The sequence below is a fragment of the Polistes canadensis genome, unplaced genomic scaffold (genome assembly GCF_001313835.1).
Source record: "Polistes canadensis isolate GaletaPanama2010 unplaced genomic scaffold, ASM131383v1 scaffold_245, whole genome shotgun sequence".
In the NCBI taxonomy this organism is placed as follows: Eukaryota; Metazoa; Arthropoda; class Insecta; order Hymenoptera; family Vespidae; genus Polistes; species Polistes canadensis.
Window position 1 is genome coordinate 1 of NW_014569792.1, and position 71,083 is coordinate 71,083.

The 71,083-nt window shown below is 34.8% G+C and overlaps 4 protein-coding genes across 5 annotated transcripts in view; 2 read left to right on the forward strand and 2 right to left on the reverse strand.

Annotated features, from left to right (window-relative positions):
* Positions 1 to 399: 399 nt before the first annotated feature.
* LOC106790549 (ubiquitin carboxyl-terminal hydrolase 8-like) lies at positions 400 to 6,800 on the forward strand. The gene is made up of 12 exons (XM_014755531.1): positions 400 to 612; positions 842 to 1,110; positions 1,225 to 1,571; positions 1,797 to 2,670; positions 3,076 to 3,242; positions 3,339 to 3,474; positions 3,569 to 3,724; positions 4,736 to 4,972; positions 5,118 to 5,222; positions 5,318 to 5,530; positions 5,642 to 5,991; positions 6,070 to 6,800. The coding sequence occupies exons 2-12, from the start codon at positions 859 to 861 to the stop codon at positions 6,182 to 6,184; spliced, it is 2,952 nt and encodes a 983-aa protein (XP_014611017.1). The 5' UTR covers positions 400 to 612; positions 842 to 858; the 3' UTR covers positions 6,185 to 6,800.
* Positions 6,801 to 10,656: 3,856 nt separating this feature from the next.
* On the reverse strand, positions 10,657 to 40,411 carry LOC106790540 (homeobox protein Nkx-6.1-like). The gene is made up of 4 exons (XM_014755518.1): positions 39,571 to 40,411; positions 33,230 to 33,340; positions 28,322 to 28,533; positions 10,657 to 10,891 (listed from the first exon to the last, which is right to left on the reverse strand). The coding sequence occupies exons 1-4, from the start codon at positions 40,409 to 40,411 to the stop codon at positions 10,694 to 10,696; spliced, it is 1,362 nt and encodes a 453-aa protein (XP_014611004.1). The 3' UTR covers positions 10,657 to 10,693.
* Positions 40,412 to 64,214: 23,803 nt separating this feature from the next.
* On the forward strand, positions 64,215 to 67,517 carry LOC106790551 (coiled-coil domain-containing protein 102A). Of its 2 annotated transcripts, none has more exons than XM_014755533.1 (6): positions 64,215 to 64,894; positions 65,028 to 65,758; positions 66,198 to 66,639; positions 66,706 to 66,980; positions 67,133 to 67,197; positions 67,269 to 67,517. In XM_014755533.1, exons 1-6 carry the CDS (start codon positions 64,784 to 64,786, stop codon positions 67,289 to 67,291), a joined length of 1,647 nt encoding a protein of 548 aa, XP_014611019.1. In that variant the 5' UTR covers positions 64,215 to 64,783; the 3' UTR covers positions 67,292 to 67,517. The 2 variants fall into 2 exon arrangements, with proteins under 2 accessions (XP_014611019.1, XP_014611018.1); XM_014755532.1 differs by having other exon boundaries at positions 64,216 to 64,894; positions 67,121 to 67,197.
* A 920-nt stretch (positions 67,518 to 68,437) lies between these two features.
* LOC106790541 (mucin-19-like) overlaps positions 68,438 to 71,083 on the reverse strand; it is a 6,001-nt gene continuing 3,355 nt past the window's right edge. The window contains exons 6-7 of the mRNA XM_014755519.1: positions 70,896 to 71,076; positions 68,438 to 70,818 (exon numbers count right to left, since the gene is read on the reverse strand). Coding sequence (XP_014611005.1) covers positions 68,444 to 70,818; positions 70,896 to 71,076 — 2,556 coding nt within the window. The 3' untranslated portion in view covers positions 68,438 to 68,443. The remainder of the gene's footprint in view (positions 70,819 to 70,895; positions 71,077 to 71,083) is intronic.

Genomic DNA, 71,083 nt, shown 5'->3' on the forward strand with positions numbered 1-71,083 from the left:
TTTTTTAGGCTATTAGTCTCGCGTTTTAAATACTTAAAATCCCATAAAAGGAAATGCTGCAAAGGATTAATCTTTCACACATTGCTTTCATTTCTTTGGAACGTTCTCGTCAATATTTTTTATACTTACAGTGGTAAGTTTGTTTCTATCTGTTTTCAAAATTTTTTTTCATTTTTCTTACAATTTATCTTTATATATTTTTGGAGATTTTCCCAAATGTTTTTTAATGTTTCCTAACAAAATGTTTAATTAATGAAAATATCTATTTGTAAGACTTTTTTTATTGTTTGATCAATATCCCTTTTATTTTATCTCTGTCGGTAAAACAGATTCGCGGCATCTGTATATATTTGAAATTTTTGTCCACTCTATAGATGCAATATAGTTCGTGTATGTTAGTACGTACAATGTGACAGTTCTAACAAAAGTATTATTCGTGCATTACTATTTTGAAAACTGGTGCAAAGTGAATTATAATATAAAATAGATTAATGTTATTAGCATAAATGTTTTATAATATATATAGATGCAAGTAAGGAAACCGTTACATGCATTCATATGCGTGTTACTCTATTAAGTTATAATTTACAACGTGTAATTTTTGTCTTTGACGTAAGTAGTATACTCTGTCAATATAATTAATAATTATTAATAACATTAATTATATATATTTTTAGTTTACTGACAACATAATATTTCAATGAATTTCCTTTAGATTAGAGGTTATAATTTATTTTTAACCATCTATCTTGATTACTCCTAATTTTGTTGGTTATAAAATCAATCAATCAGTATATTTACTAATCCGTATATTATATATATCTTTATATATATATTACAGAAAAAGAAACGTCAATCATGTCTAAAACATTAAATTCACAATATAACAGTTTTGAACAATTAAAAGAAAAAGCATACGTTAACTATGCAGGGAAGAGCCTTTCCGCTATATATACAAGGCTTCCTCAGATGTATAAGAAAGCTCAAGATAGTTTAGAAGAAGGAGATAAAGCTACAGCATTTATATTTTTAACAAGATGGTTAAACGGTATGAAGTGGGTAAAAAGTAAGGATATGAAGTTCGATACACGGAAGAACAATGCTGATCAGGTTCGATGACATATATTTACTTTTATTTGATTTATTTTAAAGTAATATATTTCAAGTATATAGTTAAGGAAAATAAAAACGATTAATCTAAATATATTATTATATTTATTATAGATGAAAAATGTTGAACAAATAATAAAAAGCTTAACGGAGCAATTAAAAGCGGAACATAATAAAAAATTAAAAAAAGCATTCTTGAATAGAGAGGATACCATAGATCAAATGGATTTAAATATTGTTCCTTCTAATGACATACCATTGGAGTTTCCAGAAACACCAACAGATGATCCGTTGAATACAGAAACAGAAGAATTTATATCTTGTAATCAGTTACATAAAATAATGCTAAAAGAAGATTTAAGATTTTTAATAATTGATGTTAGACTACGAAACGATTATGAAATGTCACAAATAGATACACCTAAATGTATAAACATTCCAGAAAATGAAATTATTATAGGGTGAGTTTAAAATTATTTTAAATTAATATGCTCGCTACCATATCATATATCTGTGATGCATCAATTTCCATTGAAAGTTCAGCATCATATTTGTGATTGTCAGCATGACAAATAAGTTCTAGGTTGTAATTGAAATCTTTTTTCCTTGGCACGGTAGCAAATGTATTAAATAAAATTGTTATATTTAAAAGAATAATATAAAGCTGTATTTGTATTATGTTTTAGTAAAACAGCAAGTCTTTATGAAAAGAATCTTGCAAAACATACCGAATCCAAAATACTCTTTCGTAATCGAGGATCACGATATGTGGATACATTAGTTTTACTTGATTGGAAAACTAAGAAAGAGTCATTATTATCTTCTAGTCCTATAAATATATTTAAAGAGACGCTACTAAATTGGGATCCAAGTAATAAATATAAAAGGATAGTAATATTGGATGGTGGTTATAACGAATGGTTATCGAGATATCCTGCATGTACAACGAATCCTAAAATTTCCATTTCTCAGTCCGATGATGTGGATAATGATATTATGGAGGATTTAGTGTTAGATAGTTATCCTATATTAACGGATAAAGATGACGAAAATACTATTAAAAAACAATCTCAAATTAAATCTAATATTATACAAGATAAGGTCAATATGCAAAATCTTTTGGACGACAAACAATTACTTAACAATTTTGAAACTAAAATAAATAGCACTTCAATATTTTCAACATTGTCCAATAATAACATTAATTTGTCTATCCATTCACCATCTGGAAAAACTACTAGCATTTATAATAAGTCTGCTTATGATGAAATCATAAATCGAGAAAAAAATAGTCCTACTAAGTTATTACAACATAATACAGTAACTAAACCAATTATTGATAGAAGTAATAAACCTACTTCATTGAAAACATCTGATCCTAATTCAAAAGAAGTATTACGTTTGATGAAAGAGTTAAATGAATCTGGTAGAAAAATGGAAAAGTTAGAACAAAAGATTTACGATACAGAAACTACTCTGTATAATCAAAATAAGAGTTTTAAGGAAGATACAACGATACATACAGATTTGGAATCAATGAATTCTGAACTTGACATATTGGTAAGAACATATATATATATATTTTTATTTATAAATTCCATATTAACTCTTTCAATATTATTCGTGATTATAGTCACCCATTATGATACTTGCTGTATACTATGATTAAACTCATCAAATATTATAGATTCACTATATTCTATCTGTGACCATAGTCACCAATAAATACTTACAATTTTTTAAATTTAAATATTTTAAAATGCGTTACATTGTAATATTCCAATCTTAATCTACTTCACGATAAAATTTATAATCGTGTCGTACCTGACCCATATTTGCAATACAAGTATTTATACAGTAGAAGTATACTTGCGAACAACATAACCGTGTCAAAAGGGATAAATGAAGAATTATGTATTTAGTACCATATATTCTCTATTTAAATTGTATATTTTTATGTTGTAGCAAACAGCTCATAATAAAAATAAGAAAGAGTTAAGCAAATATAAGGAAGTAGGTACAATTCAATATTCTAATGAAGATCAAGAAGAGAAACGCAAGCTTGATTTTGATCTTCATAAAGTACGACAACGTTTGAAAGATATTAGTGGACATCGAAAACGATTGCATGAGTAATCATACAAATATTTTACATATATACAATCATTTCTTATCTATTATCATTATTATTCTAATATCTTATTAAACATTTTCTTTATTATTAATAGAAGATCTATAGAAAAAGATCATAAAGATGTATTCATTAAACAAAATGACAAAGATGTTCATATGGAACCTCTTAAAACTGATAGTTCTATCAGTAGTGGTTTAGAACGTTCACATTCTAGTCCAAATTTAATGCAAGTAAGTTATATATTTATGACATATATTATGATCCGATATTTGTGCATTATTCTTAGTTTTTATATTAAATTTGTATCATCTATATTTGATGTAGATGAGAGATCATAAGGCACCGGAAGTAGACAGATCTTCTAAACCACAAATTTCTTCACAATACCAACATAGTTGTTTTAATAATGAGATTAATAGAATTCAACGATTTAATTGGGGAAGTCTTGAAGAAAAATTGACTCCTATTCATGGGAATGTAGTAAGTACTTTATTAATAATATTAGAAAAAAAATAAAAGCTTTTTTTTTATGCTTGTTAATACAATTTATATGCAGCTTGCTTTACAATTTCAATGCGAATACATTTTAATATATCATTTTTAATATAAACAATTGTAAGGTATGTGATTTCTTTTTCTTTTTTTTTAAATTGTATTGCTATAGTTTATGAAAACTATTATATAAACACTATGACGTTTGATGTTTATACGATAAAAGGATTCAAGTGAAGTCACGTTTTAAATATAACTAAATTCTAAGCGTCCTAAGCAATTATCTGATTACAATGAAGTCTGTCGAAGTATTTTTCTTTTCTCACACGCACGCTTTCTATCCCTTTCTGTCTTTTTTATTCACGTAAATACGTTTATATGGTGGCAGAGAAGAATAACAGTTCTGACTATATATTTCATTATATATCTTTATATTGCATTTATAAATATATATGCATAATATATAGTAAAAGTTACTTGATCAAGTATATAATGTTTTTTATACATATATATATAATAAAGAATCGATCTATCTACAAATATGTATGTATATATATATAAATACGTGTGGGGTTTCTCAATCCAATCTGTTCGTTCACGCCGGTTATCAGTTATACACGTGACAGTGTTCAAATATGTACTGTTGTTCTTAATAATTTCTTACTTTTTCAAAATTGAATTTAATGATATTAATGGATTGGACAATTATTATCATGTGTTTTAAATAATATAAATTGTTTACATTTGCGCGCACTAATGTATAGTGTTTTGCATAAAGGGAAAATGTTACAATAATGGTTTATTTGCATGCAAAATTCAATCCACAACAAATTGTTAGTTATTTTAAAAAAGTAAGTATATTGTTTGAAACGACAAGTATATATTACAGTATTTTGTATAACACTTGATTTCAATTAGTGCATTATTATGATCTATTTAAATGTTTTATNATATAAATATATATATGTATATTTATATTATTATTTTTTCTTTTAATAGCATCCAGGTATAACTGGTCTAAAGAATTTAGGTAATTCTTGTTATATGAATAGTATCATACAGTGCCTAAGTAATACACCAAAGTTATCAACATATTTTATCGATAATTTATATGCTGACGATTTAAATAGAAATAATGAGAACATTTCACAAACTCAAGTAGTAACAAATGTTGCTGAAGTAATAAAAGCACTTTGGACGGGACAATATAAAAGAATATCTCCACATTGTCTTAAGGTATTTTTCTTTAAAATTTGTCCATTATAAATATTAATTTAAATTTATAAATAATTGCAACAAAAATATTTATTTTACAATATTCGATAGTCAATTAGAATGAATTAATATAATAATATTAACAATGAAATTTGTTTTGTGATAGGCTGCTATTGGACAATATAAAGTTCAATTTAATAGTTACGAACAACAGGATTCTCATGAATTTTTAACATTCCTTTTAGATTGGATGCATAGCGAACTTAAAAAGGTAATATTGTAAATAAAATATGTTTTAAGAGTATCCTAGGAAATATATATTTATGAAGCATACTAATTGTAAATCAATCTACCTTTCATTTACAGAAAATAAAAATACAAATTAATAATAAAATCACAACTGCTGAAAAAGAATGGGATAAAGCTATGGATTCTCAAGAATCAATTATTTCTGAATTATTTTTTGGACAATTAAGGTCGACTATTACTTGTAGTTCATGTCAAAAAGATAGCACAACGTATGAGACTTTTAATAGCTTGACTATGTCATTACCACATACAAATAGGTGTACATTGGATGTAAGATTAAAATATAACAAAGCAAAAACAATACTTATATTTTTTAACTAAGTGTTTCGGATAGTATTTTTATATAATATATTTTTTTTTAATTCGATTTCATATTTCTAGGATTGCATACAAAGATTTGTAACAGGACAGAAAGTAGTTGGGTGGAAATGTCCTAAATGTCAAGCACCACGTGAAGCAACAAAAAAGTTTGACTTTATAAAACTTGCACCTATCATTGTGATACACTTAAATCGTTTCGCTGAAAGCGGTGGATGGCTTGAGAAAAGAAATACTACGGTTGATTTTCCATTAAAAGAATTTAATTTAAAACCATATCTTATTACGGACCATGATGCACCTATAAACAATGCACGCTTTTGTACTTATAATTTATATGCCATGTCCAATCATTATGGAACAATGGAAGGTGGTCATTATACTGCATTTTGCAAAAATAGTATTCAAAATAAGTAAGTTTTAAAAGATGATTTGTATTCTTGTTCTTAGATATGTTGGAGATTTTGATTATTTGTCTTTTGGTTTTTTAGATGGTATAAATACGACGATCAAACTGTGACAGAAGTATCACCGAGTCAAGTAAAATCTCAGAATAATAGTGCCTATTTACTTTTTTATACATCCTTATCGAATACATATATTTAGTATAAGGATAGGAAATTAGTTGTACAAAAAGTTTCGCTTTTTGCTTTCTTTTATTTGAAAAAAAGAAATGTCTTTTAGTTATGTAAAGTTTTATTTTATATGATAAGTTAAAAAACAGATGAAATTTTATATATATATATATATATGGTATGTATTTACAAAAAGATCTTTGCGAACAAGCTTATATCATTTTGCAAGAACGTAAAAAAAAGCTTTAGTGGTGCTGGAGTTATAAATATGTAAATAAGTAGTGACAAAAAATATATTGTAATTATTTTATATTGTGATAAGTATAGATCCAAGAATGCAATATTATGTAGCGGTGGATCTTTATATTGTTGCATATTTAAGAAAGTATTTTTTTGGATCTTTGGCTTGAATCGTTTTGTGCCATGTGTACCACCAATGGTACATATAAAACTTTCCATTTAGTTTTTGTTTATCACCGGTGGTACATGCTGACATATTTTATGTGTCAAAACATCAAATGATTTGAATGAAGAGTCAAGCAAAAATGGCATGGCACGGAACATGTTAATTGCGAAAAAATAATTTATTAATTTTATTGCGCTCGAGGGAGAGAGAGAGAGAGTTTGAAAAATATAAGTGGATTATATTACACACACACACACATACACACACAGTATTTATATAATATAAATTAATAATCATTGTTTTATTTTTGTTTTGTGTTCGTAATATTAAATTTTCATATTAGTATGCATGCAAGTATTAAGATACAAAAGTTAATTAACGACGGTGAAAATATTAGTGCCCTGATAAAATAAAACGAACATATAGAAAAATGATAATTATGTTTTTGAATATAAATTATATATATATATAATTTGATAATATATTTGATATAATAGTATAGTGCTAGCTTGAAAGAAGAATGTTAAAAATGAATGTTTTTTTACGATTGCACTAAAAATAATGTTTAGTTAATGCATAATTTGCAAACTGCCTATTTTCCTTAATATTAAATGTTGCTGTAAACTATTTTATTCATATATATATATATATATATAGAAAATATAATGACTTAATAAAGTATTATTTTGCAGCAATGTATACACAATGATTGAAAGTGAACAATCTTTAGAATAATATTAAAATATGATATAATTAAATTATATTTAGTTCCTAATAGGATTATGTATTATTATAAAATATAATATTCTTGAAAATATATAATTATTATACACAGCAATCATATATATATATGTATAGAATAGCAAATGAACGAAAGATCAGATGTATTTAATGTGACGTTTGCACTTTATCTCTGATTATGTATGTTTCATTTAGTTTATAATTAAAAGTCTCGTTTTATATATTATCATTAGAAAAAAAAAGGCATGAAAAGACGTAGTAATAAAATAATAGAAATGGGCAGATAGCGTTAATAACATTGCTAACGTGTATTTCGATATAGATCCCCTTGTAAATGCCTTAATCAAAAACTTTTTACCGTTCTTCTTAGCGTAACTCTCGTTAAGACAATTTATATTTTATCCTTTAATACAGGAGACAGGAAACTGAATTGCCCGGGTTTGTTCTCCCTTTTCTGCTGGCACCCTCCTTCGTCACAGGAACAGCTCGAACCTCTTGCCAACTTTTTTCATATTCCAATTAGAATATTTCTCGTTGATTTAAAGCCCCCCTTTTTTTTTTTTTTAGTGCAAATATTAACGGCTTAACACAACAATAAATTCACGATGTCAATGCTTTGAGATTTTTCATCGAATGCGATCGTCGTAAGGAAATCAAAGTTATAATATAAGGGAAGAGAAAAAGAACAAAAATTAGAGAAGAAAAAAAAGGAAAGGGGGAGAAAGAGAGAGAAAGAAAATCTAAGGATCGGCAAATCTCCTCCCTCCCACCATTCCACCACCACCTACCCCTATATATATATATATATATATACGTATGCTAACTTTACGAGTCGTAGAAACTCTCGTAACATTAATCACCGTTAGTTATTCGAAATCAATAACGCTCGTAAAAATGTCTACTCTCTGTTTACGAGCTATTCCTTTTCACTTTATATCGTTCTGAGACCTGGCTGAAATTATTTCTAATTTAATTGCGCCAGGATATCCGAGAGTTCTCCATATAAGAGATATCCGAGTGCATACTCGGGGGAAGAATGAGAATGACATATCCTCGTTTCTATTGAGGATGGATTTATAAGAATGATGTGATAATAAAGGATACGGATATATTCTCGATCTAGATCTTAATCTTTTATTATTATCTATATATATATATAATACTTACCTTTAAATCTTAGTAGATCAAATGCAACGAGATTGCGAATGTAGAAAAATAAGATATATATTATTACTACGATTAAAAGAAAAAAAATTTCAGTGAAAGCTTAATGAATAAATTATTTGAAAAAAAGAAAACAAAAAAGCAACATGAATTCTTTTGTAATAATTTTCAATAATTGGTGATTGGTTTAGAAAAAAAAGAAAAGAGGTCACGGCTGTTTTATGAGAACAACAACAATAGATATACACTAATACAACAAGATAGACGATTAAGAAGCTGTATTTTGTTGATCGACAAATAATTGCATACAGGAGGCACACGACGCGTATGCTTAATGATAGATCGTGTTAACTTTATGCGATACAAACAGAGGTAGAAAGGCTAATGCTGCCAGAGATACGCGAATACGATAGTACAATTATCATAATGTATAGGCCATTTATTAAATTGGAGAATATAATACACAAGCGGTAGATAACACGTATGTATAATTTATACAATGCTTTTACCCCCCTCCCCCCTGACCCCCTTCTTTCACATTTTATACAGATTGTCTCTACCGTTAATTAACAATAATTTATCTAATACTGTACAGTAATTGTTAAATAATCGATAGCCGATAAACTTATAGACTAGGATGTTGAAATTGTATTCGCTTTTGTTTATTGCAGCGGATGCGCACAGAGAGAGAGTTTATGTATACATATATATTTTTCATTTATTTTCCCTCATCAATCTTTCCTTCTCTCTCTCTCTCTCTCTCTCTCTCTCTCTCTCTCTCTCTCTCTTTCTTTTTCTTTTTCTTTTTCTTTTTCTTTCTTTTTCTTTGCGTATCTTCTCTTCAAACGTACACTACGTGCAACGTTATCTTTCTTATTCTTTCTTTATTTATTTGATCTTATCGTTTAAATTCTAATTAATAATTACCTATCCACCTAACTATGTATATCGAAGTCGTATTAAATACGTTAAATATCACATTCACGTTTATCGTATCTACAGAAATATACAAAAGTCTGATTCTTGTCCGAACTTTCGCTTGCGTTGATGATCTAGTTTACGATACATTTAAAACCAATTCGTTTTACAATATTTCGTATCGTTTCGTTTCGTTCTCACGCGTCGACGACTCTTCGTAGAAAAAGTAACGTTAATTTTTCTTGAGATCCGTGTCATTGTCATAAATTTGATATACTTAAAGTAAATGAAATGAATTCAATTGATCATAAAATTCATTCGAATTGATTCGTGATTATTTTTTTAGGCAATAATAATATAAAGGCTGATTTTTTCATGGTAGTTAAATACATTATAATATATTATCTTTTCCCTTTTGTTATTATAAATCAATTCATTACACATCGTTTTATTATTTATTTTAATTAAATACAAATGGAAAAAATTCATCATTTAAATGAATTTGTTTAATTCATTATTTCTGTTTCATATCTTTACGTTTCTCTTAACACACAGTTCCAATGTAATAATAATAATAATAATAATAATTTCAATCTCACATAAAACAAAAAAGAAACAAAACAATATATGAAATAATCAAACGTTAAAGATTTTCATTAATGAATCGATTAGAATAATTTCACCGATACGAGGAGTGATCTTCGAGGAAAAATCTTTTTTTTCCCTTTGTCTTTTTCTACCGAAAAGCATCGATTTTTTTCTCGTCCTATAACCCGGAATCTCGTAATTCAGTCACGCTAGTAGTGAACCAACGAAGCACCTCGAGGACGAGGGAGGAAGAATAGAGAGAAGATATTACCACACATACACACACATACACACACTGCGAAATACTCAAACTTCTCACATACACACAACAGAGTCACACATGTATATATGTACTATATATACTTATATGTATATATTAGTAGAACTCTCGTTACATCACTCCAAGAGGAAGTAAATCCGCGACAAAAGGATTTTCCTAGTCTCCTTTCTTTTTCTCATTCATTCACATCAAAGATATCAGTTTTCTCTCTCTCTCTCTCTCTCTCTCTCTCTCTATATATATATATATATATATGTCTGTCTATTTTTCTTTCTCTCTCTCTCTCTCTTTCTTTCTTTCTCTCTTTCTTCCTTATCTTCGTTTAGCCACGCCTCTCTTCTCTTCTCTTCTCATCTTATTTCATCTTCTTTTCTACCATAACTCCGCCATTTTCTTTGTTCTTTTATTCACCTAACCTCTCCGTTCCTTATTTCTAACATCTTTCAATGCCTGTATTGCTGTTCGAGTTCCCTTCTCAACCTTTTCGCTGCCGTTTCGCTGGTACCATCAGTTTCGGCATCGCTGCAACCATCCTCACCCTCTGCAACTATACCCTCAACTTCCTCCTGACGTCTTTTAGCCGTCGCCATTTCAGCGGCGTTCTTCTTACGCCATTTTGTCCTTCTATTTTGAAACCATACCTGAAATCATACAAAATAGATAACGTAGAATTAGATTATAACATTATTTAGATACTGATTATATTTTTTTCTCAAGAGAGAGATACATTATATTTTAAATTCAGGAGACCGAAAATTCAGGAGACCGAAAATTCAGGAGACCGAAGTTTTTCAAAGCAACGATGCACTTTCCGATCGTTAACAGTATTCTCCCCAAACGTCTGGTTTATATTGTGTGCAAATTATGCAGCATTATTACCAAGTTTATACTCATATATAAAAATTATGTTATGAATATCGGTTGAATTCATATCCTCACAAAATTTTTCAAAAATTACAAAATTGAACACTTTTGAGAAAATTTGTTTTGTTGAAATGTGACTCAGGCAATGGACAGTACGATCATAAACAAAATTATGCCAGAATTACAAAAATGACGAAAACAGGAGAACAAACGTTCACATGTAAAGAAAATTCGACATTTCATATGCACCAACCTAATATTAATATAACATTTTGTTCTTTCTTTTTCCATGAATTAATATTTCCCCTACGAGGATTATTGATATATATACTTTTTAACGAGACTATCCTAAAGAATTTGGTGAACGAATTCGAAAGGCAATATAAACCCAATAGGATAGTAAAAAGATCGTAAAAACGGTAGTTACATTTAGGTGGAATAATGATCAATCGAGAAAATGAATGTTCGAGTCGAATTGTGTCGAGTACTAAAGACGAATTTGACCGATTCTTTGTTAAGTAAGAAGAAAAAGGATAAAAAAAAGAAAAGGGAAAACAAATAAGCGGATTATATAGCTGAAAAGAGAAAAAGAGAAAGAGAGAGAGAGAGTAATTAGTGTCGAGTTTAGACTTAAGCGGACAATCATGGTAGCAGTATTTAAAAAAAGGAAAAGAGAAAACATTGAAGGGAAGTGGGAAAAAAGAGAGAAAGAAGATAGCTATGGTGGTGGGGCGGGGGTGTGAGGGGTGGGTGAAAGGTATAAGGGAAAATTCCAGGAATGGTTCGCCGGAAGCAAGCGGTGCTAACTTAAGGTGCCCCTCTGCACCTATAAAGCTCGAAATACATAGTAGGAGTCTCTGTCCCCGCAACAATGTATTTAATTAACGTAACGGGTGTCAGGGGAGTAACGGGGAGGTAGGGACCGTACCGATTGCACCCACAAACCACCCCCGATCCATGCCACCACAGCGTAGAACCCCACTAAACTCTCTCCTCCTCATACTCTTCTTCCACCACCATCCAACTCTACCACCACCACCACCACCATCACTACCACCACTACCATTAGGAAGTTCACCCTCTTCCTCCTACACCACCACCACCACCACCACCACCCGCCAATCCGCACGCTTGTTCAATGGCCGCCAAGTCGAGAGCTTAAATTAAAGATATAAGCGCATCCTGCTTGCTTGTGTTCCTTCCTTCCTTTCTTCCTGTCTGCCTGTTTGCCTTCTTTCCTGACTTCCCTGCTTGCCTGGCTGCGTGCAGGAAGCGGTAAACGAATTAAAAAGTAAACGGCCCACCGTAAAAGTTAATAGCTGTTCGGATGAAAATTAAAACACTCGAGAAATTAAGATAACGTTGAGTAGGAAGAGGTAAAGGGGGAAAGGGGAGGGGATCAAGGAAGAAAGGATAGTCAGCAGGGATTGATCCTGCTATGGTGGAGTTGTAAAACAAAAAAAATAAAGGAAAATGCCCCTTCGAACCGGTTGATATTTCTTATTTCTATACTTTTTGTATTTTATGGTTACACTTTTTTTTAAAGATTATTTTTCGAAAAATAATCTTTATTATTGAGTAGATATAGTCAGGAGGGATTGATGGTGGTGTGTAAAAAATAAAACTTTCGACTGGTTGAAATTTCATCGTATATTTTTGTTTAGACGCCTTATGGTTACCCTTTTATTAACAAGATAATGTAATTATTGATTAATATATATACTATCGAGTATATATATATGTATATATGTTTTGTTGTTGTGAAAAGGGTGTAACACGATGTTGAAGATTTTTGGTTCAATTAGATCCTTCAAATTGATAGGAAAATCAAGTTATAGCCCTTCACCGTAAACGATACTCGTGTTAAATACAAGTCACAGACACACATTATCTTTCTCAGTTTCTCTTAAACGATACGAACTCTATGGGGTAACGGTTTCACGCTATTATAAGAGGGGGTCGAGAAATAAAATCGAAAAGGGACAAGTGACACGGACCATTCGAGGGGTAGTAGTACGAAACGGCACGTGCACCGAGAAAATATTTATCGTAATGAACTTAGAACGTGTAACGATTTTATGATACTCTTATCGAATTCTTCAATTTATTAAAAAATAATAATAATAATAAAAAGAGACAGATCTTTCAATTTTCTAGTTTTTTTGTATTTTTCTTAGGAAAACAAAATAAAATGGTAATGCAACGTTGTTTATTTAAAAGAAAGATGACGAGTGTTCCTGTAGGTATACATACATATACATATATATATTCGAAGGTATCATTAATCGTTACTTTATTGTTATACTAAGCGCGTCATTACGTTGGAATGTTTCTTCACAAAGAGCAAAGAACTCATTCATATGTTTAGTTAAGAGGAAGAATGAACGAACGAACGAACGAATGAAGCACGTTGGGACCGTCTGTGAAGAGAGTTTTCTATGAGTAAAATAATATATCAAAGCATTCTCTCTCTCTTTCTATATATCTATCTATCTTTCTACCGAACAACATCCCCTTTTGAGAGAAGGAAACCTACAAACGACTCGTGTAAGTCTTATGGCCGCAAGCTTTTGACCCATTCGAGGATCTACGAGTCAAATGAGGGTGAATGACAATGACAGATTTAACGTATTACACTTTTCCTTACGTATATATATATATATATATATAGATTTATTATAATATTGTATTTTGTAAATTCTTCAAGAAAATTTACTGATTTTGTTATGTCCGACCTAAGTGAATAAATTTTGTTCTGTGTTTGTTTTAAACGTAAGAATAAATCGTCTAACGTAATCGAATGGTATTCTAAAATTACGTAAAAAACGTTGAATATTTATGTGTGAAATATTATTATCTAAAAATAATCAAATATATACATACACATACACAAGTAATATAAAAGAAAGAAAGACAGAAGTATTAAATCCCATATAGAGATAGTGTGTTTCACGAGAATGTTAAATCCTCCTATTGCGAAAGATATCATCGTGTCAAAATGTAAATGCAAAAAAAAGGCCTTCCCAATGGATCATCCATCTTGTTTTTGAACGCATTAGTCACGCACACGTTGCTGTAAGCGGAGGCGGACGAAAGGGAGGACGAAAGTTCTACCCCCTTCCCCCTAACCCCTCCCCACCTATCCCTTCACTCGCTTGCACGTTATGTGTGTTGGCTCACAACTGTTCGATTTATTAAATCAGGATTATCTAAGCCCATTACTTTGTCCTGTAAACGTAGACACAAAACCGCATTTATAACGGCGCAAAGCCCTTAAAAGGGCTTGAGGGGTTGAGGTACTGATTTCCGTGGGCTGTCTGGCACCCTCCCTCTAACAGATAATACCGATAGCATCTGATCTCTCGTTGATATTGACGAACAATTTATCGTTGTGAAAGATTAGAAACGTGTACCCAGAATCAGAACAAGCGCGAGTCTCGTGAGTCAGGATGTAGAAAAAAAACAAAATGGTTGTGAAAAGGTTTTCCGTACGTATTAGATCGCGTAGACAAAAGAGTGTATTTAAGTTTAATATAAGTTTCATTAAAATCTATTCACTTTTAGTATAAAAACTATTTACCAAAATTTTTCAAAGAAATAGCAAAGTTGTACAATTTATAGCATTGCAATCTCTGATGACATTTTTACTTACTGAGTTATCATAATAATTATTCATTTTAGGCCCTACATAGTATCATAGTTTTTTATGCAGAATTTGACGTTTTATAAGAATCCAGAAAAAAAAAAATTAAGCATTCCATTTACAAAAAATAACGATGATCTTGATATCTCATTAAAAAAGTACATTAAAAAAAAAAGATTTTCTTCACCATTATAATCATTTGTCCCCTAATTTTGTTTAACTATGCGGGGGAAAACATTTGTTCATACAATGTATTATATTTTACGAATTATTTCTCTTCTTATGAAAACTAGCATGAGACCTTGTGGGAAATAAATTTGAAATACTTCCGAACTGTTAAGGGTTAATTACAAAAATGCACGAAATTTAGTTTCATCCTAATATAGACAATGTAATATTGTACAAATCTTGTTTACGAATTCTTTCTTCTCCTCCTCCTCCTCCCTCTTCTTCACCATCGAGGAAAGCTCGTATTTTAAGTAAACATACACACATGTGTGAGGAAAAGAAGAAATCTTGTCAGAATGTTCAGAGAATGTTATGTGGAATGAAGAATAAAAAAGAAAAAAAGGGGGAGAGAGAGATTTGACGAGTAACAGGGATGTTTCATGATAGGAAGGGAAAGGGTAAAGGTATGGGGACATACAGGTAGGAAGGTGGTAACAAAGGATTGGGAGGAAGAGGGTGGGCAGGGGGTAGGGGTAGGAACAAGGGAAGAAAAGTCGAAAGGGTGGTTTTTCGGAATGAGAATGAGAAAGAGAGAGAGAAAGAACTATATAGATGGAAAAGACTCGAGATGGGGAAAGATGTATGGGGAAATGAGGGTGCGGAAAAGGATGGGGAGGAAAAGAGGGTTTGGAAGGAAAAACCTTGAGAAGGGAGTGGTGGAGGAGGGTAAAAGAGGAAAACAACTCTGGCCCGCCAATTGGGTTGAGGAATATGGCGAATCGAGAGGGTGGAAAAGAAGAACAATGCACATGAACGAACATAACCTAAATAACCTTAAAAATAACTTCAAAAAAAAACATTAACATCAAAAATAACTCTAATTATTCCGCGTGACAATATAATACTTACTCTAAATTTATCAATAAGATGATAAAATGATAAAATAATATTAGTTTTTTGCTGTAACATTTAAATTATTTCAATTTGTACCGGTAATCACATAGGTTGAGCCGAAAAGTAAATTAGAAGTTGGACAGAATACAGAAAATTTCATTTACAGACAATTCATATCCTTGTGCAATTATTTTTCTTCGCAGTCTATATACACCCTACAACGTTCCGCATTAATTTCTGTTTTACTTTCCTTATTTTCCTTATTCTTTACATTTTTTTGCAGTAGTTTTAGGCATCTCTAAAACTTAAACAGAAATTTCAATATATACTGATCCTGGTCAAAAATATTAAAATATAGATATCAGTCAACAAATAATATAAGGGAGTTATATCAAATGACTTTATGCCGTAAATTTGAAATCGCATTGCGCGCGCATCGTATAAATATTCGACAACTTCATAGTGTCGATTTTTCGGTCGCATCGTAAAAATTCACTCTCATCATTTATCCCCAAACGCGCCAAAAGAATTATAACCTTAAAAACTAACATGTATTTTTATATTGAATGAGAGATTTAAATCAATTGGTGAATAATTAACGATGTACAATTTTTTTTATTTAATTAATAAGTGAATAATTTATATTTTATGTGGGTTTTCTAATTGTATCGAGAAACACGTTTTATTAATTGTAATAATAACTGTTATTCGATTTAGATGGTTTCAGAATATTATTGTCTTATATGTATTAGGAGAAAAAAGTGCATTCAGCCCTGAAAATTTATCGACGGACCAATGAAACTATACTGTTTGAATAATAAGCGAATTCAACGATGCGTAAGAGTTCCAAGTGAATGTCGCGAACGATCAACTTTGACACGCATCATTAAGCATTTCCTTTTTCCAGCTCAATTCTATGTCCAAATTTTTCCCTTTTATATATATGTATGCATGTATGGATGTATACTTGTGTACGTATGTATATATAGATGTATGCATTCTTTGTAATCCTTCAGTATAACTAGTAGAAAAATTTCGCACTTTTTACGATTCATCGAATACCATAGATCAGATTGTGAAAAACACATAACCGGCCCACCATGCGACACGTTTGAATTTTCTAACAAAAATGATGATTAAAGTGTTCGAATGTTGCATTGTAACACGCGTTGTCAAATGAACGTATTCTGTAATTTGTAAAAAAAAATAACTTCAAAAACAAGAAAAATACGAAAAAAATGCATAAATTATGCATTATTCACATTTACAAATGAAAGTTAATTTATTTATAATTAATTGGCTATCCAATTGGTTAAAATCTCGTTCTATATTAGAATATGTGGTTGTTTTTTTTACGATAGGAATAGATATGCACGAAGTGTCGGTAAATTTAGTATTAAAAACACGGAGTATAAGTTCAATGTACCGTCCCCCTTCGAAATGCACCGTTAGACTAGTAGTTCTTTGTCCTTTATAAAAGTTGCTTCAAATTCTTTTATTGATTCTTCTTTTTATTAACTTGCCGAATGCTATTACATACTTATGTACAATAAAACAAAAATAATATTTGGAAAGTCATATAAACAACATTCAATAAAAGTACTTGCATTGAGAACAAACGAATCAGTTTATTGTTTGATTTCGGAGAAGAAAGTACTTCGGAGTAATACACCGTGCTTCTAAACTACAATATACATTTTTTTCGATTAATTAACAATCATTTGAACTATGTTGAATATTCTAATGTGCTGTAATAATATTTAGTATTGTTTAAACCTGTTTTTAAAATTTTCTTCCAGCTATGATTTCGAATTTACAATTTTTATAAAAAATCAGATCAAAATTGTTTAATATTAGAAGTATATTAATAAAATACCAATATGTATGATTTTAATGTACGGGTATTTTCTCTAGAAATTATTTTCTAAATTTGTCTAATTCATTTGTTAACAATTATGTAGTAAACCTAATGGTATATGATTTTAATTGACACTCACTTTACATACCAATCAATTGATTGATTTTCCACATAATAATACGAGTTTCACTTCTATCGAGGGTAGTGGATACGTACATTTTATTTTCTTTCTTTTTTTGTTTTTTTTTTTTAAATACCCATACCGATATCGAGACTAAACACGCGAAGCAATTAATTTCTTCGTGATTTTCCCCTTAACGTTCCGGATACTGAGGTTTCTCTCTCTCTCTTTCTATCGGTGTGTGTGTGTGTATGTGCTCTTTTTTTTAACCTTTTTTTTTTTAGTATAGGATTTACATTTACGCCATATGGTGTCGCAGCGACAGGCCTACACACACGATTCGGCCGCATGGGATAGATATAACGTAGCTTTTAAATACCTTGCCAACCAAATGCGTTTATTCTCGATCTCGTTTTCGAACTCTTCGACAAGCGAGTCTTTCCCAACGTGGACGAGATTATGAGCAAATAAATAACAGTTAATACGGTGCGTTTATCCGGGAACAGCAGATACGGGTGTTACGTGTATTTGACGTGAAAATTCTTTTTTAAATCCGTCAAATTATGTGCCATTTTAACGAGCATTGGTACATTAGTAGTATACCTTTAGGGTGTTAACGTGGTAAAGTATTTTATCAAAATGCGAAGCCAATTTTGAGAAAAGTGCTTTTAAAGTTTTGAATTTTTTGTATACATGTGTTTATATTATCTTAAATGCAACTATTTATCAAGTGGCTCGCTAGCGTAAGTAGTAGCGTGCTCGCTTCTCGTGCTGTTAGTTAGTGGGTTCTTTGATCCTCCATCGGGGAAGTTTTTTTAAATAATTTTGTTCAATTTGTTTTTAAATTGTTTTTTCATAATTCTTAATTTTTAAATATATACTAACAAATAACAATCGTATATATTCTAATCATTACCTATTTCATGTATAATATACCTGTTCAAATCCTTGTTTGACCACTTTCATAGTTATGGGCACATAATATTAATGATACATTTTTTCAGGGAAGGTATTAAAAAGAAAAAAAAAACGAAAAAAGATAAAAAGAAAGTGAAAAAATGAACGTTACTTTATCGTAGATATCTACTTTAGCGATAAAATCGTAGGAGATGTGCCGGACAAGACGATAATTTTATAAATCAATCCGCATACGAAGTAATCGGCAAGAAGAAGTCGGATCTTCTCTTTGGCTTTTTCTTTCACTTATTCTCTCTCTCTCTCTCTCTCTCTCTCTTTCTCTTTCTCTCTGGACCGTAATATTACAAAGTGCTCGGAGCAGAATGTTTCTTCAAATAATAAGTAATGCGATCCACGAGAATGGCAGAGGGTAGTTGGCTGTTGGCGATAATGCGCTCCTCTGTATTCCGTTCTCGTACCGCTTCCCCATATCGATATGTTTCCCCACCCAGCCCCGTTACCCTCTCCGAACCACCCATTTGGCTTTCGCTCGAAGATCAAATGGCTTCACCGATTCGCGTTATCCCCAATATTCTATTTTTATTTCGGAATCAAATTTCACAAGGCAAAACGTGGCACGGCACGGCACGGCACGGCCGAGTTTGCTGCTGGTGCTGATGCTGCTGCTCATGGTGGTGGTAGTAGTGGGCTGTGTTCTGTATATGTTGGTGTAGAAGGTTAAGGGAAAAAGGGGGTGGTACATTTTACGACACTCTCGTACAAACCGAAGGATCTTTTCTCGCGAATTCAAGGAAAAGGAAGGATGCTTTATCCTTATTTTGATTTTTTATTCCAATTGTTTTGAAATATATTATGCATTATTATTCTTTTTTGTTGTGGTGTAAGTCTAATTTCCATAGAAATAAAAAAACAGAATTTCCTTTATACACTTAATATGCAAACTTTTAATTATCACGAAAGAACAGAAAAATTGACTTAAACAACTTTCAAAATAAACGACGTTCCATATTATATATTATGGTTTTCTTTTTTTTTTGTACTTGTAACAATTTGGATAAATGTTATCAATCATTTTCTTATTCTAATATCTTTCGTACAGGTTGCAATGATCATTAAATTTGTATAAAATCTGTATAGTATAGAAAATATGAAGTAAAATGTACGGTATGTCGAATCGTTGACTCGTACTACTTAATTCTTATTTACCCGAAACAACACACAGCCAGCTAAACGGATTGTTACCACGTGAAACATAGCTTTACTCGTGGAACGTTTATTTTCAATTTCCTCCTGGCCGAAAGCAATTAGTCGTCGGTAGAGCAGTCATCATTGACTGCAGTATTGCAACCCTAACTTAGCGTTCGTCCTATCAGAGCCAAAGCTATTTGCGCGAATCGTTTATCAAGAACAATGCGATAATTGTTAAACATTATTATTGTGTTCCCGATGTTGTGTGTGTGTGTCGATTGATCATTACGCACAGGTCTTCATAATTTCATAATTTTATTGATACTTTTCCCTCCCCCTCAACCCCACTCTCACTCTATCACTATCTCGTTCTAATTATAATTCAAGAAATTGAACGAAGGATATACAATGCTATAAGAATAGGTTTGTTCTTCGGGATGATTAAATACAACGATTATTATACGCGATAAAAATAATTAAAATGATAAATAAAAGAGAACAGAATCATTTTCGAAATACTTCCCCTTTTATGACTTAAACAATTATCTTTCGTTAAATACTATTGTATTCATTGCTTTCTATACAATAATTAACGTATTATCTTATATTAGATTTTTCCTACCCTTAGTTAAATCAGTTTCAATCATACGATTAACCGTGAATATTTCAGTTTAACCAATATAAAAAACAAAAGAAAAAAACTAGAGAGAAAACTGATGATAAAGCAAGCATTATGGAGTCAAGTAAGTACATATATGTGGGCCAATTTGTAGAAAGATAGACAGAGACACAGAGATACACGGAGAGTGAGAGAGAGAAAGATAGAGAGTGGGGGGGGAGAGGGTAAGAGACATAGAAAAGAGGGGTGTGGGTATATGCGCGGGTTGAGGTGAATGAAGGGAAACACCGTCTGCTGCCGTGATTTATCACGCCGTGCCATGCCATGCCGCGTTACCGTACGTACATATACCACCATGATGATACATGGTAGTGGAAAACCCGGTAGTAGAGGAGAAGGAGGTGGAGGAGGTGGTGGTGGATGTTATGGAGGAGGAGGAGGAGATGGTAGAGGAGGAGGCCTTCGCTCGTACTAATTGACGTCATCGATATTGGTATCCGTCGACGAGCAGATTACTCCGCCGTAAACAACTCCGCCCTCCTGCCTGCAGCCGTGCATTCTGGCCGGACAACGCGGATGGGAGGGTTGAAAAGCCCACGCCACTTTACTACTATACTACTACACTACTACTATTAATACTACTACCACTACACTACTGTGTTACTATTATATCAATACTACTACTACTACTACTACTATTACTCTTACTTTTACTACTCTACTACACTCACTTGTAGTACTACTACAACTACACTGCTGTTACTACTACTACTACATTACTGTTACTATTAGTACTACTACTACTACACTCTTACTTCTACTACTACATTACTTTTACTATTACTACTACTACTACTACTCTTACTTCTACTACTATACTACTACTACACTCACTTGTAGTACTACTACAACTACATTACTGTTACTACTACTACTACTACTAGTGGTATCGCTATCGACGAATAGACGTAACCGATCTACCCCCTTGTTGTAAGGCCTTCGTACCCATTCGGCAACCCCACGTATTATCCCTACTGATCTCCCTCACTCTATCTCTATCCCTATTTCTCTCTCTCTTTCTCTCTCTCTCTCTCGTTTCCCTTTCTTTTACACTTGTTCGCTTGAATTAGTCGAACACTTAACATTACTTTTCAGCTAGTTCGTTTTACGTACCAAAGTCGTTGAATTTATTGACTCTGCGATGGTATGCATTTGTCGAGTGTAATTTTTCACTCTCTCTTTCTATCTGTTTCTGTTTCTCTTACTCTTAGATTTAAATTAAAAGAACCTGATTTTTTTATTTAAACAACGATCTCATTATCGATTATATTTATAATTATTATATATTTGTCTAACCAATAAATAGTTTTCTTAAGTATCTTTTTTTTTTTCAAGGGATATCCCATCCCGTTCAATCGGGGGTTTATATTATCGATTTACAATCGAAATCTTCTTTATTACGGGACAAAAAACATTTTTATACAATTTACAAGAATCATTTCTATCGTTACTTTTTATACGTTACAGCATAACCCATCATATCTCGGTCGGTTGAATCCCCAATACCTAGCGACAACATTTCATAAATTTTACTCTCGGCACGTTCGCGCGACACATGAATGATAAGTGTATACGTTTTGTACCTTTTTTTTTTCCTCTTCTTTTTTTTTTATTTATGCTTCCTTCTCTTCTTTTTATCGGTATCGTGCTTTTTTTTTATCTTCCTTTTTTTTTTTCTTTCCGACAGATTTTCACTTCCACGCCCACGAGTTTCGCGCGTTTCTGTTTTTTTTTGTTGTTGTTTTCACCAATCTCTTTGCTGCCCCTCCCTTCCCCACCCCCTTCTTCACTCCTATCCTCTCCCTTTTTTTTTATCCCTCCCTTCCTATCTATTCTAACTCGTCAGCCAAGGGTGAATCAGTGTTAAAGATCGAACGATAAATTAATGGAAAAGGTCCATTTCTCTATCTGTCAGTTCATCTCGTTTCCACGTATCCATGTACATACGCGTTTACATGTTCACACACAGACCCAGAGAGAGTGAAACACACACACGTAGGTTGACGTTTCGATACGGGTTTATATAGGAAGGGTGTCACGGTCTTTAACTCGCAAATGCACAACGTTCACTTTGTCGTATTAGATTCTAATAGTAGGGGAATAACTGGAATTGTCCCTTTTCTATCTTCTCATTCCTAAAAGCTTTTGACTTGGTTTAAGGTTCTATTGACACTTGCCAATCATTGGTATAGTTTAATCGAATCAAATGAAATCAAGTGCAATAAAGTATTGGTTTGAAATAATATATCTCATACTAAAAGTAGTAAGGTAAATCAAATGAAATTGAACGTGATTGAAATTGTAGGATTCGTGAAAAAATTGGGCTCGTTGGGACTGACCGAAAACCGGAAACTCGAACTATGGATCTTTCGCTTTCTGAGTGAGCTATTTCGGACCCACCGTTCACCAATTCCTTCACGAATTCATACTTATTTAAGTATTTAGAATGAAGGTACTTGTCCCATATTCTACACCCCTGCAACAACATTCGACCCTGCAATATTCCGTCATTTTTAAACTTCTTTTTTGAACTATCTATCCTTTTTACACGTCTTTACATCATAATCCTGAACGCTGCATGGCGACTAACTTCAGGTCTCTTGCCTAGTTCCACAGCCAACCGCTCAGTGTCGCTACTATTACCTAACCTCTTTTTGATATATCTTCAATGAATTATTTTTCTCTCATTGTTGCATGATCATAGAAGCGTGTTATAAAGCAAACCTGCATACCAACTGAACCCCCATTTGTAGGATTCGTGAAAAAATTGGGCCCGTTGGGGACTGCCTGGAGACCGGGGACTCGAAACACGGATCTTTCGCTTTTTGGGCGACTGCTCTTTATCCATTGAGCTATCTAGGACCCACACCGTCCACCAATCCCTTCACGAATTCATGCTTATTTAAATATTTGGCATGAATGCATGACGTCCTACAAAATTGGATTTTAGATCTTAATAACGATTGATGATGACGAATTATACGTTGAAATAAAAGGAACGTTTATAATGTTGATCATCTAACGCGAGGATAATTCGTATTTAAACGGAAGAGATCACATAGTAAATATTCGAATCAAGCAGAAGAGTCTCTGGTTACGTTACGTTACGTTCATATAACGTATCGTTCAGTAAAACGTTAATCAAGCAGTAATTAGGCTGAAGCTTGCGTTATCATCGTTTAGGATGTGATCCAGTAGGCAATAAATGTCGGTCCGGTTCCGGATTAAAGAGTAGTTGTATCCGGGAAGCTGCGATAATCGATAAACCGTGGTTACGAGAATTTTGTTACTAGTTAGATAGGTGGATAGATGTTACCTTTATTGTTTTAAATGAAATTTTTTCAATTTCACGTACGAAGAAAAACAAACTACGATGAAAAATCTCGAAAAAGGAAACAACAAGGATAAGAAAAAGAAAAGCGAGGAAAAAAGAATATCTCTCGTTTGGTTACAAAAAAACAGAAAACAAGGAATTATAATAGAAACAAGATTTTCGAAATGATCGTCGATGCGATACACGACGCGATAAATTATTTTCTCCCTCCCAACCCTCCCACCATTTTCCCCGTTAGGCGCCTATATGTCCGTTGCAAAAAAAAAAAGAAAAAACGCGCATTAATTAAAAGAGAAAAAGAATGAGAGTGTGTGTGAGAGAGAGAGAGAGAGAGATGGTATCGTTGGCGAAAAAGTTATAAATCTGGGAATGTCATATGCGGTAGGACATATAAATCTTCATCGAACAGAACTACTAAAGCCCAGACCGGTATACCGTTTGAATCCCTCTTTCGATATTGCAAAAAGTGATACGTTCAGCATGTAATGATCCGGTATTACACCGAAACCGCAAAAGGGGGGAAGGAGGAGGAGCATGAGAGGGCAGGGGGGAACGGGGAAAGGGAAACGTTATTGATTTACGTTAGTATTTTAATCGAAATCCGTCGCGGCGTTATCCGTAATCTGAAAAAATTTTTTGATTATTTAAAGATCGCACGCAACCACGTCGTAACACGAAACGGGGACAATTTTTTGTATTAAATTTATCATCCATTTCCCAACGCGAATTTTTCAATGCCCACCCCGCCCCACTACTCCTCGCCCGATAGTTCCCGTTTGTTCGGAAGGGGGATAATCAATTTTTTTTGGTCCTTTCCCTTCTTTTTCTTCCTTTCTCTTTTCAATTTGATATTCTCGACGTTTATTATCGCGCTTGTTAATCAAAATTTTGTTCAATTCCGTTTGAAATAATGTTATCTGTAATAATCCCATTTGTTAAAATTCGATCAGAAATATAAAGGAAAAAAGAAATGTGTCACAGGAAAGTTGGACAGGTTAACAATTTTTTAGAACGTTATTTCTATAGAACATTTGTCGTAATAGATTAATAAATAACAATGTTATAATTGAATATTTTTGTTACTCGAGTAAATATTAATTCGATACTTGTACGATGTATTAATATTACGTGAAAAAAAAAAGAAAACGTTCGAATCAATTAGTGATTCATCAGTAGAACGATTGTAAATGGATGATACAGGTACGGTGGGAAAGAAGAAGAAAATGAAGAAGAAGAAGAAGAAGAAGCAACAAAATTATCACACGATGACAAGCGTAACTCGTTTTCTATCTTTATATATCATATATATATACAAACACACATATATATCTATCTCTCTTAATCTTTTTCTTAACTCATCTTAAACGTGGACACTTTTCTATAATAAACGTTTCTCTACCTGACGTTTGATCGTGCCGCCGCCATTTTCTATGGCGTCCTCAGGGTCTCCATTGTATCTATAGAAAGTGAACGCGCTATGGTATTAAGGTGAGAGACTCCATTAGGATAAAACTATTTTTCTCCACGTATGCGTGATCTCACAACGTCGTCTGACTCTTATCCCCCGGTATCTTGTATTATTATATTCAAAAACCAGGATGCCTCCTCCTCCTCCTCCTCCTCTTCATCCTCCCCCTCCTCCTCTTCATCCTCCCCCTCCTCCTCTTCCTCCCCTGTTCCCCTTCCCTACTTTTCTGACGCTTTTGAATCGTCGTACGTAAAAAACATCCTTTCTAACATCCGTTGTTTTGAATCGCATCGTTCACGGTGGCGGTGGTGGTGATGGTGATGGTGGTGGTGGTGGTGGTGGTTATGGTGGTGGTGGTGGTTATGGTGGTGGTGGTGGTTATGGTGGTGGTGGTGAACGCAAGGATCACGAACGAGGAGAATATCGACTTGGGTCTGGAACTCTTCTTGAGACTGTTCAATCTTTTCGTGCTTTGCGATCGTTATTTTCGTATTTTTTAAACTTGACCCTTTACTTTTTCTTATTCTCTTTTTATCCCCTTAATGTTTTCACCTAAGTTAGGTGTAGTCATTTATTTTTGTAAAGGAAAAATAAACGAATCAAACGTCCGGTAAGGCAGGCAAAACGTTAATCTATTTCAACGTAGAAATGAAATGACACAGCAGCAATTCAAATGATCCAACAATGGTGCATAAAAAATATTAAAAATCAGAAAGAGAAAAAGATATATTAGAACTTGAAAAATATTGGTTATTAGGAAAATTGTGGAAGAAAATATTTGAACGATACGTTCGTAGTGGTTTTTTTATCCAATTTTCCTCTCTTTTCTTCTTCTTTTTTTTTTGGATAACTACCGAAAATCAGTGAGTAAAGTAAACAGTTAATGGAATAGAAATTGGGTTGGCAACTAAGTGATTGCGAATTTTAAATATAAACAAAAATTTTAAATGTTCCCCCTGAAAAATATAACTTCATTCAATTAGGTACTGTCCGTTTTTGTCGATGATCTTTTTGCCATAGTTCAGGACAGGTGTCATAATTTTTTTCTCCACATATATCAAATTTCTGATCTTTCCTATCAAAAAACTGCATTAAATATGATTTGTTTATCGATAAAATCTATCAACCTATCATCTGTCTGGTTGTATACGTACAATATATAATATATATCGTAGTATAATATTTTGGAAAAGAGTAAAACAGAAGTAGTGGTGTGTTTCCTTCACGGATCCGAAGGCAATCTCACCCTCGAAGATGGCATATACGCTGAGGTGAATCGCCTCTTTCCGAGGAAATCCGAGGTAATTGAATGCTCACCCTCCTCCCCGCTACGTTTCTTGTCTTCCCTCGAACGTCGCCTTCGTCATCCGGCCTCGTCCAACCCCCCTAGACTCCCCTGAACCCACTCGAACCTCTTCGAACCCCCTTTAACCACCCACTCGTCTATCCACCATCGTTTCCTCTCTCTCTCTCATTCACTCACTCACTCACTCTCATGGCAAAGAGAAAGGAGTTTGTTCTCTCATCCCCCTTTGCCATCACTCACGGACGCGGACTTGTAGCTTTCAATAAAAATGTAAATATGGCGGCGTAGAACGAGCCAATGACAGCGCTACATCGACGCGGACTCCGTGAGACTAGAAAGAGAGAAAGAGAGAGAGAGAGTAGGAGAGTATCATGGGCGCGAGCCTGTCGGCAGCCACCGCAGTAGCAACAGCAACCGGAAGGGGGATTGAGGGCTTGAAATGGGCTCCCTCTCGAAGATGGCGAAAGGAGGGAGGGTGAAAGAGCTCCGACGCGACTACTGCTACCTAGCAAACTCACCGTTCCCCCAGAAGAGGAGAAGAGGAGACGAGAGGAATGAAAGAGGGGTTGCCCCAACTCAGGGGTGTGGGCTTTAGGAGAATCCGAGAGGGGTTGTTCGAGAAGTAGGGGAAATAGAGAGAGAAAAGCAACCCTCCTACTACGTAACCAACCACCCCTTCTACTCTTTTCGCGAAATGTTGGAGTAGGAGAACTAGAATAAGAAGAAGAAGAAGTAAAAGAAGAAGAAGTAGAATAAGAAGAAGAAGAGAAACGGTGGGAAGTGTTACGGAGCTTTTCTGCTAGAGCGACGCCGCCACGAGTAGTAGGATGACTACAACCACGGCGAATACGACTACGATGACGCAGGTGCCGCAAAGCTTGACACGTCTCCGGCTGTTTTGTCACCTTCTTTTATCCTTCGAACTTTTTACAAGCTTCCCTCGTTAGAGGCCTCGCCCGCTTGCTTTCACCGTACCCGTTGATGGAGTAAGCCCCCATAAGGGCTCCCAACCAGGACGCTTTTTTAAAATCTCACCGTGTTACTACTACTAATACTAAACTCCTCCTCCTCTTACTCTTTCTTTCTTTCTTTCTTTCTGTTCTACCGCCCCATAGATCGGCCTGCAATTGTTTTTTCCTTGTTTTTTTTCCTTTTTCTTTTTTCCCCCTTTCTCTTCCTCTTTACTAAGAGGAAAAGAGTGTTTGCGTTGCCCCGGGTGACGATAGCAACGATCCGATCTTTTTTTGCCGATTTTTAGGATTTAGGGGGGACTACGACGAGCCCCTTTTTCCTGATCTCGATGAAAGCTGTCCTGGTTTAACGATCATCTCTCTCTTTCTCTTTCTTTGTCTCTCTCTCATATACCGACAAAACCGTATGATAATATTAAAATATATTTTTTCTTCTTTTTCTTTTTATGAATTCTTTCAACAGGGTTATTAAACCGAATAAAAATTAGTTACCCGACAGATAGATTGATAATCAACGTATCATATGTTTCTAATTTTTTCTGAGTTTGTTTTCTTTTTATACAGGGTGCCTCACATAACTCTTCTCACGATTTTTCAAATACTTGCAATGTATAGTAAGGTTCTAATAATTATTATAAAATTAGTAAATTTGATCTAACCTTAACCTGGGATTCCGACATTCCAAGTGCGTAAGCCAATTTGGCACGTTCCGGTCCAGCGAGATATTTCGTTTGTTCAAAGGTTTTCTCCAATGCGAATATCTGTTGCCCGCTGAAGGTAGGCCTCGTGTGTTTTTTCTTTCCACCCTCGTGTTCTCCTGCACCACCGCCTGCACCTGTCATCCCTTGCTGACAACCGAGCTGTTGCGATACTGTAAAGTAAAAAGAAAAACTTACCATGTAATCCTACAATTGAAAACATTACATTATATAATTATTTGTAATTTTTAAGAAATAAAAAGGAAGAAGAAAAAAGAAAAACCAAAGAGAGAGAAGAAAGTGGTGATAAGAAGAAATCGAAAGGAAAAGGGGAAAAAAAAAGATAAAACAAAAGTTCGAGATCTTTGTCTTAATTAGATGAGAAAAAGGTTCGAGGAGAATTTCCAAGGGTAATTAAGAAAAAGGGAGGGTAGGGTGAGTGGTCTTATGGACGAGGGCCACGCGGTTGGACGTATTTCTATGTGTGTGTATGTGTGTGGCATGTGGGCACGAACTTTCTCTATCTCTCTCTCTCTCATTTTATTTCACATGTATGAACAAGAGAAAGAGAAAGAAGAAGAAGAAGAAGAAGAAGGGCGTAGGGCGTAGGGTCGACACGACACAGTGTGGGTTGTGGGACTTTAATTTAATAAAGCAATTTGTAACGGAATACGGAACGAGGCAATAATGGCCAGTTGGCGGGGAGGGTTCTAATGAGCTGCTTACCGCACTCCCCACCCTTCACCCTTCCACCCTTCACCCTGTTCTACGATAGGTACGAGCGTTTCGCTCGATTCATCTTTCTCGTTCGTTTGCTTATTGTTTAGTAGGTACTATATGCCTTTATAATACACACGAAGAATATCTCTACTTTGTTCGATAATTGAAGAATTATTTTTTTGTTTTCAATTATCTACAGTTATATATTTTTAAGAGTATTAATGTAGTATATTATAATATTAGTATAGTGGAGTTGTGGAGTTCGAAACTCAGGATTTATGGAATTTTATCTTTGTAGAATAACCCATAGGAAAAGGGTGGTTGGTGATTGAGGAGGAGGGTTTAGAGGGGGTGATAGTAGTTTCGTACGACTATGCCAGAAATTGTCGGATTAATCTTTGCAACGTGTCGTCGTTGGGTACACGGTTATAATTTAATCGTTCGATTTAGACCGTACAAGTGATACGCGTGTCAAACACTATATGCGAATCGAATGGTAACGAGATAATGTACGTAAGCGATTATATAAACGCTAGTGTTATCATCGTAGCAAACAAACGTTTGTTTCCTACAATACTATTCCCGTTAACCGGTGATACAAAATCACGACACACAATTTCAAAGACAAATAATTTCTTTTCTTTTTTTTTCTTTTACTTTACAAATCAAATTTCATTCAGACACTGGTCTAAATTTAAACAAAACACAAAAAAACATTTGTTTTAACGTTATTTTTTATGAATAATTATCATACAAATGTTCATTATTTTTCTCCCACTTGTTGTTAACCCCCCGTTGTCATAATTATTGACACACCATAAAAATTAATTTCAAAACGTATCACATGTCGTACAAATTAAATTAAACTAACCCCCCTCCCCTTTTCCTTCGCAAATAAATCGCAAATAAAATAATTAATCTAGAAAACGTAGAAAAGGAACGGGGGTGTGGTGCTAGAGGATGGTGGATAGAAAATCATTGACGTAAAGAATACACAATAATTCCTAAGAGTTAACGATCTCAAAAACATTTTTCCCATCAGTTTGTTTCTTCTTTTCGAAGCTTTATATACGCTTTATATATAGATATATATCTATCCTCGTATCGAAGAAGAACGATATGGGCATAAAATACAGGAAAGGAAGAAGAAAACTAACGCGTTTAGATCCCTTTTGCCGATCGTACGACTGACTTTTCTCTCGGTGTGTCTCACGAGACCCATAGAAACGATCAACGTATCGCTATGGAATATAAAATATAACGGTGCCCGGTGTGTAACTTAGGTTCGATGCTACTACCCCGTTGGGGGTGGAGGTGGAGGTGAGAGTGGGACTGAAACTGAGGGAGGATTTCATAGAATAGGTTTGCTGGAACGCAAAAGGGGTGGAAAAGAGAGAAAGAGAAAGTAGAGAAGTGTAGGAAGGGGTAGGGGGTGTACTTTGAGTGGAATGGGGTAGGTTGGTAGGTAGATAGGTAGATAGAAGAGTTGAATGGGGGTGGGAGGGGTTTGAAGGGGACAGCAGGTGTGTATGTGTGTGTGTATGTGGGTGTGGATACTGTGGATGCCGCAGTTAAAATATTGCCAGAGTTATTCTCGCGAATATGGAAAACGTAGGATGGTAGGGGGTTGAAAGAGAAAAGGCCTGGGGTGGGGTGTTGAGGGGAGAATGGGGGAGTAGTTGGGAATAGAAGGGCTGATATTGAATATGATATTCTGGATCCAACGGATAGCCACAGCGGACTACCACCACCACCACCATGCCAGGCACCCTCTTATTCGTCCTCCTGCAGGAGTGACAGAACCTCGTGTACGCGTTTTGGTGAAACAACACGCCCGTACCCGTGCCCATGTCCATGCCCATGCCCATGGCTTTTATACTGACTCTTACATCTTTACGTTCTCGCACCCTTCCTTCCTTACGTCACACATGTGCTGCCCTAAGGGACAGAAAGAGAGGGTGGAAAGCAAGAGTACGCTGATCTATGCTCTCGAAAGGGGAAAAGACACCCCCAACCCTAACCCTTACTCCCTTACCCTCCTCCCACTGCATGCCGTCACGTGTTCTTTCACTTTGTTCATGATTTTTACCTCCTACTTCTTCTCTTTTTTCTTTTTTCTTTTTTTTCCCCGTCTGTGTGTCATTTGGCGGTCTACTATTATATTATACTATTTGATAACTGTTACGATTGGTCAGGCCCGATGTCGTCGATGATAGGATTTCGTCTGAACAAGCAAGATTCTTGATTTCCTTTTTTTTTGATATATCTTTAGGTTAGGGTTGGTTGCGTTGTTCGCGTTAGAACATCGTTTATTAGGGTTCAAGTATTTCTCCCCCATTTTTTTGCCTTTGTTTCTTGGAAACAACTAAGGTTCTTTGGTTCACGAAGTTAATGATTATATTTGGGATTATTGATTGATTCGCTTTTTTATCCATTGATTTTTATCTCAAAAATTCATTTTAAATTTTATTGATTTTTATTGTTGATTGTTGTTGTTGTTTGCAATTAATTTAATCGAATATTTATGTTGAAATGGAAAACAGATATGCGAACAAATCGGAGGAATATAATATCAGAGTAAAGCACGAAGCCAATATACAAGGAGGACGATCTTTTAGTGTTATAAATATGGCTGCAATATTCACAATGATTGATTTCTATTGCCACTAGAGAGCGCGTCGATTCGCATGGTCTGATTTTTCAAATATGGAGAAACCTACCTTTAACTTAGGAAACAAATAACAATAGCATAAAAAAAATATCGATAAATCATCCTATATATCTGTAAAAAGAAATTGTCAAATGGAATCAATTTATCTTTAACTCAATTAGTATAAAAAATGAATAATACTGTATGTAAAATCTAATTGCCAATTACCTTAGACAATTAACCACAAAATCAACAATATAAAATAACCTGTTGAGCTGTAAGAAAATGAATCCTAATCCTTGAATTAATCCTTAATTAAATTAAGGCTTAATGATTGAAGAAAAAACATCAAAGAGAACTATTTGTTTCATTTGTTTTATTTATAAAAATCACACGTACTTAAATTTGAACTTAAGAACACCAGCGCCGCCCTAGTGGAAAAGTAATCGCGATTTAAAAACGAAAATTGAATTTTCTTTCTTTTTTATCTAACAGTAAGTGAGAAACGTAATAATAAAATCGCGAATCCTTCATTCTATTTTTTCTTCTTTTTTTGTTTCAATTTTGTCGCGGTTTTAAACGAAATTTTTCGGTTTTCTCAACGACGGCAACGTCCAGGAATAGAAAAGAGAAAAAAAAAGATAAGAGTAGGAGAAAACAGGTGTTTTTTTTCTTTGCCTTATTTCATTTCATTCTCGTTGAGCAACGTTGTTTTCCGCTATTCTATTTCTTTCATTCTTTCTTTCTTTCTTTCTCTAATTAATTCCACTTGACATGTCTCACTCGTCGTCACGGTTCGGAGGTCAGTGCTTTTGCTTCTTTCCTTTCCAGGATATTGTTTAAAAAAGAGCACCATCGTTTCGTCGTCGTGGTCGTCGTCGTCATGGTCGTCGTCATGGTCGTCAAGGCAAGTGTTTTTTCACTTTCGGTCCCGTGATTTTCTTGCCGCAAAAGTAAACACTGGCAGCTGTCAAACCTTGCCGTGTTACGAGAGACCCAGGCTAGGGAAAGGTTGAAAACATCCGCAGGCATTCTCGAATACGAGAAAGGAAGAAAAAAAAAACTAGCGTTTATATATATGTCTGTGTATATGTGTGTTTTGTGTGTTGGTTGTCTCTTCCTTTTTTTACTCCCACGTTTTCAGTAATAAGCGTTATCTTTTGGGTGTCGAATGAAACTATTTACTATACTACTACTATTAAACGTTTTTAAAAAGAAAACTAGCTTTGTCACATTAGTTCTTTTGTCCGATTTTAACCACGCGTGTTATTTTCTTTTTCATTTTATTTTTTCTTTTTTTTCTTTTGCTGTTTTAGGACGATAACATAAAGTGATCATTGAGAGAATTCGTAAACCGTTTGTATCTTTTTCTTTCTCTCTTTTACTTGTTCCCACTTGAAAAGTTTATTTTATCTCAAATATCGTTATGACGTTAGTCAATGATATTATCGTCTTCCCTTCATCTGTTAATGATTAATTTATATGAAAATTCAACTTACACGTGTGTAATCTTGCCCGCCATGCCAAGGGATCACTGACCAAGCCCTGAAGACCCGGCCAATAAACAGCCGGATGTCTCGGTTCCGTTCTCTGTTGAAATTGTCCAATACCTGTGTCACAGAAGATTTTAAAATAATATTATTGTATTAGTATTTTTTATTATGATTCTATTAGGTTGGTGCATATGAAATGTCGGATTTTCTTTACATGTGAACGTTTTTCCACCTGTTTTCGTTATTTTCTTGTTTCTAGCATAACTTTGTTTATGGTCGTACTGTCCATTGCCAAAAGACTCTGAACATTATTTAATGTTTTATAATATATATTTTGCAAAAAAAGTTATAATAAAATTTCAGTTGCCGAAAAAGTCCTGATTAAAGGAACGAAACTTTCAATAAGATCGAAATAACGTTCTCAAATGTTTAACCTGTCTAACTTTCCTGTGATATATTTAATAATACAAACGTTTTGATAGTAGTTGGAAATAAAGGGTTTCAGTGTTGGGTGAGGTGAGGGAAGAAGAAGAAGAAGAAGAAGAGGTCGAATACCTAAGTCTTCCCTTTCTCCCTTTTCAGCAAACCAAGTTAGAAGACCCCCTTTAACAACTCCAATAGCTCATAACACTCACTCGTTCCATGGGAAAACGTTTCAATGATTTTAATACGTGTTCGAGACAACATAGATTTTCAAACGACGACGACGATAACAAATCATTCATATTGTTTGTAAGAAAATTCAAATGATAATAATAATAATCATTTGTATAATAAATAATATAATAGATAAAATACATATAATACGTGGGTTGTGAAATAGAATTTTTCAACATATATATATATTCTTATTTTTATTATTAATAATCATTTTTCTAAAATACCCCATAGAAAGATCTTTCGAACGGTGCTAACTAAAACGTTTAATTTCCTGTTTAACAATACACACCATTGGCAAAGTGGGGTGTATAATAAAAGGTTATTTCCGTTTTTAGTGTCACGTACGTCCTATGGGTGGGATTGGGGGGGTTGGGAGGAAGCTTTACCTGGAAAGGAAGACGAAAATGGAAACGAACACACGAACAGTATAGTGTCACACGAATCACCAGAGGACCACTGTGTCATTTGCTTTTGTCCGTTTGCTACCAAATCAAATGGAATTTATGGGGATCGTAAAGGAACACGGACACCCCCCCGTACTCTCATCAATAAAATATTAAAAGGACTTCTTTTCATCTTGTATACCGATCTGCCGTAATAGAAATCTATGACGTAATCCTTAATAAGAACCTGTAGCTTTGCGGAGTGAGAGAAAGAGAGAGAGAGAGAGAGAGAGAAATAGAAACGGAAGAAGAGGTGAAGAAAAAGAAGAAAAAGAAGAAGAAGAAGGGGGAGAAAACACTTTGCCACTTAAACGTAGACCCCCGGTGGTGATTTTTATAAGACATTTATGAGACACCACCATGGACAGTGGTTTTTTTGATTTAAACGACGAAAACATTGTAAAAAATAGAACGCTAACGTTTAAGGTGGCTTCTACGTTCGGTGATTATGATCGTCAATCAAAACGCCATCTCTCCTTTTCTTGATACTTGTTATGGGGAGGAGGAGGGATCCTAGTTTATTTTCTTTTTAGAAATTCTTACACGTTGAAAATTGAAATAGGATTAAAATCTATTTTTGATCTTTTTAAATAAGTGAGGGGCATGGGGGAAAAGAAAGTTGTAATTAATTTATATCACCATGGTGTTCTTTTTATTCTGCTACTGTATTTCTTGATCATTTTTAAGGGGTTTCTTTTCTTGACTAAAGCATAATATACGTATAAATCGTTAACACTAAACGTACTATGTAAAATTTTCACTAAAGAAATTTGTTTGTAAGTTATTATGCTATTTGATTAGTCCAACAATTCTTGGTTAACGTACAAAACCTTGGTACGTTTAATATTAAAATTATTTATAAAGTATCAAAGAAGAAATAGAGTAAATGTTACAAGACGTGATTTATTTCTTATCTTTTGATATTTTATTTTTTGTTTTATAGGAAAAAAAAGAAAAAAGATAAACGATGAGCCAATAATGAGAAGTTATCAGACGGCAAGGGTTGTATAACGCAGGACACGCGGCGTACTAGTATCGTAGGAAGTAATTAGTATCGGTCCGGTGCAATCAGCGTGAATAAAATACCGACGCATATTAACGTCGATTATTAATAATGATCGACGATTATTAACATCGACGGGTTGTGCCCAGGCTGAAAGCTTCGGTAATATCGCTAAAACGTATAGCTGTGTATTTCTACACCCTCCTAGCGAATATCGTTCAACAAATACATTCCGTCGGGTAACTCATCAATATATATGTATTATATAATATATACATATGTCTATATATATATATGGTTTATTCTAATAATGTAGAATACGTAAATGGTTGTTGTGTTCGTGCCTATTGCGTTAGCAATTAACGTAACAATCTCATATAGATAATGAAGTCATTTCGTCGGATTATATCGTTATCAATAATTTCATACCTTCTCACTTTTACTCATTCTCTACTAATTTCATTATCTTTACTATTGTTTCTTTCATTTTTCCTAACGTAATTATATCGTCGAACAATATCAATTTTAACTGTTTTAACTGCTGACGTATTTTTTCGAACATATGCCAAAAAATTGCGGTACTAATTGAAAAACACGAGCGTTATCGTGCTCTTTGCATTTTTAGGTTCTCAGTAGTCAAACGATTAATATATGATATTATTGGTGGGAAGGAAAAGTTTCATTACGTTTTATTGTGTTAGAAATTGTATTGTAAATTGGATAAATGGATTATTTTTTGATAGAAAACTTTGAAAATATTCATTCTAGTAGATTTCGTATAGTTGGTAACATTAGTTCTCGATCTCGATCGAATTTTTCGTATTTTTAATTTAATTCGATGATATTTTGAAAATGTTTATCATTTTTCTTTTTCATTGAACTCTATCATCTCCTTCTTTCTCTTTTATTTATCGAACACATTCTGAAAAATTGTTGTCTCTCGATCATGCGCGTAAAATCACGTATTATATCAATATTTACATTATCTTGATGTATTTTATTCGTGTAACGTATTAGAATATAGACAAGATTAAATATAATTGTACGGTAAAACTGTCAAAATGTTTCGCGAATATTTACACTTTGAAAATGTTATATATATATACTTCGATTACAAGATTCGATCACCCAACCTAACGCATCTCAATTTTATAAATTGTTTCATGCACGTGCGCTCTTTAAATAACGCGTATCGAACTTGCTGGGCTAGCTATTCATCAAAAGGTATCTCTCTGTTGCTCTTCCTATATAGAAATATATAAAGCATTTATTATATAGCGAATATGGTCGGTATAACGTACTGGTTGTTACAGTTAACATCCCTATATTATATCGATCCGCGAATATTTTATTTATAATCTTTAATCGTAGTCATAAATTGTAAAATGGTTGTTATTTCGTTGTCGCGAGTAAAATGTCGATTGTAAATCCAGGATAAATCGAAGTAAAACCCTTTAACGTATGCACGTGTGCACGTGTATACGTCCAAAGGGAATTGTAATATTATTTATCCACATTCATCAAGTGTTATCATTAGAATAAATCACAATAATATAATTGTAAAGTATGTAAGTACGATCGTAAACTATATAATGAGGATCTTTTTAAAAAGAAACAAAACAAAAAGAAAAAAGATTCCATTAACAAAAATCACTGACGTTGAAATTCGTACGAAAGTAGAAAACACTAACTTTGAGTTTTACTAACATAAGTCTTGTAATAAACATGCGTGTGTGTGCTGTGTGTATGCGCGCGAACAAGCTTCTCCAAAGAATATAATGCTTGTCACGTACATTGCTACACAATGAAGATATATAGCTCACGTAGATACACTTTCCATAGAATATACGAAAAAGACAATCATTATTATTCCTCTTTTATACAAAGTTTTGAACGTTGTCAAATATTTTAACGAACGAGTGAGTTCTAACAAGGAGACCTTACAGTTATGCCCTCACGGATTTTAACGAGCTGTGGTATATTAGTAGTATACTAGTAGAGCGTTATTGTGGTAAAGTATTTCATCTTAACGCGAAGCCAATTTTGAGAAATAAGCTTTTAAAGTTTTGATTTTTCTTGTATACATATTTATATCATCTTAAAGGCTAATATTTATCATGCTGCACGCTAGCATGCAGCTCTCGCTTCTCGTCCTGCTAGTTAGTGTTCGATCTTTCATGGGGGAAATTTTTTTTAATAATTTTTTTCTTATATATATGTGTGTAACACAATAAGCGTATAATATAACTATGCTCAGGGGTGACAGGGAGGGAGAGAGAAGTATAATGACATTTAGGTGGCATAAATAATTTCTTTTACCATTCTCGAAGACTATGATTGATATCTTAATGTCAGCCCGGATGCGGAAATCGATGATTTGTTACGTTATTCTTGCTTAGATAAATTTAAATAAAATTTACGCGATGTTGTTTAGATCGTACCACCTTCTACCACCATCACTACCACCATCACCATCACCATCAACATCACCAATTCGATGTGTTTCATTATTGTGAAACATAACAGCACTTCGCGAAGAGCAAATCGTTTAGAAATTTAATGCCATGAATGTTAAGCAACGGTTTGCTCGTTTGCGTCGCTCGTTAATGTACCGTGGGAGCACGTAATTCGGTAAGCATAAATTTTACTACCACTTTACCTCCCACGTTTTAACTCCGGTACGATCAAACACTACCAACCACCACCATCACCACCATCACAACCATCATCATCACCATCACCATCAACAGCATCATCACACTATCACTACCAATCACCATCATCATCATCATCATTATCATCATCGTCATCGTCATCGTCATCGTCACTAACACCATCGTATCTTTTCAATGATACCAAAGTTAATGTACATTCATTTTTTATTTCTTTCGTTCGCACGCTTTTACTTTCGAGATCATTTCGTGATTACTTGCTTGCTTGCTTGATTGCTTACTTATTTTTTTTCGAAATTAAGACTCGCGTTTATACCAATCGTAGAGAAAACATTTGATTCGAGTCAGTCGAGGAGAAGGAGGAGGAGGAGGAGGTAACAGGAATTAACTGCTAATGACGTTCCTTGAGAACATACTAATCGTAATTACCGTCGCTACTGCGAGAATTTTGTTTTTTTTTTTTATTATTTTTCTTCTTTATAATGTAACTCGAATATTTTTTGTTAACATTAAAGTGTCGAATTGAAAGTTATTTTATAACGATAATAATCACGCACGATTATATATATTATATTATATTAAATTATATTATTTTTATTTTTTTTTTGTTGGAAAAAAAATGAGATAATAAATCATGATCGTAAATTTGTTCGAGAGAATGATGGAACGTTTTTTCATCGTAATCGTAAGTTAAACACCACACACGTCGTCGAACGGATACTTTACGGAGAGTATATCACATTTATAACACACACACACACATATATATATAACTAAAATATTAGAGAATTATTTATATTAAAATAAGAGTTTTACATTAGATCAGATATTTTATCTTTATATAATCGTAACGTTGAAAGCTTTCCAAAAGATATTATTATGTCTATTTCCATTCGCGATATACTTTCTATTCTAACATCTACCCCTAATGTTTCCACGTTCATTTTATCCTTTTGATCTTTCCCCGGGAAAAAAGAAACAATTCGAGTTTGTGGCAATATTCCAACTTAGAATCTCGAGACATCGTTTTGTCTATTTTATGGACTTGGATTGGAAAACTTTTCTTAACTCCGTGCATCTTCCTTACCGAAAAAGTAATTCATGAAATTCAAACATATAATGTAAAATATAGGTACATATATACAATATATATTAAAAATTTCATTTAAATACGATTCACCCCGTTTCAATTCGTTTCGATCTTATAGTAACGTTATCAAAATGCATCATCAAAATAATTTGACATTACTTTCGTAACATTTCACAAATGGGAACAATTGAATGAATAAATCAGATAATTGAAAACCGAAAAAAATCCTATATAATCCCTGAGGACAAATAAAAAAAAAGAAAGGAAAAGGTGAGATGATAGATAAGATCCCGATATCGAATTTGACCCTTTACGAGGGTACCCATAAAAGAAACTGTATAAAACTTAATAAACAATTCCATGCGAGTGCGTTATTTCGTTATCGAGTAAGTTAATCGAATAAAAATACCTATAAGCAAAAAAACAAAAGAACAGAAAGAAAGCAGAAAAAAAGTGTAAAATGTAAAAATGATACTAACCGGTAGACGCGGTGAATCCTGCGTGCATGGCGTAACGTGGTGCGGCCATGTGTTGGGGATGGGGCGCCGGTTGAAGGGCCGCATGCGAGGCGGGTACGGGAGGTTGCGGATGCGCGGCCGCCGGTCTCGAGAGTATCGTATCTATACCATGAGGATTGCTGCCGACTGATGTGATCGAGGTTGCCGGACTGTGTTTTCCTGTGCTGCCCGTCGGCGAGGATTGTCCACCTTGGGTGGTCAACGTCGCTAGGGGAACACTTATGCGAGGCAATTGGATTCCCTGTTGTTGTTGTTGCTGCTGATGTTGTTGTTGTTGTTGTTGCTGTTGTTGTTGTTGTTGCTGTTGATGTTGCTGATGTTGTTGGTGTTGTTGTTGTTGTTGTTGATGACTCCGTTCTGCCATTGAATGTAAAGCAGCCAATGGTTGATTACCTAGCATCCCTCCACCAGCTGCACTTAAGTTGAGGAATTGCAAAACGTGGGGCGCGGCAGCGGCATGAAAATCGTGAAGCCAGGGTGGCCTCGGAGGTGGTGGCGAATGGCTCGAAGTCGGTGGTGGCGAGCACGAACCCAATGACGAACCTGCCGATGAACTGCGGTCACCCTCGGCTAAATGACTGTTTCTTCTGTGTTGGTCGCTCAACGAAGACATATTGTCACCGATTTCGAGCTCGGCTTCCGGGCTTGATCTTTGTTGAAGTTCCGGTTCCCCGTTATCACCGCAGTTCTTGTTGCTTCCTCCGCCACCTCCACCCCCGCCAACTCCACCACCGCCACCGCCACCACCGGCAACTCCTCCGCCGCCACCTCCGCCGCCGCTGCTGGTCAGAGAACACACCATCTCGCACCACGCATAATTCGATAGTGAACGGTAAATCTTAACGAGACGTTCTTTAACGGTCCGTCAATTATGCACGATTTACGTTAGCGCGTTTGTGCGTAAACAAAAGTGCGTGGTTTTTCTTTTTTCGTTTTATATAAGTCTAACTGAACACACGAGTGATGTATATGTATGTGTATATCTTTATTGACCAACACACACGAACTTTTCCTACGGCTTTATTCGCTTTTCACTAGGTGCCCCCTTTTTGACCCTTACAAAGATCCCACGAATTTTTCAATCTCTTCCTATCAAAAGAAACGGCTGCGATTCTTCTTCTTCTTCTTCTTCTTCTCTTTTCTTCCTCCTTTTTCTTTTTTATTCTACTTCCGGTTGAACCCACCACCAAACTTGGACAAAAAAAAAACTCGTTTCTCCTATTGGAATAATCGTCGTCGTCGTTGTCGTTGTCGTTGTCCGTAGTACTAATAATAGTAATAGTAACACGACACGAAAATAAATCAATTTCAATTTCACGCGATGTTCTTATAATTTATTAAATAAAACACGACAAAAAATCATTTACACGAGTGTTAAACGCCGTTGTCATTCGTCACAATAATCACGTTCACCGGTTCGTTTCATAACAGATGCACCCACTTATAGATATTCGCGAGTTAAAAAAGGCGTCGTCGTCGTTGGTCCAGCAGCAGCAGCAGCAGCAGCAGCAGCAGCCGGCACCCGACGTGGTCTAGTCGATGATGGTGAAGTGCTCACGCGAGAATGGAGTAGGTTCGATCGTGAATCCACGGTGTATCCACGGTGGTCTCCATCTACAACAGAGTACGAGAAAGGAGTCGTGGGACTCTCTGTCTCTGTCTGAGCGTCGATCTCTTGGAGAATATCGTCGGTCGACTCTCCGATGGCTGGTAGGTACAACGACTACTCTCTCACTACTGGCAACTGCACTCTCTCTCTTTCTCTCTCTTTCTCACACACCCGTATTCATTACACATAGAAATACTCACACTGAAACACCGTTCTCACGCAGGCAGGCAGGCAGGCAGATACATATAGATACTAGACGTTCTCGAAAAGGGTCCTCTCCACCACCACCACCTCCACCACCACCTCCACCTCCTCTTCTTTCTCGTCCTCGTGGTAGAACCATGAGAGAAAGAGAGAGAGATAACTGTCGGGATAGGTCTGCCCCCAGGACGCGTGGCGTTTAAGCGAGGGGCGAGAGCGGATTGGCGTCCCCCTCGTGGGACGGCCCTGCCGTAAGGGGCGGTACCAAATGCTGATTGGTTGCCAGGATGTCGTTCTAACGGAAGAAGAGGTGTTCCGGGCGGGGCCTCTCAATCTCGCGTTAGCTTCTTGTTAAGCGTCTTTCATTGTGTGTTTAAATTCGTAATTTATGATCCCGACTGAATAAAACAAGAACTTGCTGGTTCGCTTGCTAGCTAGCTAGCTGGCTTGCTAGCTTGCTGGCTGACTACTTGGTTGGTTGGCTCGTTTGTTGGTTGGCTAGCTGGCTGACTGGCTGGCTGGCTGGCTGGCTGGCTGGCTGGCTGGCTGGCTGGCTGGCTGGTTCTGTTCAGTTTCCTCGACGACCACGGTGACACTGTAGCTTCGATAACTTCCTTCCTTCTTGTCTCTTCCAAGAGAATACTCTCTTCTATTCGTTGTCCTATCTCTTTCTTTCTAAAACCCCAACCCCCGCCCTCAATCCTCAACCCCAACCATATTCTTTCTCGCTTTCTCTTTCTTCCTCTCAGTTCCTCTTTCAGTTTCCTATTTCTGTCTCTGTTGAAATCGACTTATTCGCATCCGATGGTTCACTTAGTCCCCCCCGTTCCGCCCCCCACTTCCTCGTCCACTTCCACCTCGTTCTTTACCCCGCTGCCCACTTGTTTCCCCTCAGCTCGTTTTGGACATCCCTCGAACGTACGTACGGGGTTATATGCGCGCGTCAACGAGAATTCGGTTACTTCGTACTCGATGAACCATTGCCTCGGGCCAGGACATAACGAATGTTGGGATGAACTCGCCGCTTTTCTGGCACTCAACCAACGTAATGATCGGCCCGTAAGTGTCCAGGCGCCTCCCACTCGACTCTTTCTGTCTTTTTCTCTTTTTCTTTCTCTTTCTTTAGCTCTGTTTATCTCTTTCTCCTATGGCCTTCTTGTTTCTCCATTCGGACGGCGAGATATTTGGTCGTTTGGAAAGAAGAAGAAAAAAAGCAACGTTTAAGAGGTTTTCAGAAAGATTTTATTTTCGGTTGTACGAAGTTATATTGTTATTTAGAATTTAGGATGTTAATGTGTTAAAAGAATTTTGTTTTAAACTGATAATAATTGATTTGCTAAGATTTGTTTGTGTAATTGATATTTTGAAAAATACCTAATTATAAATTCCAATTGTAAAGTCTCATAAATAAAAACAAAAATATAATATCATATACCGTAACAATATTAACAAAATATTCATTCGATCTAACATATACACATAATCTATATTTACAATACCAGACAAATCTAACATAATTTGATAACCAAGGATAAAACAGATCACGTTTCTCATACGAACTTATTTACCCGAGCCTGCCCGAAGTTCCGCTACCCAAGAATGGGTTCGGGGGTTGGGGTAGGTTGAACGGGAGGTAGTAGCGTAATTAGCGTGGCAAGAAAAAAATTGGCAAAAAGGGGGTGGGGCAGGGGGCGTTGGGTGATGGGCGGAATGGGGCGGCGCCCGTCGCTAACTTTCTCGTAGAGCTTCGATTTTCCCTTTCGATGAGTTATAACGGTTGTTTATACGATGCTATTTATCGCGGATTACGAAATTTAAGGGAACACTCGCTTGAACCTAGCTAGCTAGCTTGCTAGCTAGCTACCTTTCACGGTTAAGTTATTTGTAACGTTTTCCTCGTAAGTACGTTACGTACGACGATGACTACGACGACTACGACTACGACTACTATGACTACGACTACGACTACAACTACGATGGGCGACCGCTTTTCCAATATTCCCTTGCGTTTGGAACGGGCTTCGACGGGAAAGAAATTTACCGACTTTTCTTACTAAAGTTTCTTAGTCGTTTGCGTTACGAGGGAAGAAATAACACCCGGGGGCTCGCACGAGTTCTGTAAATTTTTACGAACCCCCTTTCCACCACCCAACACCAACACCACCACCCTCATCCCTCTTTTTTTCTCTTTCAACAAATGAAATGTTACTGATCGTGGTGTATGCTTGATTATGTATCAGATCAGTCCAAAATTTCGTACACATTAGTTTTTAGAAATCTTGTTTAGTTAGAGACACATTTAAACAGTGGATCAGATCGCAGAAATGATGCATTTATTCTCATGGGGAGAGTTATTCGCCATTTAAAAAAAGATAAGAAATGTATCCAAGCTTGGAAAGTGGGTACCACACGAGCTAGAACTTTTAGAGTTACCTGATATTTGTATATGTAAATATATATATATGAAAATGGATGTTAATGTAAAAATAGGAAAATTACTTTGAAGAAGGGAGTGGGATACTACTATTATTATACTTAAAAATATTTCTATTAATAATATAAGCGAAGGGGGTTAGGAGGGTGGCTCGTTTAAATGAAAGACATTCACAAATTTATCACTCTTTCGTTTTGAAAATATCAATTCTCGCCTCCTCGTCTCGAAGACGTTAAGCCCTTTTTATCGAGATGACTGATGGCGAGAGATACGTATTTTGTGAATAAGGGGCGCCTTCTTTCCTTCCTTCCTTCCTTCATTCCTTCATTCCTTTCGTTCGTTCGCCAGGTAATCTAACGAGCCCTGGGTATAATAAGACTCTTTGTATCTGAAATATTATATCTTTTTCTTACCTTTTATTTTCTTGTCTTCACAAGTTGAATCCCGTATTCGTAATTTTACATTTTCTTTCGTTTAATTTTTTTGTTTTTTGTTTTTTTTATTGGTAAAATAATCTTCAAGAGATACAAAGATTAAAAAGAAAAGAAAAAGAAAAATGAGATCGAGGTTTAAATATCAGAGAACCGCGTGTCCAGTCAAGTGGCAATAAAATCGTTTTTCATTCGCGAAGAATGAGAGGAAAAGAGAGAGAGAGTGAGTGAATGAGTTGGGGAACGCGTTCGGAGAATTATTTTTAATAATTTACCGGCGGAGATAAGCGTCGTTGTAGAGAGAACGCCATATGCTTCACGGATTTCTACGAGTATTAAGTCCTAGTTATATCGCGCATCATTACGGGTAGGCAGACGTTATCGTGGTCAACACGGGCGTATCGAGTAGTAATATGCAATAGTAGTAAAATGAATAACAATGTAAACGAAAGACCGAGATAATTATGTACATATGCCTGATCGAAACGTGACACCGGCATCATGGTTTTTTTTCTTCTTCTTCTTCTCCTACTTTTACTGAAAACTTCGTCCAATCGGTTGGTTAAACTACAAAAATTGTCAATCTTTTCATTTTTTATGTACAGTATATCGATAGTGATAACATTTTTAGTAATTCATACATTTTATTCGATTTTATTTTCCTAAAATGAATCTATTTTAAATGATGTACATATGTCTGATCGAAACGTGACCGCCATATTTGTTTTTTCACCTACTTTTACTAAAAACTTCATCCAATCGGCTTAAACCGAATTGTCAATCTTTCTTTTTTTCATTTTTACGTACAATATATCGATAGTGATAACATTTCTATTAATTCATTCATTTTATTCGATTTTATGTCCCTCCACCCCCCTTGTTTTAAATACGTTACGATATTTTGCATAAATCGTGACCAACGACTAAAGATAAATCTGTCGTTAGAAAGTTAATTCGTTGCTCGTTTTCGTTTACCCCCTTGTTTGTTTTTTTTTGTATTATTTTATGACAAAAAAATAATAAATAAAAGATTGAAAGAAATGATGTGTATATAAAAAAAAAAAGAAACTAGACATAAAGGTAAAATCCAACGATGTTCCGATCTGTCCTTCTCCCCCTTTTATCATCCATCCTTCCTTTCGTTTGTAGGGTGAAATTATTCTGCAGGGAACAAAATGAGCCATAAAATCGTGCAAATTGCACGCTTCGTCGTACGACTACTAAGCTTCGTCCTACCGATTAGCTGACAATAATGCCGATAATTGTTAAGCGGACAGCTGCGATCGAATGTATTATTCGGTGATCGCGTTAAAACGAACTTTCTATTTGGATTTCAATAGATTTTTTCCATTTTTTTTTTACCTATATATACGGTTAATATATATATAATAATAATAATAATATATATATGATTTTTTCATTTTCTAAACAATAAATTTTCGTGTTCGACGTGTTCCTATTTCTCTTCTTTTTGTTTTTTTTTCGGTAATCTAAACTTCAAAGCATAAAAACCAAAAAATTCTATAATATAATAATATAATATTTTTCAATGTATATACATATTATAATAATAATTATAAAAATGTAATGATAATATAATAATTTTAAATGTAAATTTTATAAATCCCTTTCCCTGTTTGGTTCCTCCCCGCCCCCTGCCCTCCCAAGGAAAAAGAAAAAGAATAAGAAGATTTCGATGCCATCAAGGGAAACAGAATTTCTCCATTTTCATTCCCCCGTTATTTTCGATTTGGAATCTACGAAAAAAAAAAAGGTATTTTTATTCTCGTCACGATTATGCGTTTCATGAACACGTCGTACGCGCGTGGATACGAGGAGCGAGATATATCGAAAGTTTAGAAACACCTAGAGAGAGAGAGGTAAAGAAAAAGGAAGGGAGGAAGGGAGGAAGGAAGGGAGGAAGGGCCGTCGTCCGTCCTTTCGATGTAACTCCGCAGACGTCGAAACTTTTTCCCCGAGAACTCGATTTCAGTCCCATTCGATGGCTGATACGTTTCTACGAAAACTTCTTAACGGATATTTTGCCGAACGCGAACGGAGAGGGTGACGATGTATTACGCTTATAACAAGATCGTTTTGCAGATTTTGCAGAAACAAGAAGAAGGAAGGAAGGAAGGAAGGAAGGATGGAAGGGCTTGGGAAAAGTAAAAGGGACTTTTCTTTCTTTCTTTCTTTCTTTTTCAGGGTGAATAGGATTGTGGATGAGATACGTTTATGCGTTTCTTTCGGTTGAAAAACCTACGGGAAAGAAATTTCCCGTTTACTTGTAGTTTGCGTATGAAGTAAATTTGTATTTGGTTATTTTGTAAACAATTGTAAATCATTTTTTATATAAGTTTTTAAGTTATTTGTTTTTTTTTTGCCCATCTTTTATTGAAAGACGAAATTTTTCGAATTATTTTTATGACGATCGAAACACGCTACAATAATTTTAATACAATATTACAAGTAAATATATAAAATTAAATTTATATATATAATAGCATACTACATATACAAGATATACATTTACATTTTGATTTTCTCTGAAATATTATATAATGTATTATAATTTATAGATACTCGAAAACCTAAAAACATTCGATTTCTCATATTTCACATATCTCACGTATTTCACATACTTCACGAAAATCATGGAGAAGAAAGATGAGATAGAATGTATGTGTGCGTGTGTACGGGGTCAGTGCGTTAAAGAGGGGTGGTTTTAAGTATAGCCTAATTTTATGGGACATCAGCTATTATTAACGACGATACGTCTCGTCACACGAAGACAGGTAAAGAATTGTACTGTTAGTGAAGAAGTCATTTAGAATAGGGACGACGCATAGGATAAAAACCAATTTTGTTGTTGGTATTGTTGTTTGTCCCGGCATGAATTGTCACACGTCGATGATTACATTATATTAGGCATGCATCTGATCAGTCGTTCGTGGATAATTTGTATCATTGTATCGATCATCTCTTCATCCTGCTACGGTTAGGAAACTAACATAACGTTCGTTTTTCACATTTCCCCCATCCCTTTTTTCGTTCTAATAATATTAAATCTTTGCATCAATCTAATATATAGGATAACTATAATAATTTGAACCACGAATTAATCAACGTTATCAGTTTGATTGTTTCCCCTTCTTTATTTCTTGATTAAATTGATATATGAATCAACCTATGTGATATAGGATAACGTTAATTTGTGCAATAAATTAATCAACGTTCAGTTATCATTTTGATTGTTTCCCTTTTTTTCTTTTTATTTCTCAAATCAATCGAAATGAATTTTTGTTACGTAGATTATTTCGAATGAACAATAAATATATTCATTTGCAACGTTTGTGTATGTGAACACCTTAGGACTGTCCTGTCTGTCATATTTAGAAGCCACTTGGTATCCCAAGTACGTGTTAAGCACGTGTTACACGCTAATGAGAGAAGAGACTTTCCTACCACCTGTCCACAAACTCTGCCCACAATTATAGGAAGTTTACGCATTTACGTAAGAGAGAATTAATTAATTTTCTCCTGTGTATCCGTGTTAGGTTATCTTACAAATTCAAAAAAAAATTATCTCTCTATTATTATTATTAAATAAAATATATATACATTTTACCATTGAATAGAAAAGAAAAACGTAAAAACATCTACGAAAAAGAAGAAAAAGAAAACCTTTTTATTTGCGAATCAGCTTTGAATCGGTTGATAGGGGAAGGAATGGGAGAAGAGAAGGGAAAAGTCAAAAAGGATTTAAAGATCAAATATTCATTTCTCGACTCGCACAAAAATACAAGCTTAAAACGTGTTCTTTTTCTATGCAGAATATATAGAAGTATAATAATCAAAAGAAATCTGCGGAAGTCATATGACATTGAACATTTCTACGAATAATAAAAATAGATATATTTTTTTCCATCAAATCGATATAGAAAATGTCGGGATTCACGAATATCGTTTGTGGTGTTATACTATTCCCCCGTTTGAAAATAACTTTCATTGACCAAATTTAACGCTAATACTGTCCAAATACGGGAGCCGCTTTTGTCAAAAGGATAGGTCAGAGATCTGAAAAATCCTAAACAGGGATACTGGAGGGGAAATGGGAAGACATGGGGACGAGGGGACGGGGGAATTATAGAGGGAGGGGGGACAGCTGTTGACTCGAGATCCGTAAGGGCCCCGACAAATGGGGCTTAAGTCACTCTCTCTCTTCTCAGTCGTCTCTTCTCGGTCTATCAGTCATCGTGGAATAAGAAGAAGAAGAAGAGAATGCATTCGAGCGTTATATGGGCCCCCATTCATGGAATATAGTTGAAGAAACTTCGTTCCTTTCTGACACGTATCTATATATATATGTATGTATGTGAGTGTGTATATATCATACGCGACGTACACGTTAGAATTCAATTTCGTTTTTAACTTATTAGCTGTCTGCACTTAAACATTCGTCACACGCGAAACATATTCACGCTTATAAAAAGAAATATTATTATTATAATATATCGGGAAAAGAGAAAAGTTTTTTCCTTCTTATCTGTAAGGTATATATATAGGTATATAAAGAAAAATGAATAGGTCTCTATCATTTTACAAGGTCTCACACGAGTGTCTCGCAAAATTGGATTGTAACGATAAATATATGACGATGAGCGTGAGATGTATCGAATTTGAAAGCTCGAATCTGTATGAGGGATGGGGTAGGGTTAGGGGGAAGGTGCGGGGGCTGGCGGGGTGTCTAGAATTTTCATGATTTTTTTTCTCTTTCCTTTTTTATTTTTGTTTTGTAAGAAAAAACCGTGCTGCGATCCTCCTGTATCGTAAAAGAGGAAGGAAAAGGAAAAAAAAAGGAAAAACGGTCCGATGCATCAATGTCATAGGTAGGAACATTGTTCCGAAACGCAACGACTTGTCCCTAACGAGATATTTATGACGTCACGTTGCGGCTTAAATAATAACCAGTTGATGATGGATTGCCATCGTTGGTTTGTTATATACGCGCGTAGAAAACCGACATCATTATTGCGGTTGGGATTGTTGTAAAGTTTCACGGCTTATATTCGAATCTAGCCTAGGATCGTGCAATACGTCATTTAAACGCAACGTATGGAGGAAGAAGATGAAGAAGAGTATAGTACTGTCGTCTAACCAAGGGCCTAACAGATGTGCCTAATCTCTCTGTATTAGCGATAGCCACCGTCGATCCCGTCGATTTCAATTCGTACCGACCCTTCCACATTCTCCTACCACTAGTTTCTTCTTATCTGTCAAGTAATAAGCCTGTGTTCAATAGATTTTCATGAAAATGATTATTCCAAGGTTTTTTCCCCAATGCTCAGAGATTTTCATATTAATAAGAGTAATAAGAATCGAACAACAATAAAACAGGGACCAGGAAAAAAGAAATAATAATGCATAACTCAGTTAACCTCAAAAATATTAATAAATAATACTTATGTACCTCAATTAACCTACATAACCTCAATTAACTTCAAAAATATTAATAAATAATACATACGTATCTCAATTAACCTACAAAACAGACCTTTTCATTACTAATATTCACAAAACACAAGATATTCACAGTTATTTAATATCAATCATCACTGTGTGTATTAATTAAATAACTTCAAACACACATAAATAATTTTTATTTGTTTGTATCGATATAAAACAAGTGTTCTGTATATAGAAATATCAGAATATTGATATCAGTCCGTACTTAAATGTAAGGGAGATATATCGACTTACTTCATGCAGTTCATTTCAAATCGCTTTGTTTTCCCGCGCATCATAAATACCGACAAACTTAATTCTATTAATTTTTTAGGTTTGTCGGTGCGCGCGCATCATAAATACCAACAAACTTCATTCTGTTAATTTTTTCATCGGTCGGTACGCGCGCATCGTAAAAATTCACTCTCATCATTTGTTTCGAAACGTGCACAAAATAAGTATATACTCGAAAATCTAACATATTTCGTTTTGTATGTTAAATTGTTCAAAAGGGAATCATTCAAATTGTTCAGATATGCATCGATCGTCCCTTCAATCGAAAAAATAACTATTAAAACATGATTAATTATAATTATTTTAATTAGATCAATAAAATATATTTTCTAAATGTATGAATTACAAGAAATATCTGCAATAATCATTTTTTTAGATTCTAACCTAAACTCTTTTAGTATAAATGGGTATATCAAATAAAACATAACAAAAATATAAAACAAAACAAAAATTAATCATTAATATGATTGACAAAAGAAAAATGATTCAAACAAAAATTGAAATAGAATAAGGTAAAATATAGAATCGGTTAATAATTTGTCAATATAAGTAGTCGGTCAGAGTTAAAAGAGGAGAGCAAAGTGTCGAATAATCTGTTTAGCGTATCAAACTGAAGAGGAGGGAGAGAAATAGAAAGAGAGGGAGAAAGAAAAAGAGGAAATGACAGGCAACGTTTGGCAATGGTCGAGGGATCATTTCCCCTCTCTACATCCTGCCTACCTTTGTATCATTGATAGAAACGGCTTCCGTGCTTGCTTTTTCACAGCCTCCATAGAAACGTATCCCCATAACAATAGGTTAAAGCGTCAAATTAGGCGGTACAGGTCAACTGCATGGGCGTCCCTGTTTGGTTCGTGACTTTCGTTCGAGGCGCACGCAAGCACGCATATAAGTTCAGCTTCGAGTTAGGGTGTCGTTGATGGTGTTAGGGTACTTTTTCAAGCAGGGGTAAGGAAGGGAAGGGGAAGGGATGGGGAAGGGGAAGAGAACATTGGCTTCTTCTTTTCCTTTCTCTATCTTTCTATGTCCCTATGAGTAAAAGTCACCTATATAATACTATAATACAAATAAGTAGTCAGTCAGTCAGTCAGTCAGTCAGTCAGTCAGTCAGTCAGTCAGTCAGTCAGTCAGTCAGTCAGTCAGTCAGTCAGTCAGTCAGTCAGTCAGTTGGTGCCTTGCCACGTATATAGCCGTCGGTCTATTATGGTTCTTCTTGATCTCCCGTCTATTATACTTTATACCTTTCTTTCTTGATCGGTATGCTACAGAAATTATTCGTAGCAGTTCTAGTAGTAGTTTGATTCTACTACTACTACTACTACTACTACTACTACTACTATTACTATTACCTTTCCGGTAACTCTCTATCTTTTTCTCTATAGTATAAAGTAACCCATGGTATAAAAACCTTTTTTCATTTTTATCCTTCTCTATTTTCTTCCTATATATCAAACCAACAGCTAGTTTAGTTTAGTTTAACTTAGCATTTTTTACCCTTTTGTATTGAAACTTTTATTCATGTGTTAGAAAATGATTTTCTATTTGAGATATTTAGACAATATGTAAATATAGGACCAGTTATAAATGGTTAAATACAAATTGAAAATTTGTATTTTGAATTACTATAATGATATTTTTATTATTATTACGAAATAATGAATCATAATGTTTCAATATTTCATTGTCGTGTTCCCGTTGGGCGATATTCTTCCGTTTTTTTTTTGTCTCTTTTTTTCCCATCATCACTAAGTTATCTTCATATGTTCGTTTAATGAAACGAACGAATAAGAAGTATATATACGATCTATTCTCTTTTCTCTCTTCGTTTTGTTAGAGAGAAATCATCTCGGAATCATATACTCCGATGCACTCGAAATGATCCCAGTGGAATTCGCCTCGGCCGACGGTGGCTTAATCGTGTGCGATTAATTCATTTGAGAAGATCAAGCAAAGGGGGTGCACCCCCGGTATGCACACGAACAGATAAAATTACCGTTAAATAATTTTATTATGGCCAATCACGAAAAAAATATCAAACAATATATTACAGTATGTATATATCTTATGCATTAATTTTCGATTAATTGTTTATCACGTACAAAAATCAAAATTTAATAATAAATAAATATCACAGGGAGAAGTTTGGATAAGTTAAACGAAAAAAAAAACAATCAGAACATTATATTTTGATTTTGTTTCAACGTTTTGTCCCTTTATTGGGATTTTTTCGGCAACTCGATCGTAAATGTTCAGAATCTTCTATGTATTTTACGATACATAAGAACTATAATATTTCATTAAAAAGATTTAATTAATATCTATCGATATTTATAAATCATAAATGATCCCATTCATTTTTGATTCGTAAAATAGATCAAAAATAAACTTCCCATGTTATAATAATGATTTTATGAATACGAACCAACGGAAAACAGGATATAAAGTTTGTAATAGAGTCTCATTTCGTTGTTAGGTAATAGCAAAATATACATATATATAACGAAAAGTTTGAATTACTTGTAGGAAAGATAACGTAAACATAAAACAATACTATTACAATCATATAATCCTATAATAATACAAAACATATATAAATCAAATTAATATATAATAAATAAATAATTGACAAATAATTAACGTAAATGAGATCGTAAATGATAAAAGATAAAGATATAATTATAGATATATCTCGATGAAATACACGTACAGATGTGTAACATGTAACATCTTGAAGTATCTCACAGTTAGGATAGGTGTAACATCGAGGACGTATTTTGAAGGAAACACAGAGAGTAGTCAATGCGGATTTTCCCCCCCATCTTCGGTTGCTTTCATAGGCACGGGGGATACAGTTTTACCCCTCTCGATACCCTTGTTTCGCTCTCGCCGATTTAATCCCGGATTCAGCACTCAATTTGGTGCGTTACACAGCGGTTTGTATGCCCTAGCTCGCCTTACTCAAGCCGGTACACCCTCTTCGTATTACTGTCTCTACTACCCGCCCATACTAGATCGCTTCATCTTGTTCCACCCTTCTTTCCACCCTTCCTTCCTTCCTTCCTTCCTTCCTTCCTTCTTTCTCACCCGTTATATATATATATATATCTTTCTCTTTTACATAGATACTCTCGAAAACTCTCTTTTCATCCTTCCCAGTCATCCCCCTTCTTTTCCCTACTCCCTATCTATCTCTTTTCATTTCCCAACCACTATAACCACCCCCTCCTCCTCCTCCTCCTCGTTCTCTTCTCTTTCACTCTCTCGAAACTCGGGTTTGTTTCCAGCACCAGCAAAGCAACACCACTCTTCCGATCTTTCCACTGTGTCCGTCTCTCTTACACTTAATGTAAGTTTTCTCTCAAACCCACCAACCAACCAACCAACGGTCGGTCCCTTACGTTTTTCATCCACCCCTTCAGTAGTACTACTATGATACGAGACGCTATGTTTCAAGCTTGAAGTGTCTCTCGAGTGTGAGACTAGTAGTCTTCTTGCAATCCTCCCCCTCATCCCTCTCTTTTACTCTCTTTTACTCTCTTTATCTCTCTCTCTCTCCCCCGATTCGCATTTAAATTAGATTAGATAAGTTAATCAATGCGGTATTCAAAGTAAAACCTGGGATTTCGTGTTTCGCACGCTATAGAAGATGGGGAGGGTCGAAGAGGGAAGAGAAAAGGGAAAATGAGAGGGGGGTAGGGGAAGGAAGTTGGAAATTATTGGTAGTTTTAAAGAGTATAAAATGGTCTTCTAAAACGTGGCATGAATTCGACGTATGGATTCGAATTTTGAACTGATGTTTCTGCTATCCATTGTTTTGATACCTAAAAGAGGTAAACCTGACGTAAAATAGTAATAGTAATAGTAGTAGTAGTAATAGTAGTAGTGGTAATATCGGTATTGGATAAAGGGTGTAAGAGAAAAAGGAAAACAGGAAAAAATGGGACGAAACTGTACGCGGGTCTCGAGTTTAGGGGGCGTATACACTTTTACTTTTTTGTTTTGGTTTGATTTTGTTTGTTTGTTTTTTTCTTTCTTTTCTTTTCTTTTCTTTTTTGTTTTTTTTCTTTTTTTTTGGTTCAACAGCGTACATCGAAACCACAAAACCCCGATGGAAATCTCGGAGACGCGTTCGTCACGCGCCCGCCGGTTATCAAAATTTATCGTAAACGTTTTGAATACCGATCCTGGGGAGCTTTCTCTTTTCAAACCAACCAACCAACCTCCCCAAACCTCTCCGCCCACCCCTTTCCTTTCCTTTCCTTTCCTTTCCCATTCGTGGATTTATCGCGGCTCGTCGGCTTTACCGTCGATTCCGGGCCCAATCCCACCACCGATTCTGAGATCGCGAAACCCGATTGCGAATGCGTAACCTTTTATACAAACTTCTGTCTCGTCTCGTCTCGTTTACCTGTCACTCGTACTTCGATAAAATGTTCTTCGAACATTTTTATCTCGAGTATAAGGTGATTTAATTATTGGGATGGGGAATGGGGAAGCAGAAAAGATAAAATGATCTAACTTTTCTTTACTATTGATCACGTTTCTCAATGTTTGATATATTATTAATTTCTACAATTCGAGTCTTTTAATTACGTATTTTATTTTGGTCTAAAAACAAAGGATATATATTTTTCAACGTGAATTTGATCTTTTGTTCGTTTATCGTAATTCCAATTTTAATTATTACAAGAAATTTAAATTGACAAGCGCATTTATGCGTACTTTAGTTCATACATAATATTCGAAGGGTTCATTGATCGGTCGGTCGTGTTTGAAAAGAAAAAAAAGGCAAATCTTTCATCCGTAAGAGGAATATAAATCAACATCGATGGGTATTATACTTTGCACGATATCCAAAAGTAGTAATATTATTCGAGTATGAGTTAAAAGCCAAGAGAAAGAGAATTGTAATAAGATTATTTCAGTACTTTTGGTAGTAGGATGCATTTATCTTGAATATTCCTGAAGGAATTAGGTAGATACGAGACGTCCGGAAGATATAATGCGCCTTTTACCGAATCCGCGCGAGTAACACGACTTATAAAACGCTAACAAGGGAAGATCGGAGATGACCCCCAACCCAACCCAACTCCTCCGACCACCCTCCCCACATTTCTGGTTCGCGGAAACTTTGAGAGCTTTTAGTAGACATTCCTCTGGGTGACTAAAAGGCAAACGTAGTGGATAGGTTGGGATGGGGTGGAGTTTGGGATGGGGACTAAAGGGGTGGACTGAGAGTGCCTGTATGTTAGGGCAAACGGCCAACCATTTCTCCGACGAATGAATTTGATTTCTTCGGAAGCTCCCCATAAACTCTGTTCGCGCTCGAACTTGGCTCGTTATTATCTTTTTCCATTACATTATCCTTTGTTTTTCCGTTAACGTGCCCGAATATCTTCCGAAAACGGGGAGAAAGTTAGCCGTGTAGCAGATTCTAACCTTACTTTTTGATCCACATTTTATACAACGGAACAATAATTTTCTCTTGCTAAGAAAATGATGACAAAGATGTATAATAATAATAATAATAATAATAATGGATAAGAGAAATCAATAGTTAGAAAGAAAGTATGAGTTTTATTAAAAATCATCAAAGAATTATTCACCTAAAAATCGTTTCAAATAGCTATAAGTAGCACTAGAAATTGAGGTTACTTTTTTTCTTTTTCCTAACTTAACATATTTTCTATCGATAGACTATGAAAAAAAAAGAAGTAGAAGAAGAAGAATAAAAAATTTTTAGGCTCGTGGAACGTGCGATCCGTGCCAAACGAGGAATTAATCGAAATCGAAGGTGTAACGTCGGAGTCTGACAAACGATCTATTCTTACGTTGAAAGAAGAGTTTCGATTGGTTGGACGAAGAACGATAATCAACCAATCCTCTTTTTTCTCCCCTTGCAAGCTCGATTGATCTTGAAAAATGGAGAATTCGATTTGCAAACGTTTAAATGACTATACTACACATAATATATATGTGCATAATATAGTATAGTATAATATAGTATAGTATATAGTATACGTATATATATATACTTATAATTATGTATAAAATAGGGACATGAGCGTGGATAAGTACGTACACAAAATGTCGTAGAAATTTTCTTTTTGAGAAATGTTGCTGGCAGATTGCGTGAAGTTTATCCATTGCGGTACAAGACAAATCGACGAGTTGGGAGGAAAGGGAGACCCTCTTAGGTACATCGGTGGCTGACAAACTGGCCAAAGCCCTTCTACGACCCTCTCGGTCGCCACATTATCGGACTCCTGTGGACAGCAAGGCCATTTATACTGTTGAAAGACTGAGAGAGATGGTGAATCGAAGACAGAGAACGTGGAAACCGCACGAATGAAATGAAATTGTTTTCTCCGTTGTCCTCCTCCTCCTCGTCCTCGTCGTCGTCGTGCGTTTTAGTGTGTAGGTAAACCTACCTCTTTTTTATTCTATTTCTCTCAATCTCTTTCTCTCTTCACAACACTCGAGTACTCGTTTAACGAACGGGACCAGAAAAAAACGAAAGAACGAAACTGAAACTCGCTTGGAATCGCCATTGTCTTGTCATGAAAGAAAGAAATAAAGAAAGAACCAACAACATGTTGTTAGGTAACAAACGTAAACTCGGTACGTGAATTAGCTCGTAAGTGTTAAATAAATCCTAAAAAGATATATATAACATTTATCATTATTATTATTATTATTCGTTGATAGAATTAGAGTAGAACTCGATGGATTTGTAACATAAACAATTACGAGGGATTTATAAAGAGATTTTTAAGTAAATTTTACATAATGTTAAAACAGGAGACAGATCGGGAGACTTAAGAAGAAACATTAAGGTATTTTTGTAACAACCGTTTACGAAATAAGAGCTAATAACCGAGTAGGATTAATGATGAATGAAGAGAGATACATAGATAGAGATAAAGAGAGGTAGAGAGAGAAAGTGGTCATACGCAAAATCGGTCTAACGCACGATGGACCTCCCTTTCTGATAATTATGCTTTATCAACGGTCATTGAATTAATTCGTACGAATTTATGTGCCGTATAATCGAACATCGATTATGCGGTACGCCAGCTAATGTTAAAATCGATTATTCGATAATTAATAAATTGGAACGAGAGCATGAACGGTTAAAGTGCTAGAACAATTTTCGTTGGTAGAAATTTAAGGTTAGGTTCAAATTATTGGTTTAAATATGTGTTTATAGAAAAATAAGAAAAAATAAAGATAGATTTGATAAATATATTTTGTTTATAATAATAATGGACATTTTAGTTAAGATCATTTGAATCGTAACGTCATCAACATTATTATTATTAATATTATTAGAAATTCGCGCATGCAAATGATTGAGAATGTCAATGTGCTCGAAATCGGAGTGGACATTTCTCAAGATTTCTAATCAGGGATGACAGAGATGACGCGTCAAGATATTTTGATAAGAACATCTCAGAGCAACAGGTAAATGTTTGAATTTCATGATAGAAAGCGAGAATGCTAATGTTCGAATTGTTAGAATTCAAATTGTATGATCGTTTCAAGTAATTATCATCAAATATTATCTACTTCTTCTTCTTCCTCTTTTTATTAGGACTTTGTCCTGTTATAATAGCTTTTTTTGTTTATAGCTATTTTTAGGAACGATTTATTGTTTTTACCGTAGGGTTGGTTGCTAGCCTCACCCTTATTTAATATTTTGTATTTTCATTTGTATAAATAATACAATTTTTTATTTTAGAAATTATATCATATTTATTTCTTAAAAGATACAATATTATCTAATACGTTAGAGCAAAGATCATCAAATGTATGCCATTATTATTATTATTATTATTATTATTATTATTATTATTATATTATATATATAAAGAGGGGGATTGGTCAACACACTGTGAGGATTAGTACTTACGCGTGTAGGATCATGGAGTGTGTAGTATCATCCCTTACAGGATTGGTTAGTGTGTTGAATCAGTATGCGTAGGGCCATTGCGTGTAGGATGATTGCGTGGAGGATCTGTACACGTGTAGGATAAACGCGTGTACGACGGGATCCGTTAGGCGACACCCAGATCCCAGGATTTGCTTCATATAAAGTAGTATAAAGATTCGATTAGCGGTAAACATGTACATGTGTCGATGATTACTAAAGTATTCTGTAATGTAAGTCAAGGAAAAGAAAGAAAAAACAGAATTTATTTAGAAATACTTCCACAATAATAAAACCAATCTAACCAAAATTCAATTTATTATCAATTAGAATAATTTACAGTTCAATTTTACGTATACATACTTTCGTTAATCATTTTTATTGAACCGAATTTTGTCTCCGTTGGCTTCCATTTTTAACACCCAATAACTCACAACTGAATGGACCAAACAAAAATCAGCAATAGAATATTTTTAATGTGAAATGTAACCCCTTTCCAACGTGCATAAATCAGAAATATATTTGATCTATACTTTACAATATATCGATCATTAAAGGGCATCCACCGAAAAAATAGATTTCTTTTTCCCTAACCTAACATATACATAAAAATTGCATTGCCATATATTATTATCTATATTTTCCGTCAGAAAATGGCCAAATTAATTGCGATTAGTAAATTAAACGAAACAATAAAAATGAAAAATATTTCGTTGAACGAACAAACGAATGAACGAATGGTTCTTCGTAAAGAGAGACACGAAGGCGTCGCCTTGAGCCAGCAAACAATATGGCCGAGCGAAATGGAGTGGAATGTCTGGGTGTTCGGATGGAGTGAGTGAGAGAAAGAGAAAGAGACGGAAAGAGAAAGAGACAAAGAGAAAGAGAGAGAGTGAGTACGGTCGGGCGGTAGTTGGTGGGCTATAATAACGTATAAAGTAATTAAGGACATCGGGCGACAGCGAAGGGAGAAGGGTGTACGGAACAAGAGGTGGAAGAGTAGTGGAAGAGAGAAACCAGAGAGAGAGTACAGGGAAAGAGAATGAACGACAGAGAAACCAGAGAGAGAGAGAGAGTAAGAGAGGAAGAGAGGGAAAACGGACAGGTTAGGGAATGCGACATTTACATAGTAATTAAATCGCGCGAGCAAGTGGGACCGTTGGGGGAGATACTGGTGCTCGAGCAATTACAGACGCATTAGATTGCGGTAAGCACTTGTTTATGGCCTACCCTGCGCCCGTTTTACTCTACTCGATTCTGCTCAGACGTGGCACACGTTTCTATTCTCTCTCTCTTTGTCTCTGTCTCTATATTTCTATCTTTCTCATTCTCATTCTCATTCTCATTCTCTTCCCTTTGTCTTTCTCGTTTTCTCGTTTTCTATTTCTCTGTTCCTGTCTCTCTAAAGCAGGAGTTTTGGCATCATGTTTTTTACCTCTCAAATACCCTACAAGTTACAACGTATACGTTGTTCTCGTACCGTGCGGTACGGTATGGTGGTGCGGTAACACCATACTAGGAAAAGGATACGAGTGGAAAAGCGAGTTAGCGATTCGCGCGCTTACGAAAAGGGACCCCCACGGTTACGGATTATGACTTTGCCCGAGTAAGGTCCACGTCGTAATCGATACTATTTTCTTTGGATATAAAAAAGTATTAGATTCTTGCTACCCACAATACCTCTCTCTCTTTCTCTTTCTCTTTTTCTTTCTATACACATATATACAAAGGTATACATCCATATATGTAAGTGTAATTTTTAGGTTAAGTATTATAATATATCTTTATAATATAGTATAATAATATATATCTCTATCTTGTGTGTGAAAAACGGGGTATATAAAAAAGAAAATAGGAAAAAAATAGTTGTACAATGCAATTGTTTTGAATAGTCCAAATGAGAAAAAGTCCAAAGTTACCAAAGGATTATTTAAAAGAGTCACGTGCACTTTTATTTGCGGGTATTAAAGTCACCCCATTTTGAACGGTTGCCTTACTCGAAACAAGATCTCCAGCATAGACAAAGTAAACGCCCCCCTGTTGCCCCAACTCCACTCTTCCATCTCATCCTCCTCCACCCCTTCTCCTTTTCCTTCTCCTAAAAACTGATCGTCGAACGAGGAAGAATAACCGGAGTTGAATTATTGATGACGTGAAACCAAAAATATTATCAAAACTATCTTCTTTCTCTCGCATTTCCCATAGAAGAAGATTAATAAGAGAGTTGGGCGTCACTTATCACAGCCCAGATGACGTAAGCATTGGTCTTACCCCGTGTGCAAATGGTGTTATAAAATGTTAACTAAAAGATATTAATAAATAGTAAAGTAGCAAATGGTGATCACGCAGAGAGCTCTTGTAACCTTCCCACCCCTTTCGTTAGATCAAGAGGGTGGTCTACATTTGTTCTTTTTCTCTCTCATCCTCTCACCCACTCTCTCTCTCTCTCTCTCTGTCTCCGTTTAATTCTAACTATCTAACTCTCACTATTTGCGTATGTTTGTGTATACGTATATACGTGAAACAAGAGAGGGTGTCGTGAGTTATGAGTGCTCTGTGATATCAATGCATCAATTTGACTAAACGAAGGATTAATTTAATAACAAGTCAGCAGATGAGTCGTCGGATGATGTATAGAGAAGGGAAAAGCAGTAAACGATGTTAGTCGGGGATATAAAGCTACGTTGGTCTTTTGTAGCTTAGTGTACTGTTCTCGACCCCGCGCAAACATACTCGGCTTCGGCTTCTTGACAAAGAGATACGACGCCGATAGATGTTACAAAAGAGAAAGAGAGAAAGAGAAAAGAGCCACCATGCTAATCGGTTTAAGTAAATTTTCAGTTTAGATTGGTTGCCAGTCTATTACGTGATTCTATACATGATTATTAAAACGAAAAATGAATTTACTTTACTAATTTTTATTCATCTTTATTAAACAAATATTCGTTCATTCAAAAATACTTGTTGTTCTTTTGTTTTTTAATTCACATCAGATTTAGAGTTATAAGTTTCGTTATTTAAAATACTGCATTCTTTTTTGTTCGAATCCCTTTTCTATGATTTTTTTTCTATATGTGTGTGCGTGTGTGTTTTTTTTTTAAACACCATTATCATCACTCGAACCGACTACATGTCGGTCGATGAATGGTAATAGCTTTTCGGGTATCTCGTAATATTAATGATTGTTTGGAACGTTTCTAATGATAGTAGAAATCGAATGCTCCTGGAAACTACTCTGATCGTTCATCTGTGAAGACCACGCCGGGGGTTGAGGGGAAGGGGAAAATGGAGTTGTGTGCGAGCGGTAGAGCGTAGCGGGGGTTGGTACGACGTAGGGGGGTTGGATATCACTTTCATCGCGACGTAATGTTACTAAGCGACAACTTCTCTCGCACCCTCTATCTGTCATGCCAATTAACCAGCCCTCTCTGCCATCGTCTCTTACAGTACTCTCTCTCTCTCTCTCTTTCTCTCTTACTCTCTCTCACTCTCTCTTTGTCTCTGTTTCTCTTACTCTTACTCTTCTTCCTTCTCTGTGCTAAAGTAGTAGAGTAGTGTTAGGAGCAGATTTATGAGACCGTTTAGAATGATACATTTTTCACGATTACGATCATTTTCAGACTCGAAATTCAAATGAAGGGAATGATCGATGATTAAGCAAAAGAGAAAGATAGAGAGAGATCGATTTATCGATGGATATATTTATCGTCTTTAACGATAGACAGAGTTACGTTGATAATATTGCTCGGTGAACCTGTTAGAAAGTTCATCGGATGCGTTAAAGTAAGTTAAATGGATAGTGAATATCCGTGATACTTACTATAAGACAGAATGACCGTCGAAGAAGGAAAAGCAAGAGAAAGTCAGCAATATCATAAAATAAGTTGGTGGCGTAGATGGCCACGTTGCGCTCCTCTAATGGACAATAACCTGCGATATATTGCCTCGTACCGGACTACCCCAAAATACGTGACTTTTCTATATTTTGTTGTCATCTTCTATAATTTAAACGTAACTTTTGTTATTTCTATATACTCTATTATCTAGTTGATAGAAAATAATGATGAAATTATTAAAAATATTCGATTACAGTCAGATTCTTTTTATGAGAAGTGATGTCATTTGAATTAGTCCCTGTTTCAATAGTCATTTGTTTTTTAACTTATATTATACTTATATTATATATACATATATATATATACGTATATATCGAGAATATAGGAAGGTTATAAAAGTTACGTCATACATTTATTTCATTTCCGGAAGACCAATAAAAGTCCCAATAATAATTTCGGATGTTTTCCAATGCAACATGTTTGATTTAGTGTCGGACATTTTGTGATCGCATATCTGCCTCGTAAATCTCACCGCGGTGGCGCCACTGCATAAAAATATCAAACGTCGATGTGTCCGCGTTCAACCCCAATCCCGCGTAAAATATTGCTCGCGATTTCGTGCAACGGAAATAGCCTTTCATTCCCGTCGCCTGATAATTCCAGAATTTCGCAATTTATACTCCGGAAGGTTATAAAAGATATGCCCGATCGTGAGTTATTATTAATTGCCGTACGTAACGATAAAGTGAAACGTTTAATTTCGATAAAAAAGAAAATAAAATAAAAAAAGAACTGGGGGTGAGAGAGAGAACCAAATAAAAACCTTCCCAACCAACCAACCAACCATCCCTCTGCTCTGTCGAAAAATTACAACAACAAAAAAAGAGTAGCACGAAAAATATTTCGAACATCGAGTAATATACATTGGGTGTATACGCAATGGAAGATCATACGAATAGATTTCGAAAACACAAAAATGCTCAAATAAATTTATCTCTATACGATTTCGAAATCCAAAATTACGCGTTACCGTTTTCAGATTTCTTTCTCTCACTCTCCCTATCTATCTATCTACCTATCTCTCTTATTTTTCTTGTTTCTCACTATAATAAATTTACGCTGAGATTTTCTTTAGAAAAATGTTTTAAAGAATAATAATATTACAAAGATGACTTATACATATATACTACGTATCGTTGATACCGAAAAATGTCCATGAATGCGAAAGCAAGTTTGAAGTTTTAAAATAGTAAGAAGGCAAAACGTAGAAGCTGCCTGGCATCGCGTAAAACATCAGAGTTTATTACTAATAATGTAAAACGAGTGGAGGAAGCTTTTGCTATTTCAATTCCGGTTATAAAAGAAAAGAAAGAGGGAAAAGAAAGAGGGAAAAGATGGGGGCAAGGAGGAGGATTATTGAATTGCACAAGACAACGAATGGAGAGGAATGAGAAAATGGGGTGGTAGGGGTGGAAAGGGGGTAGGAGGGAGAGAAAAAGAGAGGATGGGAAAGAGAAAAAAAAGAAAAAAAGAAAGAAAGAGAGCACGCGCGCTCCCATCGGAATATTAAAATAATCTACCATTACTTTAATAAATCTGTCCCTCCGTTTTGCCTTCTACGTCGCGACTTTCTGGTCTCCTCTAGCGCGTTCCAGGCAGCAGTCACAGATGTGACTGTACCCCTAATGAGCGCGCTATTTTTCACGAGTATTTTTATCCCGTTTATTGGCTGTCCGCTTCACAAACTGTCGGCTGGATATTAATCATCCGACTCTTACAACTCTGCTTTTATTTCTTCCAAGAATGAAGAATAGAAGGGATGGTAAAAGAAGAAGAAGAAGAAGAAGAAATTCAAGGGACGAAAGCTCGAGCTCCTTCTTCATTACTATTATTAAAACTAGACTAATCCATAGGAAAAGAGTTTCTTATTGCTAACATTTTATGACAATTATTATTATTATTATTATAAAGTACGCGAATAATTTATATTTTTGTTCTCGTCCATCGAAATTATTGTTGCATACTTTTATTTATATTTAATCATATATAACTTATATTTATATTTAATCATATATTTAATATACATATATATTGTAAAGAATGGATTGTGGTTTTTATCGTTTATTATAAATTTATGAAAAATAATTATCTCGTCGAGGATTTATTATTTATATATTCTTGTTTTTAAATCACAGTAAAAAATCACGTGTTCAAAAGTTTTTTTCACCCCCCAATAGATGGCACTGCGCTACATTATCACGTGATAATAACTTGACAAGGTTCATATAGTTTGGTAATCCTTGCATAGATGGCAGGTCAATATGTTTACTACTATTGTGGTTATTATTTATTTTTATTTAATTTACCATTACTTTATCTCTCAGATATCAAAACCAATGTTTCATTCGTATAAAACACTGAAATGTTATTATACAGTAAGAGCTTAAAAGAAATTTGATAAAAATAATTGTAATCAAGAGGGAGCACTTAAAAATAACGACACTAGCGAACCTATAAGTTCTTAAGGGTGCGATTGAAATCTAGTTTTTTGTAATAGTGGTCTGTCTGGTCAATCTTTATATTTGTAATAAATCATTTATACGTATTCCCAATATACCTATTTCATGCAGATTGAATATAAACGAATTTTATCTATGAACATTAATAAACACAGGTGAATGCAACGTGTGTGTAACTGCATGCAGGTGTTGCATGCGGAAAGATAAGCATACGTAAACTGACCTGCTGTTACACTAATAATATATATCAATATAGAAAAATTCTTTTAAACGATGAAGAGAATAATATAATAAATAAATTATACGACTAACACGTATTGTATCTATTCGCAAACATTATTGATTTAGCATTGTTTCTTAAGACTTTAAAGTATTTTTGTTAGCAAAAAAGGAACGTAGGTTAGTTTTTTCAGTCATGGCACAATCTACGGCCAGTGGAACGTCATCTCGACGATACATGAGAGAACATGACGTTAATGTATCTTCTTCCTCACGTTATATGGCTAATGAATGGGAAACTAAAGAGGTACTACTATTACATATTTGTGAAACTATGATTTCACTTTGTTTTTATCTTTTTTTTGATATTTATTCATATATAAAGAATGGAAATTATTTTCCATTGCAAGTATTTATTTGTTAATTTTTCGTAATATTAGGCATTGCCGCAAAGAGAATTGGAGGAAGCTAGAGCACGTGCAGCGCAAATGGAAAAAACTATGAGATGGTGGTCAGATTGTACTGCCAATTGGCGTGAAAAGTGGAGCAAAGTTAGAAACGAAAGGAACATGGCTCGAGAAGAAGCCAAGGCTCTTAGAGCTAAATTAGAAATTGCTATGAAGGATGCTAATACGTATAAACATGAATCACAAGAATTGGAAATGAAAAATGAACAGTTGAAAAATGAAATAGAAAAGATACATATGTTATTATTGAAACATGCAGGACATTTCAATCAGCAAATATTCTCGGTGTTGGAATCCGATTCACAATTAAGGAGTACACTTGGTATAGATGAATTGTTAGACTTTTACAATAATGTAGAGCAACAAGAAAAAGGGAGTCAAAAAGAAGCATTATCATGCCAACGATCGTTTGAGGAATCAAATGTTAATATGAGTATTCATACTGCTTTACCGGATAGAGATATCGAAGAGTATGTACTTCAAGGTGCAGTTCCAAAACATGCAGTAGAATTATATAAAGAAGGTTCTTTGAGTACATTAGACAGAGATATTGCACAATTAGCTGTAGAATCATCGGTAGAAAGTAAAGCAGAAAAACGTCAATCTTCAATAGAAATGTACAATGAGGAAGTATTAGCGCAGAAACTATCTATGTTACAACTTAGGTTGGATGAGGCAACTCAAACTATTTATGACGAAAAAGTGTAAGTTTTTATTTAAGCAATATCTTTTATATATATCTAACAAAGAGATTTTGAGAAAAAGCTTTGTTTTGATTTTTTGTATACATTTTTATAATATTTTAAATGCAACTTTTTATCAAATGGCGCGATAGCGTAAGTAGTAGCGTGCTCGCTTCTCGTGCTGTTAGTCAGTGGTTCGATCCTCCATCGGGGAAGTTTTTTTAAATAATTTTTTTCTATTTGTTTTTTAATTGTTTTTTTTTATAATTCTTAATTTTTAAATATATACAGGAAAGAGAAAATTATTTATTGCAAAAAAATTAGAAATAATAAATTTTTTAATATCCTGCGCAAATAATAAAGGAAAATCGATTACTTAAATTACAGTTAACATTTTATTTTTTGTAAGACATCGTTTGTCTTACCGATTAATTTATTTTATTTTATTTTATTTTTGTAGAGAAAAGAATTCATTACACAATGACATGGAAAAATTGAAAGTAGAAGTTACACAGTTACAAGAACAGTGCGAGGAACTTCAAAAAAGTAGAGATGAAGCTATAAGAGAACTTTTAGAATTAAAAGAACGATATCAAGATGAGCTTAGCAGCGCCCACAATGATTTGGTTGTTGAAACTTTAAGTAAAGAAGGAATGGATCATAGATTGTCAGAATTATGGACAAAATTAGGAAAATTACAAGCTGAAAATGCAGCAGAATGGGGTAAACGCGAACGTTTAGAGACTGAAAAAATTTCATTGGAGAGAGAAAATAAGCAATTACGAATTGAATTGCATGACTTACAAGAAAGACTAGAATCACGAAGATCTCGTCCACTTTCCACTACGGATACGGAATTGGATAGAAAACTCTTGCAACAAGAGCTTTTGGATAGAAACAAGGTTTATATTTTATATAAAATTTCTCCATGTCTTTTAAACGGATTTTACATTATTTCTTTTCATCAGGAGTTATCAGATATAAAACATTCCCAAACAAAGTTGAAAAAACTGTTAGGTGAAAAAACAACAGAATTATCACACGCAATGCGAAGATTGGAGCAATATGAAGGAGAAGTTAAAAGAGTCAGAGGAAGAGTAGACGAACTTAAAAAAGAATTATCTTTAGCTCAAGACGAAGTAGATGTTGCAACCAATAGTGTACGTAAATTACAGAGGGCCAATGAAGATCTTCTGGAACAATTGCAGTCAGCTAATGTACAATTAGAACATTTTAAAAACAGGTACATTATTATTTTCCATCTAACATAATTATATGTTCTAAATTAATCATATGCTCTCTCTCTTTCTCTCTTTCTCTCTCTCTCTCTCTCTCTCTTTCTCTCTCTCTCTCTTTCTCTCTCTCTCTCTGCTTCATCGTTAGTTCTGAAACAAGCGGGGTGAACAGATCCGTGGAATCATTAGATAATAAATTAAACGACGATGAAGAATTATCCGATGGTATGATTTAATCTGTCTATGATTAAGATATAAATTAGTATGAAATTATGCTTTTGCATTTACTGTTTTAGACTATGAAGTAAATCAAGCCTAATACACGATCGCTACGGAAACATATTCACATTTCGTTTAGTTAAGAAACTAAATGGAGTTAACAAATCGTTAGGAGGTAAAAGTAATTTATATTTCTTATATTCCTGTGTAATCTTAAGAGTCTACTGACAACATTATTTCATTACCAACTTTGTAAATGTATATACATAGTAATCAGCAAACTAGGTATTTTACCCAATCTTATTCCTGTTAATGTATTTTTAAAACTGTGCATTTATAAGATTTATTTATATGTTTAATTATATTTTTAGAATTTTTTATTATTTTATTAATAAAATTCCGAATTTTTTACTATTATTGTATATAATTTTTTCTTTTTATATATATATATATTTTTATTGTTATTTTTTTATATTTCTTCTTTGTATACATCTTTATTTAATGACGATTTAGATTGTTTAGAGTTTATATTTTTTTATAATTATTTGTATCTATGTACACACTGTATATATCATAAGAAAAATTAATAACACACACACAGTTGCCACCTTTTAAAAGACTTACTAAATGTACAAGTCATGATACCTGATTCGTATGGTTCAAACCCCGTATGTCAATGTTAAAAATGTAAGTAGAATATGATAAAGCAATGATGCATTTACCTATGTGCCCGTGATTTTAATGTTACAGTTACAAAATATATTGTACTAATAGAAATTAGATAACAAACATTTATAGAAAAAATGTTATCTATAGTGAGAGTAAAATTATTTTTAAATTATTGACTCGTAAAAATTAGATTATGATTGAATGAATAAAAACCATATAATACTCTTCACTTATTTCGAATGTATTTTATTGGTAAATCGATAAATATGATAAAACATGCATTGAAATATTTTCAGAGAGAGAAATATTATTCATTTAGAAAATATATAATAATTATAATAATATTCTAGTAATATAATATTCGATGAAATTATGATGTTTATATAATAGTTACATATTTAAAAACGATTAACCTGTCTCTTCAATTATGCGTATTTTTATGGCAAAAAGCGATATATGAAAGAGATTACATATATATATATATATATATATATAAACTAAATGGACAATAAAAATTTAACTAATGATTAATATATAAAATAATACAATATATAAAATAATCTAATATACACAGTGTGATTAATTAACATTTCATTGGTGTACCATCGGGATATGTTGGTACTTTAGGTTTACAAATCTTTGTTCTACCATTAGAGCCGTATACGACGTTGCAAGAAAATGTAAAATATCCGCACGTGGAAGATTTAGTATAATACCGATGTTCATATTTTTTTTGAGAATTTTTGTTATCATCTATTTTACCGGCAACACTGTTTGTTACAGTGTAGTAACTTGGTCTAATTGATTTATCTAAATCACGTGTAAGGAAACCATTAGACGACGATCGAGTATGAGTTCGATCACTATTACTTTTAGAAATAGGTGTTCCTGTAAATCTAGCGTAATTGTTGTGAAGCGATCGTGTTTCTGGACCAAGTGATTTGTTTTCAAGAGTGGTAATATTTGGTTGTGCTGGAATTAATGCTACAGTTTGCGATTGAGCTTTTCCATCTCCTTTAGCAATTGTATCATCACCAGCAACTGACATTACTCTTCCACGAAAACCAGGTGGAACGGTATAACCTGGTAAAGATTGACCCGGTTGTAATCTGTCATCTTTATGTAGAATATTTGAGTCCTGAGTTACCCTAACATCGTACCGATTAGCATTACCGATTTGTATCATTTGCGATTGATGTTGATCTTCTTGTTTTATATTAGAAGGAAAGCTTTCTAAATTGGGTGGAGGATTTTGCCTAGCAGATGAATCATAATCTTCATCTTCGTATTGATCTTCATATTCTTCCTCCTCATAAACTGGCTCAGTTACGCGTTTATTATCCGTAGATTGTTCCTTTCTATTCATTGAATTTTCTACTTTTTCCTTTGATACACCACTAATAACCGTTTGTCGTGAACTTGAGCTTGTTTGTAAGCCTTGCCTCTGTCCCTGAATACGATTAAAATCAGCATCGTTCGGCACAGTCGTTACTTCCGTGTCGTCATTTCTGGATATCGATGGTATATTATTCGGTTTATACGGCCTATAAACTTCAGAATTGGTAAGATTAAAATTAAATGGTTTTCTAGAAGCTACTGCGCCAGATCCTGATCCAGCCTGTGCAGCACCAGTATAAGTGATACCGTATTGAAACGATCCCTGTAATTGAGATTGAGATTGACCCCTATGAGTTCCACTTTGTGCAGACGCCGTACCACCACCACGGAAAGGAAGGGAATATTTTTCAATTTTGCTATCATCTTTTAAATATGGCTGAAATCCAATCTGTGCCTGGCTGGAAGTACTCCCTTCGCCATTAGCTTGCGCATCTGCCATTCCACCTTTGGAACTGGCTTGCACCTGAGAATTTGTTCCATGATTCCAACCACTACTTTGCGCTCCAGTTGAGGTAGCGCCAGAATCAGAATTTAATTGAACCTGAGCTTGACTCTTTCCACGACCACCAACACCTTCCGCATTACTAACCGCACCATCCTTCCCGCCACTTATTTCGGCTTGAGCACTTCTATTAATATCACTTGTACCAGCTTGCGCCGAAAATGATGCAGAACCACTGTAAATACCAGACACTTGAGATTGTGCAGTACCCTTTCCGTATTTACCTTGGGCGGATGCACTTGTTTCTGTACCAGAATCAACTTGTTTTACGGAACTAGATGCTTGGGTATCTGCAGTATCATCTTCTGCACTCGTGCTTGAGATATCTTTAGGTTTTTGATAATATTGTGACGGCTCTACGGCGCCTGTGGTACCGACACCTCCTGGATATTGACCTGGGATCGTTTGACCGCTGATTCCACCTGGATAGTATTGTTTAGTATCAGGATATTGTCCTGATGGATACTGTGCTGTAGGATATTGAGGGACACCAGGAATTTGATCAGTAGGCAATCTTCCGGAAGGAGGATACTGTCCGATTAATTGACCACCTCCTATTGTTCCTGTTCCTGGTACAACACCTCCTGGCATATATACACCAGAACCTGGATAAACTCCACCTGTAGTAGTCATTCCAGGGATTCCACCTCCTGGTAAAGATGCACTTGGATATACGGTTCCTGGCGTTATATATCCAGTTATACCCGGTTGAGTTTGTCCACCTTGCGGAGAAACGATGCCAGGACCACTAACTCCTGGTATTCCAGATGATATTCCGGGATACGATATAGAAGTACCTACATCTGTTTTGGCACCTGTAACAATACTAGGAAAAATTCCTGCACCAGGAATTCCTCTTCCATCCGTTGTGGTCCCTCTACCAGGATAAGCCGGACCTCCCGTGACAATGGTACCAGTTATTTCCCCAGGATACATTCCTCTATCACCCACTGGAGAAACACCTGGATATGTACCTCCAACAACACCCGTTGTACTTACTCCAGGTGGAATTCCACCTGGGTATGTTCCTGTTCCAGTACTAATGGGATAAGAAACTCCTGAAATGAAAGTCTCTGAAATAAATAATTGCTTATAAGGCTACTATACTATTAGTATTACAATTTTTATGAAATACCTGCTGGGTAACGTTCTCCAGGTCGACGAAGTGTCTCTGTTGGAACACCTCCAGGATAAGTTGTAATAATTCCTGGGATAGGACCACTAGGATAAAGTCCACCACCTCCAGTTGGTAATCTACCCGGTGCAGTGCTACCAGGATATATTTCAGTTCCTCCTGTTGCTGTAGTTCCTGTTACGATACCA

Coding starts and splice junctions, on each gene's coding strand:
- LOC106790549 (XM_014755531.1), top strand. CDS start 859: ATGTCTAAAACATTAAATTCACAATATAACAGTTTTGAACAATTAAAA. Junction 5,223..5,317: donor TGCATAGCGAACTTAAAAAG/GTAATATTGTAA, acceptor TTTCATTTACAG/AAAATAAAAATACAAATTAA. Junction 5,992..6,069: donor AAAAATAGTATTCAAAATAA/GTAAGTTTTAAA, acceptor TTGGTTTTTTAG/ATGGTATAAATACGACGATC.
- LOC106790540 (XM_014755518.1), bottom strand. CDS start 40,411: ATGGTGTGTTCTCTGACCAGCAGCGGCGGCGGAGGTGGCGGCGGAGGA. Junction 33,341..39,570: donor AGGATTCACCGCGTCTACCG/GTTAGTATCATT, acceptor TCTGTGACACAG/GTATTGGACAATTTCAACAG. Junction 10,892..28,321: donor TGTCGGAATCCCAGGTTAAG/GTTAGATCAAAT, acceptor GTATGATTTCAG/GTATGGTTTCAAAATAGAAG.
- LOC106790551 (XM_014755532.1), top strand. CDS start 64,784: ATGGCACAATCTACGGCCAGTGGAACGTCATCTCGACGATACATGAGA. Junction 66,640..66,705: donor AGCTTTTGGATAGAAACAAG/GTTTATATTTTA, acceptor TCTTTTCATCAG/GAGTTATCAGATATAAAACA. Junction 67,198..67,268: donor CGATGAAGAATTATCCGATG/GTATGATTTAAT, acceptor TTACTGTTTTAG/ACTATGAAGTAAATCAAGCC.